The sequence below is a fragment of the Rhipicephalus microplus genome, chromosome 3, assembly GCF_043290135.1.
Source record: "Rhipicephalus microplus isolate Deutch F79 chromosome 3, USDA_Rmic, whole genome shotgun sequence".
Taxonomy (NCBI): domain Eukaryota; kingdom Metazoa; phylum Arthropoda; class Arachnida; order Ixodida; family Ixodidae; genus Rhipicephalus; species Rhipicephalus microplus.
In genome coordinates, this window is record NC_134702.1 from 170,278,652 (window position 1) to 170,331,317 (window position 52,666).

A 52,666-nucleotide genomic window follows, 5' to 3' on the forward strand; every position below is an offset into this window, starting at 1 on the left:
GAGAGGTTGAAGCCAAGTCCCCTTGCCTCTAATTTCGCCTCTAATCCTTGTAGGTACATCATGAATAAGAAGGGTGACAGTGGGCACGCCTGCCTAAGTCCACGTTTCACCACTGTGGGCTTGGATACCTGTTTTTCCCACTTTTTAACTACCTTGTTAGTTTTATAGATTTCCTTTAAACGATTAGTGACTCCATCTTTTACACCCAGTGTGTCTAGTATTCCCCACAAGTCCTCTTGAACCACGCTATTGTACGCTCCCTTGAATTTCTGCAGGCCGGTAGGAAGCTTCACAGCGCAACGCCTGATCTTGTGAAACGGCGCAGCCATGCAGGCAGGGCATTCAATTCCCTCCCTATTTTTTGTATACTACTGTCTTTGTGTACATCGTAGAACACATAACAGTAATGATAGCAAACAGATCATTGATTCAGGTAGGCTTGGTGTTTTTATTTAAAATGGAACAACGAGGAAGCTGCTGAAGCTCGTGCCTGTATACAGCTGCTTTATATGGAGATGAAACTTTAACGAAAAAAAAAAATGTAATGATAAACAGTAGGCTCATAACAAACAACATTTCTCTGAGGGTGCATGGAATATATGTCTCATGCAAGGCTATGCATTGCAGTCCTTACTGCATTAATTATGTACACGTACTGCAGGGCATGCAAGTGTATGCAGACACACGCTCACGAAATGACATTTTTTGCTACATACAAACGTGCACCACACCAAATAAGACGCACGTGTTTGTATAGTCAGGGAACACTCGTGAATACTGATGAAATCACACAGCTCGCTTACAGTATAAAACAAACACAATTGCGAACAATAAAATGCGACGCTGTTTAAAGAGGCGGACCCAGGTTACGAGGAGAATTATCAGTATGGCATACACACCACGTGTCAAGCTTTTGCAACATCTAAAGAGACTAAATATGGAAAGTTGCCTTTTTAAGTTAACATGACAGTACCAAATGGAGAAGCCACACGAGAGAATAATTCATCGTGGGCTAAAGAATGTGTTTTAAATATTATACACAGCTTTGCAAGACAATATCGACGAGTTTTACTCGTCTAGGTGTGGGAGGTGTAGGCCTGATAAAATGCGATGTTGCTTCAGAGCCTTTCTTTCGTAATATTGCAATTTTATTCAACTCTTTCAAACGCGGCCCCATAAATTTCTACTGGGTGCTCGAACACGGCAAGCAGGTCGCGGGGCAAAATCTTTGTAACATTTTATTACCGAAACAGCGATACTAGCAATGCTTGAGCTGCACTTGCTGTTTTCTAAATTGTAACCTCCTCAATCTCATCACTGTGATCAGGAAACAGAGAGGAAAAGTACAGCAGTAGTACGTAGAAAAATATTTAATTTCAAGCCCTTTAGCAATATCATCTAAACAAATTGCCAGTTCACTATTGAACTCTCGATGGAAACAAACAGCTGATCAGGGACGCAAGCTTGGCTTGGCACTGGCTTGGCCGCCCATACAGAGCCAAAAGCCGCTGCAGGAAACTGGATTGCGGATCGTATTGAGACAAAATATTTTATACATTTTTGTTTTCTTTGTTTCATTTCTCTAATTGCTCTTGTGATGGCGTGGACCGCGCTTCGTGATCTCATGTACCGGCGCACTGTTTTTAAGTTTAGTATGGCGCACGATAATACATGATTGCGTGCTTTAATTTAAAAAGGTTCGCGAGTATGGCAGCAACACTGCAATGTCGGGAAGAGGCACGGGGAAGAGGATAGTAGTAGAACCAGTAGCAGCTGCATGCCCGGGTGGAGCGACTGATGCCCAGATGGAGGAATGTCAACCCGATGCCTTTTGTGTTGGCCGTTCTGGCAGTTCCGCCGACTTTATAGAAAGAAACGACCCCGTCGCTTGTCCTCTTCTCTTTTCCTTCGGGCATCAGCGACAACATTGACGGACGACGTGTTCGACTTCACCGTGCACGTGAGTATAGGTTGGTTTTTCATTCGAGTGAATTCTTGTTCAGATTTGCAACTTGTCGACTTCATCCTGATCACCTGTCACCGGCAATAAGTCACATACGTGTGATATTTAGGTGAAATAAATGATAATGCACATTTTCTGCTCCATTTGCGTGACTTAGCTACACCAGGACATGAGGGAAAGCCTTTGTCGCCTAGCCACTAGCAGGCAAGATCGATCACTCGCATCCTTCAGTTCACGAATCAACGCGCCTGCCTTAAAATTAGTAAGCTGCTCGCAAAGAAATCTTACCGAGGCAATTTTGTTTTCTGTGAACAATGCACCGTAGATTTGTCTTGAATAACAAAAAAAAAAACTTGAAAAATAAATGTCGCGACCTTTTAGAAAACGCCGTGTCTAAGAGCTAGACGCGGCATTTTGTAAAAGGCTCATTAAATTCAGTATGTTTTCGTAGTTTCTGCTTGAAATTATTATTGTCTATGTATTTCATGGCCCAATCTTTTGCTTTGGCTGAAAATCTCGGCGGCAAAAACTTTGTTCAGTGTCCCTTTAAGGGCAGGTGTAGATGCCATCATTTCAGTCGCAAATCTTTTTGCTAGTTGGTCGGCTGGTTAACAATAAGGGTACTAACTAGAGTTCCAGATTTCATCAGCAACACATCATCATGGCTTCATCAGATGCTGCATTATATACATTCTATCCTCGTTTTAAATAGGTGTACCGTATGGTCCACTGTTTCAGGAAACGAGCGAGCTCATGGACAGTGAGCCATGTGGTGCTAACTGGCAGCGAGGCTTGTGAATGGGACGCATGCGCATAGAATCGGGGTGCGCCCAGTTTTGTCTGCCATTTCTCCGCATGTACGCATGACAGCATTGGAAAGCGCATCCGTATTTTAGCTGTGCAATTTATCTAGCCCAGTGCCTCCTGCTTCAGGGATTTCCTGTGAGCACAAAAAATGCATGATTTTAATCGTTGCTGCAGTGTTTTGCAAGTTGTCACCGTAAAGCACATCATATTTTTCGCATAATGCTCGCCGCAACTAGCAAGTTTCGATGACTCGAAATGCTGTTCAGGTCTGATGTAGCAAACATTTTAAGCTCGTCCTCATGACCATGAAATATTGGTTTATTAAATAATGGAAGGCAGAGTTGGTATCAGTTGATTTACAGTGTGAAAATGAAAAGTGCGAAGGACCGTGCCTCGCAAGTAAGCCCCGAGAGCATGAGCAGAGAAGTAGCAGATGAGGATGCTCATGCGCTGCATTTCCAAATCTCACCAGCACTAATGCTTGACGGACTGCTGGCCACGCACTAGCGTGATCTTTCTGAAACAGGACTTGGGCTCTGTAAGCATGTTCTTGAAGGGCATAAGTAAAACGTAGAATGGGCCCCCTAAATGCACCCATCCTTGAACCATTGGGCTTATAAATTAGTGCCCTTTTCAAAATACAACTATTCTGAGCTCTAAATTGTGACAGAACAGTGCACGAAGTTCAAAAATGGGAAAAAAGTCTTTAAATGTCCCCTTTATACATAGTGTTCTTGTGATGTCACTTCTGCCGATGTCGCCCTCTCCCGCCATGCCCGGGTAACTCCCTGGGTACCTACGGCAGTTCACGTGCTGCAGTGCGGTTTGTTGGGGGCTCGTCATCTGTTGCTGTGAACGATGTGGAAGCATTGTGGTTTTTTGTTGTCTTACTTTAACGAGCTCATTGGATTAGGAAGGCCTCGCTCGTTCACTCGATACAAGACCAGATAATCAAGATGTGCGACACATATACCAGCCACGACGTACCCCGGCTGCCCGCATATACCAGCCACGGCGTACACCGGCTGCCCGCCACAACCTATGAGGGCCTATTATCTTGCTTTCACTACAAATTGCCTGGCCCAAAAACAAGTGAAAGCTCAAAATCTCTCGAGCCGCAATTTTAAAAGTGGATGTGCGAAGCGCAGCTGCTCCTATCGAAAACTAGTCGTGCAGAGCTAGGCAAGTTTACAAGAGATATAATATTATGAATATATTGTCACGGCCTACGCCACCAAAGTAGCAATGCCCCCCCCCCCAAGTGTTTTAAACAGTGCTGATGTTGAGCTTGAGCCTCTTTGATTGCAATTTGTGGAAATAGTCGAGGAAAATATTATACAAGGCAGATAGCGACTTTGCGTGGTGTGTGCCGCAGTAATGCCAGTCATCACTTTATTTTTCGCGTATGCTTTAACACACTTTTCACTTTGTATTTTGCTTTTGTTGTACGCTAATGTACAGTGGAGTCACTGAACATGATAGAGACCGTGTATAGAATTAATTGACTAATAAAAAAAAATCCTGACGCCCAACTTGAACCGATCAGCTATACTTCAAAGTGAACTAATATTGTTTCCCATTCTTTATAGTTTGTTTCAATGCAATACCAAATCTCCGCGATCACCATCACGATTTTAACCGCCTTCCTCGCCATCATGATTTTAACTGCGGACAAGTTTCTATGTACAGTATCTTGGTAAGCTATATCTGTTTGCAGGTAAATACTTGGCTATGGCACTTACCCGTAATGAAGTTGCACCTGAAGATGCAAATATTGCAAAGTTTCTTCAAGTAGCTTTTGTTAATCTGCACCAGCCAAATACGTTGGTACTTTTAGGAAAATCGGAATGTGCGTTCTCAATTTTAGGTTATAACTTTCAGCGAAGAAACACCCTAAGCTCTGCTCCCTCTGCGTGGACTACTAAATCAACTTGCCTCACTAGCAGCTCATAATTTCTCAAACTTGCATCGTGAGGCAAAACTAAACGGGTGCAAGCACGAGGAGACAACATGGCAGTTGTAGGCGATAGATTCGGTTGGTGCCCGGGCATGTTGGTGGCGCATTTCGGAAGTGACGAAAAGGCGCTGCGAGATGCATGTGCACACTTTGTATAGTTGCTGTATTGGACAGCAAACTTTTTTTCTTATCTGAGCAGTTTTACCAAAGGAAGCTTCATCATATGGCGTGATAAATGAAGCGAATCCACAGGTTGAACCACATCATAGCCTCGCTGTGCTTTTGTACTTTTTTTAGCTCGCAAAATTTATTGACGGATAAGGCAGCACTTGTTTCTTTACCATATGATCATCTCCGGTGTGCTGCTGCCCCAATATTTCAAATTCTAAGCATTTACACCATTGTATGCTAACTTTTCCTTCAAAGTGAGACAAGCCACATGTGTATCGTAGATCAAGAAGCATGCCAGTTTTACGTAATTGCAAGGTAAACATCAGAAATGCACAGTTGATCAAAAATACCAGTTTAATGGTGCATCTACATAGCAGAGCACCTGTGGCACCTCGGCAACAAGATAATGCCACACATGTTACAAGAGATAATTAAAAAAGACAGGGGACGTTCCGCGTGAACAAATAGAAACAAAAATAAAATGGCATGTGGCAGCGAGCGAAGGCGGCAAAGGGGGGGGGAGCCCGTGGGACTTCAGCGGATGAACGTAAGGTGTGTGTTTAATATGTGGAAGAAAAAAAAAATTCAAAATTTTGGCGACTGAAATGAGGGTGACTTAGTGAGTGCGCTCATGACGAGAGTAAACACGGTTATTATTTTTTTTTTCAAATCTCTTTTGAAAGCCACAAAAAATCTGTATGTGGTGCAGCCTAACAGAAGGTCCGTGAAGGCAAATTATGAATTCATCGTTGTACGAAGTCCTATTTTTTTTTTCATGCGCACCATCCCCGCCACGGTGGTCTAGTGGTTAAGGTACTCGGCTGCTGACCCGCAGGGCGCTGGTTCGAATCCCGGCTGCGGCGGCTGCATTTCCGATGGAGGCGGGAATGTTGTAGGCCCGTGTGCTCAGATTTAGGTGCACGTTAAAGAACCCCAGGTGTTCTAAATTTCCGGAGCCCTCCACTACGGCGTCTATCATAATCATATAGTGGTTTTGGGACGTTAAACCCCACATATCAATCAATCAATCATGCGCACCATAAATAGTGCTCAAAATTTAATTGCATATGTTGTTTTCATCCTCGCTGTATTCCGTGCTGTTTATGATGTAAAAAAAAAAGTAGCACGCTGAAGTGGTGCTGCTTTTGGGCAACAGTTGAAAATGGCGGGGTGCATGAATGCGGAATACTGCCGCTTACACTCAAATCACTCTTGTGGTCACCTCCCACTGTTTGCAGCATGTGTTGTGTATACACAGCTGCATATTTCCTAGCTAGAAAAATTTGATTTTAGGTGTTTCACGCCATTTTCTATGTAACTATTCCACGATTACACACACTGATCAGCAGGCTTTCAATTGCGCTGAAGGACACAGGTGCCATAAAGTTCAAGTCGATTCTTTCAAAGAAACCATGTGTAAAGGCTGAAGCTTCATGCTTACATACATACACACACACCATATTGTTTTTTGTACTTTATGAAAGCTGCGAAGGTCTCATGTGCCTCCAAGCGTAACCTGTCTTATTTATTCTCCATCACCACATAAGTTTTGTGAGTTTCAAATAAAAGTACTTTGCGCATGGCCACTTTTGGGTAATTTTTTTGTGTAGGTGTTATTTGAGCAGCCTACAGTGTTTACTTTATAAGCCTGTATGTATATGTTGCATTATAAGGATGCAGAATGTGTGTAGCTGTACAATATAGATGAAGTGTAAAAATTAAGTATGTCTATTGTAGTGTTCTTGCAACCAATCTTACCCCCGTATTCTAGAACGTCCCTCCACTCAACGCTTCACCTTCACTTGAGATGGCTGATGGGAGCGCCGTCTCTAAGCAGAGAAAATTGCTGCATGTCAGCAATAATCTGCTGTGATTCTCGAGTAGCGCAGCGTCGCTTTCAAACGAGCAGCGGCACAGTGCTCAACTCTGTCAAGTGAAGGGTGAAAGTCGAGTCGGGGAGCGTTTATGAATATGGGGGTTAGTTTTGTTGTCTTGTTAACCTGCCATTAACACTGGATTGATGCTACTTTGCTCTAGCTGTACAGTGCTCTCCAAGGCTCAAGGAGGCATCGCACGGGGAAGGCTCGGAGCAAACCATGCGTGAGTTTCCTTTCATTGTTATACTATGCACGTATTAAGTGATAGACTTTAATGTATGCTATTTGTATTGTGCAAGTTTTTGGGGACATACAACTTCCAACACTTATATGTTCTGACGAAAATCACGCAAGAATGAGAGAAGCTTGTGCAAAAATTATGCAAGAGTGTAAGAAGCTTTTGCAGAAGTCTGTGAAATGAAGTTTTGAAATTTTGTGGCAATGTGTCATTGTACAGTGGTCAACAGTCTTGCTCAGCATGCTTGACTGCAGGGCTCCCGGCTGCACAGGCGCATCTACGGAGTGCCTGATGCATGATGGGCCAAATGTCAGCCTGCACACTGGTGCCTCTTATCCCCGTTTGTCTGTTACATCAGTGTCTCTTGTAAAGGGGATCAACTGTGCTACCTTTTTTTTTTTTTTCGAATGTAATGAGTTCTTTTTCCAGATTATTGTTGTTTTAAGGTAGAGCCTCACATTTCTATCAAATACTGAAGATTCTATTTTTCCTTCTAGATGCTATGAAGTCACTCCTTGTGTTACAATAGAGTGAACACTGTTATGAGAAAAGCTACTTGATGGAGTTAACTCACTCCATATTGACTTAACACACAGAATTGGTGAAAACTACACTCCATTCCAGCTGCATTAGGAATAATATTCATTTGCATACTTCTGTTTCTTTTGTTTGTTTGTTGGCTGGAGGTTTGGAGTATAGGGTGGCCAGAGGGCACTGTGTAGTCTTTCTTCATCTTCCCAATTTCATGAACATCAATTGATAGGCGTATGGGAAGCAGCCAGCATGCTGAAACAGTGGTGCAAGCATGCAAGATGTTCACCATTGCATGCAGTCAGTTGCTGTGAGCAACCTACTGCATACAATTAACTGCGAGTGGTGCTGCACTATGTGTGCCTCCTGGAAAGCTGCAATGGTAAAGTGCCACAATCGTATAGTAACATGGATAACATCGCAATTTGTTTGTTGAATAATTTTGCAACAGAATCAATGGAGTTTTGGATAAATTTGTGTATCTGCCTGGTTCATCAAAGCTACAGAGTCAAATGCGGTATATACTCGCGTATTATGTGTACTTGTTTTGTCAATCCGGTCATGTGCGAAGCTAGTAGGAATCGCTGGCCTAAAAGCTCAACTGGGAATATATGTTGCAGGCGCTGTCACAGCTGTCTCAAAGCGGATGGTCATTTGTTTGCTAAGCCTGTTCAAATGCCCCCATTTTCTTGAAGTTCTTCCGAACAGTGCTCACAAAAACCAGTTCCCATGACAGGGTTATACCAGAGAACATAAGTACTCTCCAATAATTGTCGGGAACCCAACGTAAAGTAAGATGCAGACAAGGAAGCGCGATGCCAACACAGTGCTGTGTGTGTCGCCCTTCATGTGTGTGTGTGCCCATTCCTTGTCCCAGTCTTCTATTGCGTTGTGTTCCCTCCGATATCTAACCAACACACCCAAGCTTCTATGCTAAGTCTTATTCAACGCACTGTTCTGCTGGCTCCCATACTGAATATTGCATGTCGAAGAACTCCACGCTGATGTGCTTAGCGGTAGCACGGTTTCAGTTTTCTTCGGTAAGCTTTATAATAGCAATCTGCCTCGTATATAATTATTGTAGCCTATCACAAGGAACAGTAAAAACGCAATGGCCAGATGGCGAAACCGAAAAAAAAAAAAAAGAGTGCGAAAACCTGCCTCATCTGGTTGATGTGACAGGTCCTTGCACGCGTTCAACATCTGTGCTGTGTCTCGGGAATACATTCTTGCCGTGAAAGAGGTGGGAAGATAGGAGGCAAACCTTTAGGCATTTCGGACTACACATAAACAGGTTTCGGTTTTCAAGTTCGATATTCTAGGGAAAGCATAAAAGTTCATGGAAGAAGGGACCTTGCACTCAGTCCATTTTGTGTAAGACTGCACTCGCCTGCTCGACAAGAGATGTGCCTGACCAGAGCATCATGAAGTCAAATGTGTCTGTGTGTGTGCTGGCAAGGTGGCTCGGGCTGGTTGGGGAGGGCAAAGTATGCGAGCAAAAAGTTTCTTGTAGTAAAGCAGGCTGGCTAATTATACTGGGGAGGATGCAAATTGTGCGAGTAAATATGGTATGTACTCTTGTATGTTTCAGCTCTATTGCTATGGATCCTGCGGATCCAACTTGGCATCCGGCAGCAACAAAGAGAGGTTCTGCAGGAGGTGCGACAGCTGAAGCACGAGGTACGGCTCTTGTCAGTGCCTCAGCACGCCCAGCCAGCACAGCGCCCCTCTGACCTTCCCCGGCTGCCTGCTGGTACAATTGGAGAAGTGGAGGCAGCAGAGGCAGCTGTGCAGAGTAAAGCTGTGGCTGTGGCTTTGGTGTATATTTTTTTATTTTTAATATGCCTATGTAACATGCAGAAATTTAGTACTGCTTTAAGATACTGTGTTTCGGGAAACAAACTAGTCAGGTTATCTCATAAGCCACTGTACTACAGTCGAATATGAATAATTCGTACTCAAAGAGGCCAGAAAATTTGTTCAAATTAAAAGAAGTTCAAAATAATGAGTTACCGTAATTACTTGAATCTAACACGCACCTTTTTTCCGGTTAAGGGGAGATGCGGGTCGAAAAATCGCGTTTTTTGCGAAAATTTCCACTTTTGAGATATTGCTTCTAAAATCACTTTTGATCATTCAACTATCATTTCCCCAAAGGTCATAGCTGAATTCAAACGCGAAAGTGGTAAAAAGTCGATCTGCGCTAGTGAAGGTAGCTGCCGAAGTCGCGAATTCACGCATCCGACGGCTATTTTTGAAAATCCGCCACTCGGCAACACGATGACGTCCGCCATCGGGGTTTGTTCGGTGGTGTAGATCAAGGCTCCTTCTAGGGTACAGGCGTCCCCCTAGTTTCGTATTTTAGTGAGGAATTTCACAAAACAGTCGTTTCCAAGTCGGTTTGCAGCCAAGCTGCAGCCGCTTCGCGCATCTCTACCGGTCACATGGTACGCTACCGAGGCCGCCATTGGCTACATCTGATCGGCCTCGCTCGCTGAGCGCTTGCGACGATCGGCACTTGCCGTGCGTTTCTACGTTTTTCCGAGTTCACCATGGATAACTCGAAGAAGCGAGACTTCCGAGCACGAAAGTTTGCAAGCAAGAACAAGTACCAAGGGCGTCGACGTAAACCGAAGCGCAAAGCAGCGGTAGAAGAATGCGAGCCGCGGGCCACTAGGCCTAATCAAGGCAGCGGGGATACGGCGGCTTGCGGGAACTTTGACGAAATCGACGCCGCGATCAAGTTCATCAGCGCATCAGAAAAAAAGATTGAACAGTTCGAAAGCGAAAGAACGAAGAGTGTTTGTGGCTCTGTGAGCGGAGTATTTTGTGACATCGGCGCACTGACATCGATGGTAAGCCGTGCTGTTTGTCCAACATGCCACACCGCTGGACTCGTCGTTCGCGACACCGCAAGTAAACGTAAGGGCCTCTCTTCGTTCCTCGAGCTGCACTGTGATAACAGTGAGTGTCCTGAGTCAGTGGTTTCTGCCGCGCATAGTTCGCGGCGTGTTCTGCCGGAAAGACAGCCCACCGATGCCGGTGATGACTGGAGCTACCGAAGCGGCAGCTCGCGTGACAGCTTCGCTGTCAATGTGAAGGTAGTTGTGGCTGCGCGTGCAATAGGCATTGGGCATGAACAGCTGTCGCGTTTTTGCGCTATTCTTGGACTGCCAATACCTATGCATCATAAGACTTTTATTGCAATTGGCAAAAAAGTTCATGCTGCAGCTACCAAAGCTGTGCAAGAAAACCTGGCGAAAGCGCGGATGATAACTAAAGAGAAAGTGGATGGGGCTGATGTTGCTGTCATGTATGATGGCACATGGCAAAAAAGAGGGCACAAGAGCCACAATGGCATCGGCACTGCTGTGTCTGTGGACACTGGTTTGTGCCTAGATTTTGAAGTGCTATCGAATTACTGCCTTGCCTGTAGCCGGCACCAGGACTTGGGTGATGAGGAAGAAATATGGCAAGCATTCCACACACCTGTCTGCGAAAAAAATACAGAGTGCTCCTCTCATGCCATGGAGACTGAGGCAGCTTTGCGCATATGGGGCAGGACATCCTCATACACAACACCATTGCGCTTCACCAAGTTCCTCAGTGATGGGGACAGCAAAGCTTATACCGCTGTCGCTGAGGCCAAGGTATATGGTGAAGCTGTTGTGGACAAGGAGGAGTGCACAAACCATGTGGCCAAGCGTCTAGGCACTGCACTTCGGAAACTGCCAACAAGACTTCCACGAGGGGAAAAGCTGACAGATGGCACAATTCAGAAGCTGCAGAACTATTACCGTATTGCAATCACAAACAACAGAGGTGATATTCTGAAAATGCATCGTGCCATCTGGGCCTCATATTTCCATTCATCATCGAGCAACACAGCAGGCAGCCACCGATACTGTCCAGAAGGGGCGACTTCCTGGTGCAAGCATAGGCGAGCTGAAGCGCTTGGGGAGGCCCCACCCGACCACACACCAATCTTGACCAAGGCTCAAGGATTGGCTGTGCTTCCCATTTACAAGCGGCTCACAGATGAAAAGTTGCTGGTGCGTTGTATCCAAGGGAAGACCCAAAACGCTGCAGAATCTTTGAACAGCAAAATCTGGTTGTTGTGTCCGAAGACTAAGTTTGCCTCCCGGACAACAGTGGAAACTGCAGCTGCTATGGCCGTGTTGTGGTTCAATAAAGGACATTCAAGCTTTGAACACGTGCTACAGGAGCTTGGTGTAGTCCCACCAGATCAACTGATCACCCTGGGCCAATCCCGCGACCAGAGGAGAATCGAAAGAATGTCTGCGTGTGAAACAGCCGAGGCAAGGGCCCATCGGCGGAACGTGGCAAAGAAAGCGCGCCTTGATGACTCCCTTCTCAAGCGGCGAGAAGGATCCACATATGGAGCAGGACAATTTTAGGTGCTCTAGCTGTGTCCCTTCTATGATATCACCAAGTTTTGTGCAAATCGCACTGTGTAATCATGAGTAAACATATTTACAACTTTCAAATGCATTTTTCTCGATTTCCATTTTGAGGTAATTCTCTCATCTTGTGCACAATCTTTTTTAGGCATAAAATAGTCCTATCTTGATGAAATTTTGCACAGAGCTTAATCAGCCACTCTAGAATACAAGTATCTACTTTAGGTTGCATTATACATCACAGATTTTTTGTTACACAACTTGATACACTGATAGAGAGATGTAAAATATGCATTTAGTACTTTTAATTTTTTTTTTTAATGTAGCAAATAAATTTTCTGTTTGAGGTACTTTTCTGTATTGTACTGCTCAAGTGCAGCAGAATGAGCCATTTTGCAATTCTGTGTGAAAATTTTTAGTAAGCTTTATTATGTGCACAAAAAACACTATATTTTGATATCAAAGTTGTAGTAACTCCGGAACTACTATAGCTATCAAACAAATAATTGCAGTTATGAAATCAGCACTGCAAGCTTTACTAACACCTAAAATTTCAAGGAGCTGGGTTATGAAATAAAAAAAAACCTTTTTCGAGTAGCATCTCCCCTTAAGAGAGTTCATAAATCGCATGTGCGATAGAATCGAGTACGACAAAAGAAATGAATATGGTCATTCTATTGCCATCGTCACTTACAAAATGGCCGCCCCCTACGTGCGTCGGCATGGCGCGTCGGTCATTTCTGCCTATGTGTTTCCCATGCGCGGCACTTCATACGTGTGCTGAGGAGTTCGTCATCTTGTAGTACATTAGCATCGACGGCATGGTAGGGCCGACTCCAAAAACTCGACGAGTGCACCACAATGCTGCTTCTAAAAGAAAAGTCGTCGCGTGTGCCGGAACGGACAGAAATCGGGCCGCATCGCGGTCATTCGAAGTTCCCGAAACGTGCGTGTGGGACTGGCGGAAACAAAAGCAGAATATTGTCGACAGCAAAGATTCACGCAAAGGCTTCAGTGGACCACAGCAGGATCGGTTTCCACAAATTGAAGAGCTGCTCGGCGAGTATCTGAGGTGTGTGTTTAATATGTGGAAGAAGTGAGCGGCACAGCGGCCCGTGACGACAGAACTGCTCCAAGTGCAGGCTATGCAGTTAGCCTTAGAAAAAGGGCTAATGCAGAGCCATTTTAAAGCGAGCAGGTGCTGGCTAACGAACTTTATGAAGAGAAAAGGCTTTTCCCTCCGAAGGCGAACGGGCATATGCCGGAAGTTGCCGGAGGAGTACGAAGAAAAGCTTCAGAGTCTTCAGAGGTTCCTCCTAAACTTGCGGCACAACAACGGCTACCTGCTTTGGCAAATCGGGAATGCCGATCACACGCCTCTTTACTTCGACATGCCTGGCACCACAACCGTCTAGGAGAAGGGGGCGAAGCAAGTTTGTGTACTGACATCGGGCCACGGTAAAACTAGAGTGACAGCAATGCTCTGTTGCATGTCAGATAGGCATAAGCTTCCCCCGTACTTCATATTTAAACGGAAGACGCTCTCAAAAAGAGTCGTTTTCGCGAGTGGTGTGATCAAGCGGGCCAACGAGAAAAAAGGGTGCGTGTTGCAACCGATGTCTTAGTTTTTTTTTTTTTTTTTTTTGTCGTGGAAATTGGGCGCGCGTTACAATCGAGGGCGCGGTAGAATAGAGTAAATACGGTAAACGAGCGGAGGGCTCACCATGCAGTGATGCATGTGCATGGAGTTTTATTCACAAATTACAGGACATCCGTCATTAATTAAAGTAGTCAATACATGTCTGTACACGTTGGCCTTGCAACGAGTCAACAAGTTTTGCGTGCAGTTTGCAAAGCATTTGTACTTCGGCTTCAGTATTCTCCTGGCAAAAGAAGTTGCGCGCGGCAATGTCCAGTGCTGACACTCTTCGAAGACAACTGTGTTTCCACTGTTACCATCTGCGCTGCAGCCGGAGCGTGGCCAGCACATGATGAGAATGGAGGAGCGTCTCCACCTGGAGAAAAGCAGATCGGCATTCGAGAGAGAAACACTCCGCAGCAGCTTTTTTTTTTTTCTCTCTTCATGCGCGGTGTTGAAAGGAGAAGAGTCTCTACATAGCAGGGACGGAAAACAGGGAAGCGTGACACTGGCGCGTTGCAGATTGGCATGAGAGAGAGCCAACTCTCTGCGACAGCTTTTTCTCCCCTCTTTCTCTTCATGCGCAGTGTTAAGTGGAGAAGGGTCTCTACGTGGCAGGGACGGAAAAAGCCGAAGCGTGGCACAGGAATGTCGCAGATTGGCATTTGGCAAACATTCCACCGCAGTCTTTTCTTTCCTTTTCTTCATTTTCTTCTTCAAGCACAGCGATGAGGTGTCTGAAGTGCCACCGCAGGATTGGGCGGGGTGCTGAGAGCATTTTCGGAGCGCGGTATAGCTTTGATAGGACCACAGCGTCAGTTCGAATTAAGTGTGTTGGAATTAATGAGATTCGACTGTATTTACTATAGTCTGTGAAGTCCGAGTGAACTGTCCTAAGCTAGCAGACGATGTAGGCGGCATCGTGTGTTTGATGGGCAGTGACTAGCAATAGCCTGCTTAAAACAGACATTCAGTAATTTTGTTCATTTATCACCCTATTTCGTGTCCGCTGCGGCTCTCTCTACTTTGAGCTACAGTTCACCCTGCCTTGTGTTAGTCGATTTCTTACTTTTTTAAAAATCTAACACGCACCAAATTTCGCAGTGTGAAGAAAAATGCACCTTTGTTTATGGTGATGAGATTTCTATAGCGACATGCCTCTTTGTTGGCTATCACAGAAAAATATAAACAGCAAATGGTGCGACCATCTAGTGCGACCTTTATTTTTCTATCAGTTTCATCTATGACCAAGATTTGGCCGCTCTAAGGTTGCCTCTTAGTATGCCTTGATCATGTTCATTTATCTTGTTGTGCTCTGCTTACAATGCATTGATTAAAAACATGTCCAAGCTTCTTTTTGAATTCCACATATTTTATCGTTTTTCACGTGTAGAAGCTACTCCTGGTCAACATTCAGGCAAAGACATAGTAACCTCGAAGAAACGTGTATTGGAATTTGAGCACTGTACAAAGTAATTATACTATTTCATAGCTAGAATCAATATTTATTAAGGGTTATAACAGTGTTGTATTTGATTTCATAACAGCGAAACTGCATTCAGAGAAGGACTCTGAAAGGTTCTCACACTGAGTGTGAGAGGGCTGATGTGGAAACCATTTTAGGTCAAGTGAGTTGAAGTTAGCATAAAAAAACACTGAAATGTTATGATGCCCAAAAATTCAAGTTGTTATTTTCAGTGTCCTCTTGCAGATTTTTATCATGAAAACATTTCGATGTGCTGTTGCGTTTACCCCATCTATGCTTCTTGCATTTTTTTACAGTGCAAGCACCTCCTGCAGATTGGGGGACGTGGCCTCCGAGAAATTGGTGTGAATGCCATGAAGGCTGTATTGGCACATGACGTGCAAGTGCTGTACAGCCTTCATGGCAGAAAAGGGAAAAGGGCCTTTGTGAACCTGAGGCTCTGTAGATTAGTGACAGGTTAAACTTGTTCATTGTTTTATGTGTGTGTACCCTTGTGTATTCTCTGTACTGCAGTGCTTCATGTGTACTATGGTATTTCTGTTCTTGTATGCAGATGTCATCTGCCAAAAAGCAGGGTGCGACCAGGCGGAGGCCCTCAACTTTATTAAGAGGTGGCTGCCAGGGTCTGGTGATCGCTGTGGGGGCAGGAAGCGGCGCTTCAGAGAAACATTTGTTGTGGAGCAGCCCGATGATCCCCACTCTCAGAGTGCCGATTATCGGCTGCTCGCGGCAGCTGGCTTCCTGCCCAGCCACAGCAGCCAGGGCCTTGACAGCACCACTGTCACTGTGTCCCCAACGCAACCTGACCTGCAGTAGAGCGGGCCTTTTTTAGCTGTGTATATATATTTTTCAATGTATACATTTTTTGTTGTACCACATAAATAAAAAAAAAAAACAAAGAATAAATAGTCTGCAGACTGTCGGTGGTGCACTGTTCGGCTAGCTTATGCTGATTCCGAAGCACCATCACCATGTTTTAGTTACAAAAAAATGCTCTAAACTATGAATATTCTCGATTACCATGTGTGGGACATATGTGGGGATTGCAAGTGGGGGACATACGCTTTCAGCATTTACTTCCTAACGACTTTTTTCGATCTGCTGTACCAAATACCAGTACCAAATAAAGCACTCGCTATTGCAAAAGATAAATTGGTAAAAAAATAATCTACACTTCTAGTGTTAGCAAAGGGAATGAGGTATAAAAGATGAAATAGATCGAGTAACTGCTTTCAGTTCTCGGCATTCAATTTTCTGTTGCCCCAAGTATACAGGGCTGCAAAGCTACAAGAGCGGGTCATCGAGGCATATTGCTTAAATATTTCGGTAAGAAAAATTCCCTACTAATAGTGGTTACATAATGGCAAGCCAATCAGTAGCCAATATTCGTCGTGCAGGAAACATCGGTGTAATAACGGCATTCGATTGGCTGCAATGTGGCCCTGGATTGGTCCAATGTCGGTCGTACATCCGTAGCCAATATTCGTCGTGCAGCAAACATCGGCGTAAAAATGGCATGTGATTGGCTGAAATATGGCCCGATGTTGGCCGAACATTGGCAGCTTTGTCGGCAATACGATGGGCCTTCGTCGGCCCAATGTTGGTTGCATACTGGCTAAAACATCGGCAAAACGTCGGCCCATCATTGGCTTGAACGTCGGCCCGACATTGGAAGAAGTTGCACTTCCGACGTCGGTGCCGATGTTAGCCGATGTTGGTCCAAGATTGGTCCAACGGCGGCGTGCTGCCTGGGTATATACCACATTTTCGACACTTGGTTTATCTGTGCAAAAGAATGCGACATCATCTGCATAAGCCAATACTTTAACCTCACTGCCTAATATTCTAAAGCCATGAATGCAACTCGACTGTATTATGCTTAAGCACAGTGGTTCTAGATAAAGTGCAAATAAAAGAGGTCACATCGGGCATCCCTGTTTTACAGAAGAGCGAATAGAAACTGGCTTGGAGAGTTGACCATTAACTATCAGACGAGTTGAGCATTCATTATAGCATAATTTAACGCCTTTAAGAACAACTTTGCCAACATTAGCTTGTTCGAGAAGAGAAAAAAGGAAGGAATGACGAACACGATCAAAAGCTTTTGCAAGGTCTACCTGTAGTATTGCGAGATGTTCTTGAGAACCATGACAGTATTGAATCATTGTTCGAGCGACATGTATATTGGTTTGTATGGATCGACCTCGGATCCCACATGTCTGATGAGACCCAATGAGGATCGACATAGCAAATTGCAACCTATTTGCTAATACTTTTGCGAAAATTTTGTAGTCCACATTTACAGTGATATTGTTCTGTAGCCCTCAACGAAGCGAAGTTTTTCCTTGTCAGTTGTTTTCGGTATTAACACAGTGTGACTTTTGCAAAAAGATTGTGGGAGTGTATCCATGTCGTAACTCATCTGAAAAATATTCAGCAATATAGGAGCAAGCGTTTTCTTGAAAGCTTTGTAAAATTCGCCTGAGATGCCATCAGGCCCCGGTGTTTTCAATAAAGGCAAGTTGTCGATTGCTTGCTCGATTTCCTGTAAAGTAATAGGCCCATTAATGACTTCACAGTCACTGTCCTTCAAGGGGTTTACAAGAGAAACAAAACTAGCCTTGAGGTGAGCGTCAGGATCATTAGAGGGTGAGCTAAATAAGCTGTTATAGTACGTTTCGAACGCCAAAGTAATGTCTCCGTTATCTTTTATGAGCACATCGTTAAAGTACAAGTCTGGAATAACTTTAGAAATCGCATGGCGTTGCTCATCAAGTAAAGCTTGGCGCGTCGGTTGCTCAGAATTTAAAGTGCGCTGGTTCCGAGATCTAATACGTGCCCCTTGGTAGCGAGCAGCATCATATCTCTGTAGTTGGCACTTAATATTCTCAATATCTTTGATGTACTTTCCCGGCATTTCGCATTCCATCTCATAAAGATTGCAAAGACTTTTAACAAGTATCTTTTCATCATTCTTTCTATAGAAAGATTTAACAGCCCCAATTTCTAAAGCTATAGAGCGAACTTCTTGTTTAAAAAGCTCCCAAGCAGCGAAGATATGAAAACCAATCGAAAAAGATTGCCTCAATGCAATCTGGACGCGATTCATGAATTCCTGATCACAGAGGAGCTTCGCATTCATTTTCCAAAGGGCCCACTGGGGACGGAATCGTTTGTGACGATTTTCGCCAATTTGCGCTATGACAATACAATGGTCTGAGAATGATACAGCTTCGGTGCTGCAGGAAATTTTACGAGATAGGAGTGATGAGGACACGTAAATCCGGTCAAGGCGAGCATGAGAGCTGCCTTGTACTCTTGTATATGCTGTTGCCCGATTCGAGATCCGATGTCAATTAGTCCTGCATTATCTACAATACCGGATAAAAGCTCACCACTCCTGTCTCTCTTTCCAGATGAATTATAACGATCAATAGCTTCACATACGCAGTTGAAATCTCCCATAAGTACCGTGCATCTGTCGACGTCAATTAAATTACGCACTTTTTCAAATAACTCAAGCCGTTTCGGAACATCATTAAACGCATATAGATTGATGATTCTCCATGGCACTCCTTGCAACAAAAAATCACAGCATATATACCTGCCCTCTTCATCAACACTAGTGCACAATGCTGAACAGGGTAGGCTTTTTCTCAGAAACAACCAACAGCCCGCAGATAAACCTTTAGCATGTGAGACACATACATTAAACTGAGACAGAAAAGGCCGCAGGGCCTTCTCGCTCTCTTCCTCGCTCTCGATCTTTGTCTCTTGAATGGCGACAAAGTCGAGACGATTCCGATTGAGAAGTCTACGGAGTTGTGCTTGTTTCTGCGAAGACCTAAGGCCGCGTACGTTCAAGGTGGCAAATATGAGTCGCTCAGACTGCGCCATGGTGACTACCTTCTAATTCGCTTATCGTCCCACTTGATCAGTCGCAAGAGTTGGCGCTGAGGCTTCCCGTGAGCCCCCAGCAGGCCTCCTAGATCGGGATCGGCGACACTTCCCCTTTGGCGTGGACTTTCGGCGACGGCGTGACTCCCTAGTCACTGACGCTGGATCACTCCCTTTGCTTGAATCCGAGCTGGACGATGCGCGACGTTTCAGTATTGCTGTATCCGTAGAAATCTGCATATCATCTTCCGACACTGCACCATGATGAAAAAGCTGCTGCGGAGCTGCAGCGCAAGCAGGTGATGAACTTTCTGCGGCATCCAGTCCAGAGTCTCTATCTTGTACTGGTGGTTCTTCGGCATCTTTATGGGTCAGCGCAACAGCACTCTCCAAAGGAACTCCTACTTGTGCTAGAGGTGGTGCGGAGTCGTTTTGGGTATGCTGCTTGCATGATTCACTTGGTTCTTTGCACGCAGAAGTTTCAACTGTGTCAACAGCGAGTGACTTTCTTTCCTCTTCTGGATTCCTTGTGGTAGAGCCTGCAGCGTATGACATTGACGGAGTGTCTCCCGTTGCGTCCAGAACCTCGGTGGCATCCATAATATGCTCTTGTAGGTTATCATCTGGCTGTTTTGTGTGCTGTCGCAGCTTGTTGGCGTGTGTCATAACACAATCCTCGGCCGAATGACCGAAGCGTCGACAGTTGTCACAGCGAGGGGTCCTGCAGTTTCGACGGATGTGTCCAACCTTACTGCACCGAAGGCAAAGTGGTGGGCGGCCAGGTATCAGGACGAGGCTTTGCACTCCGCAGACAACAAGAATGTGAGGAATATCCGCAATGCGAACTCCATCAGCAAGGGACAAAACAACATCCCTATTTAGCGTCCACATTTGTTCCATGTCCGCTACTTTCCAGCTTTCTTGTGATATTGTCTTGACCTTCCCAAAAGCTTGCAATGCCTCGCACACATAGGCGTCCTCCAAGCGCTCAGGAAGCCACATAAGCTTCAACTTCACTTCCGTGGGCTCCGGGTCTATAACGAGGCATCGACGACTTTTGACGAAAAATTCGCCTCTTGTGACCAACTTTGTTTTCGTCAGCGTTGACTTGCATGTGACCATCCAAACATGAGACATTTGAAATTGACCTATGGAGCTTATTTCCTTCAAGTCAATGATGTCCCGAAGAGCATCTCTACCCAGGCAGCACGCCGCCGTTGGACCAATCTTGGACCAACATCGGCTAACATCGGCACCGACGTCGGGCCGACGTCGGAAGTGCAACTTCTTCCAATGTCGGGCCGACGTTCAAGCCAATGATGGGCCGACGTTTTGCCGATGTTTTAGCCAGTATGCAACCAACATTGGGCCGACGAAGGCCCATCGTATTGCCGACAAAGCTGCCAATGTTCGGCCAACATTGGGCCATATTTCAGCCAATCACATGCCATTTTTACGCCGATGTTTGCTGCACGACGAATATTGGCTACGGATGTACGACCGACATTGGACCAATCCAGGGCCACATTGCAGCCAATCAAATGCCGTTATTACACCGATGTTTCCTGCACGACAAATATTGGCTACTGATTGGCTTGCCATTATGTAACCATTATTAGTAGGGAATTTTTCTTACCAGAAGATTTAAACAATATGCCTCGATGACCCGCTCTTGTAGCTTTGCAGCCCTGTATACTTGGGGCAACAGAAAATTGAATGCTGAGAACTGAAAGCAGTTACCCGATCTATTTCATCTTTAATACCTCATTCCCTTTGCTAACACTAGAAGTGTAGTTTATTTTTTTACCAATTTATCTTTTGCAATAGCGAGTGCTTTATTTGGTACTGGTATTTGGTACAGCAAATCGAAAAAAGTCGTTAGGAAGTAAATGTTGAAAGCGTATGTCCCCCACATGGTAATTGAGAATATTCATAGTTTAGAGCATTTTTTTGTAACTTTATGGTGATGGTGCTTCCGAATCAGCATAAGCTAGCCGAACAGTGCACCACCGACAGTCTGCAGACCATTTATTCTTTGTTTTTTTATTTATTTGGTACAACAAAAAATGTATACATTGAAAAATATATATACACAACTAAAAAAGGCCCGCTCTACTGCAGGTCAGGTTGCGTTGGGGGCACAGTGACAGTGGTGCTGTCAAGGCCCTGGCTGCTGTGGCTGGGCAGGAAGCCAGCTGCCGCGAGCAGCCGATAATCTGCACTCTGAGAGTGGGGATCATCGGGCTGCTCCACAACAAATGCTTCTCTGAAGCGCCGCTTCCTGCCCCCACAGCGATCACCAGACCCTGGCAGCCACCTCTTAATAAAGTTGAGGGCCTCCGCCTGGTCGCACCCTGCTTTTTGGCGGATGACATCTGCATACAAGAACAAAAATACCATAGCACACATGAAGCACTGCAGTACAGAGAATACACAAGGGTACACACACATAAAACAATGAACAAGTCTAACCTGTCACTAATCTACAGAGCCTCAGGTTCACAAAGGCCCTTTTCCCTTTTCTGCCATGAAGGCTGTACAGCACTTGCACGTCATGTGCCAATACAGCCTTCATGGCATTCACACCAATTTCTCGGAGGCCAAGTCCCCCAATCTGCAGGAGGTGCTTGCGCTGTAAAAAAATGCAAGAAGCATAGATGGGGTAAACGCAACAGCACATCGAAATGTTTTCATGATAAAAATCTGCAAGAAGAGGACACTGAAAACAACAACTGGAATTTTTGGGCATCACAACATTTCATTGTTTTTTTTCGCTAACTTCAACTCAATTGACCTAAAATGGTTTCCACATCAGCCCTCTCACACTCAGTGTGAGAACCTTTCAGAGTCCTTCTCTGAATGCAGTTTCGCTGTTATGAAATCAAATACAACACTGTTATAACCCTTCATAAATATTGATTCTAGCTATGAAATAGTATAATTACTTTGTACAGTGCTCGAATTTCAATACACGTTTCTTCGAGGTTACAATGTCTTTGCCTGAATGTTGACCAGGAGTAGCTTCTACAGGTGAAAAACGATAAAATGAGTGGAATTCAAAAAGAAGCTAGGACGTGTTTTTAATCAATGCATTGTAAGCAGAGCACAACAAGATAAATGAACATGATCAAGGCATACTAAGAGGCAACCTTAGAGCGACCAAATCTTGGTCATAGATGAAACTGATAGAAAAATAAAGGTCGCACTAGATGGTCGCACCATTTGCTGTTTATATTTTTCTGTGATAGCCAACAAAGAGGCATGTCGCTATAGAAATCTCATCACAATAAACAAAGGTGCATTTTTCTTCACACTGCGAAATTGGGTGCATGTTAGATTTTTAAAAAAGTAAGAAATCGGCTAACACAAGGCAGGGTGAACTGTAGCTCAAAGTAGAGAGAGCCGCAGCGGACACGAAATAGGGTGATAAATGAACAAAATTACTGAATGTCTGTTTTAAGCAGGCTATTGCTAGTCACTGCCCATCAAACACACGATGCCGCCTACATTGTCTGCTAGCTTAGGACAGTTCACTCGGACTTCACAGACTATAGTAAATACAGTCGAATCTCATTAATTCCAACACACTTAATTCGAACTGACGCTGTGGTCCTATCAAAGCTATACCGCGCTCCGAAAATGCTCTCAGCACCCCGCCCAATCCTGCGGTGGCACTTCCGACACCTCATCGCAGTGCTTGAAGAAGAAAATGAAGAAAAGGAAAGAAAAGACTGCGGTGGAATGTTTGCCAAATGCCAATCTGCGACATTCCTGTGCCCCGCTTCGGCTTTTTCCGTCCCTGCCACGTAGAGACCCTTCTGTTCTTAACACTGCGCATGAAGAGAAAGAGGGGAAAAAAAGCTGTCGCAGAGAGTTGGCTCTCTCATGCCGATCTGCAACGCGCCAGTGTCACGCTTCCCTGTTTTTCGTTCCTCCTATGTAGAGACTCTTATCCTTTCAACACCGCGCATGAAGAGAGAAAAAAAAAAAAGCTGCCGCGGAGTGTTTCTCTCTCGAATGCCGATCTGCTTTTCTCCAGGTGGAGACGTTCCTCCATTCTCATCATGTGCTGGCCACGCTCCGGCTGCAGCGCAGATGGTAACAGTGGAAACACAGTTGTCTTCGAAGAGTGTCAGCACTGGACATTGCCGCGCGTAACTTCTTTTGCCAGGAGAATACTGAAGCCGAAGTACAAATGATTTGCAAACTGCACGCAAAACTTGTTGACTCGTTGCAAGGCCAACGTGTACAGACATGTATTGACAACTTTAATTAACAACGGATGTCCTGTAATTTGTGAATAAAACTTCTCCATGCACATGCATCACTGCATGGTGAGCCCTCCGCTCGTTTACCGTATTTACTCTATTCTACCGCGCCCTCAATTGTAACGCGCGCCCGGTTTCCACGACAAAAAAAAAAAAAAAGAAAAAAAAAAAGAAGAAGAAAAAACTAAGAGATTGGTTGCAACGCGCACCCTTTTTTCTCGTTGGCCCGCTTGATCACACCACTCGCGAAAACGACTCTTTTTGAGAGCGTCTTCCGTTTAAATATGAAGTACGGGGGAAGCTTATGCCTATCTGACGTGCAACAGAGCATTGCTGTCACTCTAGTTTTACCGTGGCCCGATGTCAGTACACAAACTTGCTTCGCCCCCTTCTCCTAGACAATTGTGGTGCCAGGCATGTCGAAGTAAAGGGGCGTGTGATCGGCATTCCCGATTTGCCCAAGCAGGTAGCCGTTGTTGTGCCGCAAGTTTAGGAGGAACCTCTGAAGACTCTGAAGCTTTTCTTCGTACTCCTCCGGCAACTTCCGGCATATGCCCGTTCGCCTTCGGAGGGAAAAGCCTTTTCTCTTCATTAAGTTCGTTATCCAGCACCTGCTCGCTTTAAAATGGCTCTGCATTAGCCCTTTTTCTAAGGCTAACTGCATAGCCTGCACTTGGAGCAGTTCTGTCGTCACGGGCTGCTGTGCCGCTCACTGCTTAATCACATACTCGCCGAGCAGCTCTTCAATTTGTGGAAACCGACCCTGCTGTGGTCCACTGAAGCCTTTGCGTGAATCTTTGCTGTCGACAATATTCTGCTTTTGTTTCCGCCAGTCCTGCACGCACGTTTCGGGAACTCCGAATTACCGCGATGCGGCCCGATTTTTGTCCGTTCCGGCACACGGGACGACTTTTCTTTTAGAAGCAGCATTGTGGTGCACTCATCGAGTTTTTGGAGTCGGCCCTACCATGCTGTCGATGCTAATGTACTACAAGATGACGAACTCCTCAGCACACGTATGAAGTGCCGCGCATGGGAAACACATAGGCAGAAATGACCGACGCGCCATGCCGACGCACGTAGGAGGCGGCCATTTTGTAAGTGGCGATGGCAATAGAATGACCATATTCATTTTTTTTTCGTACTCGATTCTAGCGCACATGCGGTTTATAAACTCTCTTAACCGGAAAAAAGGTGCTTGTTAGATTAAGGTAATTACGGTAACTTTCATTATTTTGAACTTCTTTTAATTTGAACAAATTTTCTGGCCTCTGGAGTACGAATTATTCATATTCGACTGTAGTACAGTGGCTCATGAGATAACCTGACTAGTTTGTTTCCCGAAACACCTAAAGCAGTACTAAATTTCTGCATGTTACATAGGCATATTAAAAATCAAGAAATATACACCAAAGCTGCAGCCACAGCTTTACTCTGCACAGCTGCCTCTGCTGCCTCCACTTCTCCAATTGTACCAGCAGGCAGCCGGGGAAGGTCAGAGGGGCGCTGTGCTGGCTGGGCGTGCTGAGGCACGGACAAGAGCCGTACCTTGTGCTTCAGCTGTCGCACCTCCTGCAGAACCTCTCTTTGTTGCTGCCGGATGCCAAGTTGGATCCGCAGGATCCGTAGCAATAGAGCTGAAACATACAAGAGTACATACCATATTTACTCGCACAATTTGCATCCTCACATAATTTGCTCACCAGTATAATTAGCCAGCCTGCTTTACTACAAGAAACTTTTTGCTCGCATACTTTGCCCTCTCCAACCAGCCCGAGCCACCTTGCCAGCACACACACAGACACATATGACTTCATGATGCTCTGGTCAGGCACATCTCTTGTCGAGCAGGTGAGTGCAGTCTTACACAAAATGGACTGAGTGCAAGGTCCCTTCTTCCATGAACTTTTATGCTTTCCCTAGAATATCGAACTTGAAAACTGAAACCTGTTTATGTGTAGTCCGAAATGCCTAAAGGTTTGCCTCCTATCTTCCCACCTCTTCCACGGCAAGAATGTATTCCAGAGACACAGCACAGATGTTGAACGCGTGCCAGGACCTGTCACTAGATGAGGCAGGTTTTCGCACTCATTTTTTTTTTTCGGTTTCGCCATCTGGCCATTGCGTTTTTACCATTCCTTGTGATAGGCTACAATAATTATATACGAGGCAGATTGCTGTTATAAAGCTTACCGAAGAAAACTGAAACCGTGCTACCGCTAAGCACATCAGCGTGGAGTTCTTCGACATGCAATATTCAGTATGGGAGCCAGCAGAAGAGTGCATTGAATAAGACTTAGCATAGAAGCTTGGGTTTGTTGGTTAGATATCGGAGGGAACACAACGCAATAGAAGACTGGGACAAGGAATGGACACACACACACATGAAGGGCGACACACACAGCACTGTGTTGGCATCGCGCTTCCTTGTCTGCATCTTACTTTACGTTGGGTTCCCGACAATTATTGGAGAGTACTTATGTTCTCTGGTATAACCCTGTCGTGGGAACTGGTTTTTGTGAGCACTGTTCGGAAGAACTTCAAGAAAATGGGGGCATTTGAACAGGCTTAGCAAACAAATGACAATCCGCTTTGAGACAGCTGTGACAGCGCCTGCAACATATATTCCCAGTTGAGCTTTTAGGCCAGTGATTCCTACTAGCTTCGCACATGACCGGATTGACAAAAAAAGTACACATAATACGCGAGTATATACCGCATTTGACTCTGTAGCTTTGATGAACCAGGCAGATACACAAATTTATCCAAAACTCCATTGATTCTGTTGCAAAATTATTCAACAAACAAATTGCGATGTTATCCATGTGTTATCCATGTTGTCCATACGATTGTGGCACTTTACCATTGCAGCTTTCCAGGAGGCACACATAGTACAGCATTAGTTCACCACTCGCAGTTAATTGTATGCAGTAGGTTGCTCACAGCAACTGACTGCATGCAATGGTGAACATCTTGCATGCTTGCACCGCTGTTTCAGCATGCTGGCTGCTTCCCATACGGCTATCAATTGATGTTCACAAAATTGGGAAGATGAAGAAAGACTACACAGTGCCCTCTGGCCACCCTATACTCCAAACCTCCAGCCAACAAACAAACAAAAGAAACAGAAGTATGCAAATGAATATTATTCCTAATGCAGCTGGAATGGAGTGTAGTTTTCACCAATTCTGTGTGTTAAGTCAATATGGAGTGAGTTAACTCCATAAAGTAGCTTTTCTCATAACAGTGTTCACTCTATTGTAACACAAGCAGTGACTTCATAGCATCTAGAAGGAAAAATAGAATCTTCAGTATTTGATAGAAATGTGAGGCTCTACCTTAAAACAACAATAATCTGGAAGAAGAACTCATTACATTCCAAAAAAAAAGAGGTAGCACAGTTGATACCCTTTACAAGAGACACTGATGTAACAAACAAACGGGGATAAGAGGCACCAGTGTGCAGGCTGACATTTGGCCCATCATGCATCAGGCACTCCGTAGATGCGCCTGTCCAGACGGGAGCCCTGCAGCCAAGCATGCCGAGCAAGACTGTTGACCACTGTACAATGACACATTGCCACAAAATTTCAAAACTTCATTTCACAGACTTCTGCAAAAGCTTCTTACACTATTGCATAATTTTTGCACAAGCTTCGCTCATTCTTGCGTGATTTTCGTCAGAACATATGTGTTGGAAGTTGTATGTCCCCAAAAACTTGCACAATACAAATAGCATACATTAAAGTCTATCACTTAATACGTGCATAGTGTAATAATGAAAGGAAACTCACGCATGGTTTGCTCCGAGCCTTCCCCGTGCGGTGCCTCCTTGAGCCTTGGAGAGCACTGTACAGCTAGAGCAAAGTAGCAGCAATCCAGTGTTAATGGCAGGTTAACAAGACAACAAAACTAACCCCCATATTCATAAACGCTCCCCGACTCGGCTTTCACCCTTCACTTGACAGAGTTGAGCACTGTGCCGCTGCTCGTTTGAAAGCGACGCTGCGCTACTCGAGAATCACAGCAGATTATTGCTGACATGCAGCAATTTTTTCTGCTTAGAGACGGCGCTCCCATCAGCCATCTCAAGTGAAGGTGAAGTGTTGAGTGGAGGGACGTTCTAGAATACGGGGGTAAGATTGGTTGCAAGAACACTACAATAGACACACTTAATTTTTACACTTCATCTATATTGTACAGCCACACACATTCTGCATCCTTATAATGCAACATATACATACAGGCTTATAAAGTAAACATTGTAGGCTGCTCAAATAACACCTACACAAAAAATTACCCAAACGTGGCCATGCGCAAAGTACTTTTATTTGAAACTAACAAAACTTTTGCGGTGATGGAGAATAAATAAGAGAGGTTACGCTTGGAGGCACATGAGACCTTCGCAGCTTACATAAAGTACAAAAAACAATATGGTATGTGTGTGTATGTACGCATGAAGCTTCAGCCTTTACATACGGTTTCTTGAAAGAATCGACTATGAATTTTATGGCACCTGTGTCCTTCAGCGCAATTGAAAGCCTGCTGATCAGTGTGTGCAATTGTGGAATAGTTACATGGAAAATGGCATGAAACACCTAAAATCAAATTTTTCTAGCTAGGAAATATGCAGCTGTGTATACACAACACATGCTGCAAACAGTGGGAGGTGACCACAAGAGTGATTTGAGTGTAAGTGGCAGTATTCCGCATTCATGCACCCCGCCATTTTCAACTGTTGCCCAAAAGCAGCACCACTTCAGCGTGCTACTTTTTTTTTTTACATCATAAACAGCACGGAATACAGCAAGGATGAAAACAACATATGCAATTAAATTTTGAGCACTATTTATGGTGCGCATGATTGATTGATTGTTGATATGTGGAGTTTAACGTCCCAAAACCACTATATGATTATGATAGACGCCGTAGTGGAGGGCTCCGGAAATTTACACCACCTGGGGTTCTTTAACGTGCACCTAAATCTGAGCACACGGGCCTACAACATTCCCGCCTCCATCGGAAATGCAGCCGCCGCAGCCGGGATTCGAACCCGCGCCCTGCGGGTCAGCAGCCGAGTACCTTAGCCACTAGACCACCGCGGCGAGGATGGTGCGCATGAAAAAAAAAAAAAAAAAAAAAAGGCCTTTCTACAACGACGAATTCATAATTTGCCTTCACGGACCTTCTGTTAGGCTGCACCACATACAGATTTTTTGTGGCTTTCAAAAGAGATTTGAAAAAAAAAATTGTAACCGTGTTTACTCTCGTCATGAGCGCACTCACTAAGTCACCCTCATTTCAGTCGCCAAAATTTTGAATTTTTTTTTTCTTCCACATATTAAACACACACCTTACGTTCATCCGCTGAAGTCCCACGGGCTCCCCCCCCCTTGCCGCCTTCGCTCGCTGCCACGTGCCATTTTATTTTTGTTTCTATTTGTTCACGGAACGTCCCCTGTCTTTTTTAATTATCTCTTGTAACATATGTGGCATTATCTTGTTCCCGAGGTGCCACAGGTGCTCTACTATGTAGATGCACCATTAAACTAGTATTTTTGATCAAATATGCATTTCTGATGTTTACCTTGCAAGTACGTAAAACTGGCATGCTTCTTGATCTACGATACACATGTGGCTTGTCTCACTTTGAAGGAAAAGTTAGCATACAATGGTGTAAATGCTTATAATTTGAAATATTGAGGCAGCAGCACACCGGAGATGATCATATGGTAAAGAAACAAGTGCTGCCTTATTACTGGCAAGTTGTCACTTATATGTACAAATAAATTTTGTGAGCTAAAAAAAGTACAAAAGCACAGCGAGGCTATGATGTGGTTCAACCTGTGGATTCGCTTCATTTATCACGCCATATGATGAAGCTTCCTTTGGTAAAACTGCTCAGATAAGAAAAAAAGTTTGCTGTCCAATACAGCAACTATACAAAGTGTGCACGTGCATCTCGCAGCGCCTTTTCGTCACTTCCGAAATGCGCCACCAACATGCCCGGGCACCAACCGAATCTATCGCCTACAACTGCCATGTTGTCTCCTCGTGCTTGCACCCGTTTAGTTTTGCCTCACGATGCAAGTTTGAGAAATTATGAGCTGCTAGTGAGGCAAGTTGATTTAGTAGTCCACGCAGAGGGAGCAGAGCTTAGGGTGTTTCTTCGCTGAAAGTTATAACCTGAAATTGAGAACGCACATTCCGATTTTCCTAAAAGTACCAGCGTATTTGGCTGGTGCAGATTAACAAAAGCTACTTGAAGAAACTTTGCAATATTTGCATCTTCAGGTGCAACTTCATTACGGGTAAGTGCCATAGCCAAGTATTTACCTGCAAACAGATATAGCTTACCAAGATACTGTACATACAAACTTGTCCGCAGTTAAAATCATGATGGCAAGGAAGGCGGTTAAAATCGTGATGGCGATAACGGAGATTTGGTATTGCATTGAAACAAACTATAAAGAATGGGAAACAATATTAGTTCACTTTGAAGTATAGCCGATCGGTTCAAGTTGGGCGTCATGATTTTTTTTAATTAGTCAATTAATTCTATACACGGTCTCTATCATGTTCAGTGACTCCACTGTACATTAGCGTACAACAAAAGCAAAATACAAAGTGAAAAGTGTGTTAAAGCATATGCGAAAAATAAAGTGATGACTGGCATTACCGCGGCACACACCACGCAATGTCGCTATCTGCCTTGTATAATATTTTCCTCGACTATTTCCACAAATTGCAATCAAAGAGGCTCAAGCTCAACATCAGCACTGTTTAAAACACTTGGGGGGGGGGGGGGGGGCATTGCTACTTTGGTGGCGTAGGCCGTGACAATATATTCATAATATTATATCTCTTGTAAACTTGCCTAGCTCTGCACGACTAGTTTTCGATGGGAGCAGCTGCGCTTCGCACATCCACTCTTAAAATTGCGGCTCGAGAGATTTTGAGCTTTCACTTGTTTTTGGGCAAGGCAATTTGTAGTGAAAGCAAGATAATAGGCCCTCGTAGGTTGTGGCGGGCAGTCGGTGTACGCCGTGGCTGGTATATGTGTCGCACATCTTGATTATCTGGTCTTGTATCGAGTGAACGAGCGAGGCCTTCCTAATCCAATGAGCTCGTTAAAGTAAGACAACAAAAAACCACAATGCTTCCACATTGTTCACAGCAACAGATGACGAGCCCCCAACAAACCGCACTGCAGCACGTGAACTGCCGTAAGTACCCAGGGAGTTACACGGGCATGGCGGGAGAGGGCGACAACGGCAGAAGTGACATCACAAGAACACTATGTATAAAGGGGACATTTAAAGACTTTTTTCCCATTTTTAAACTTCGTGCACTGTTCTGTCACAATTTATAGCTCAGAATAGTTGTATTTTGAAAAGGGCACTAATTCATAAGCCCAATGGTTCAAGGATGGGTGCATTTAGGGGGCCCATTCTACGTTTTACTTATGCCCTTCAAGAACTTGCTTACAGGGCCAAAGTCCTGTTTCAGAAAGAACACGCTAGTGCGTGGCCAGCAGTCCGTCAAGCATTAGTGCTGGTGAGATTTGGAAATGCAGCGCATGAGCATCCTCATCTGCTACTTCTCTGCTCATGCTCTCGGGGCTTACTTGCGAGGCACGGTCCTTTGCACTTTTCATTTTCACACTGTAAATCAACTGATACCAACTCTGCCTTCCATTATTTAACAAACCAATATTTCATGGTCACGAGGACGAGCTTAAAATGTTTGCTACATCAGACCTGAACAGCATTTTGAGTCATCGAAACTTGCTAGTTGCAGCGAGCATTATGCGAAAAATATGATGTGCTTTACGGTGACAACTTGCAAAACACTGCAGCAACGATTAAAATCATGCATTTTTTGTGCTCACAGGAAATCCCTGAAGCAGGAGGCACTAGGCTAGATAAATTGTGCAGCTAAAATACGGATGCGCTTTCCAATGCTGTCATGCGTACAGGCGGAGAAATGGCAGACAAAACTGGGCGCACCCCGATTCTATGCGCATGCGTCCCATTCACAAGCCTCGCTGCCAGTTAGCACTACATGGCTCACTGTCCATGAGCTCGCTTGTTTCCTGTAACAGTGGACCATACGGTACACCTATTTAAAAACGAGGATAGAATGTATATAATGCAGCATCTGATGAAGCCATGACGATGTGTTGCTGATGAAATCTGGAACTCTAGTTAGTACCCTTATTGTTAACCAGCCGACCGACTAGCAAAAAGATTTGCGACTGAAATGATGGCATCTACACCTGCCCTTAAAGGGACACTGAACCAAGTTTTTGCCGCCGAGATTTTCAGCTAAAGCAAAAGATTGGGCCATGAAATTCATAGACAATAATAATTTCAAGCAGAAACTACGAAAACATACTGAATTTAATGAGCCTTTTACAAAATGCCGCGTCTAGCTCTTAGACACGGCGTTTTCTAAAAGGTCGCGACATTTATTTTTCAAGTTTTTTTTTTGTTATTCAAGACAAATCTACGGTGCATTGTTCACAGAAAAGAAAATTGCCTCGGTATGATTTCTTTGCGAGCAGCTAGCTAATTTTAAGGCAGGCGCGTTGATTCGTGAACTGAAGGATGCGAGTGATCGATCTGCCTGCTAGTGGCTAGGCGACAAAGGCTTTACCTCATGTCCTGATGTAGCTAAGTCACGCAAATGGAGCAGAAAATGTGCATTATCATTTATTTCACCTAAATATCACACGTATGTGACTTATTGCCGGTGACAGGTGATCAGGATGGAGTCGACAAGTTGCAAATCTGAACAAGAATTCACTCGAATGAAAAACCAACCTATACTCACGTGCACGGTGAAGTCGAACACGTCGTCCGTCAATGTTGTCGCTGATGCCCGAAAAAAAAGAGAAGAGGACAAGCGACGGGGTCGTCTCTTTCTATAAAGTCGGCGGAACTGCCAGAACGGCCAACACAAAAGGCATCGGGTTGACATTCCTCCATCTGGGCATCAGTCGCTCCACCCGGGCATGCAGCTGCTACTGGTTCTACTACTGTCCTCTTCCCCGTGCCTCTTCCCGACATTGCAGTGTTGCTGCCATACTCGCGAACCTTTTTAAATTAAAGCACGCAATCATGTATTATAGTGCGCCATACTAAACTTAAAAACAGTGCGCCGGTACATGAGATCACGAAGCGCGGTCCACGCCATCACAAGAGCAATTAGAGAAAGGAAACAAAGAAAACAAAAATGTATAAAATATTTTGTCTCAATACGATCCGCAATCCAATTTCCTGCAGCGGCTTTTGGCTCTGTATGAACGGCCAAGCCAGTGCCAAGCCAAGCTTGCTTCCCTGATCAGCTGTTTGTTTCCATCGAGAATTCAACAGTGAACTGGCAATTTGTTTAGATGATATTGCTAAAGGGCTTGAAATTGAATATTTCTCTACGTACTACTGCTGTACTTTTCCTCTCTGTTTCCTGATCACAGTGATGAGATTGAGGAGGTTACAATTTAGAAAACAGCAAGTGCAGCTCAAGCATTGCTAGTATCGCTGTTTCGGTAATAAAATGTTACAAAGATTTTGCCCCGCGACCTGCTTGCCGTGTTCGAGCTCCCAGTAGAAAGTTACGGTGCCGCGTTTGAAAGAGTTGAATAAAATTGCAATATTACGACAGAAAGGCTCTGAAGCAACTTCGCATTTTATCAGGCCTACACCTCCCACACCTAGGCGAGTAAAACTCGTCGATATTGTCTTGCAAAGCTGTGTATAATATTTAAAACACATTCTTTAGCCCACGATGAATTGTTCTCTCGTGTGGCTTCTCCATTTGGTACTGTCATGTTAACTTACAAAGGCAACTTTCCGTAGTTAGTCTCTTTAGATGTTGCAAAAGCTTTACACGTGGTGTGTATGCCATACTGATAATTCTCCTCGTAACCTGGGTCCGCCTCTTTAAACAGCGTCACATTTTATTGTTCGCAATTGTGTTTGTTTTGTACTGTAAGCGAGCTGTGTGATTTCATCAATATTCACGAGTGTTCCCTGACTATATAAACACGTGCGTCTTATTTGGTGCGGTGCACGTTTGTATGTAGCAAAAAATGTCATTTCGTCAGCGTGTGTCTGCATACACTTGCATGCCCTGCAGTACGTGTACATAATTAATGCAGTAAGGACTGCAATGCATAGCCTTGCATGGGACATATATTCCATGCACCCTCAGAGAAATGTTGTTTGTTATGAGCCTACTGTTTATCATTACATTTTTTTTTCGTTAAAGTTTTATCTTCATATAAAGCAGCTGTATACAGGCACGAGCTTCAGCAGCTTCCTCGTTGTTCCATTTTAAATAAAAACACCAAGCCTAACCGAATCAATGATCTGTTTGCTATCATTACTGTTATGTGTTCTACGATGTACACAAGGACAGTAGTATACAAAAAATAGGGAGGGAATTGAATGCCCTGCCTGCATGGCTGCGCCGTTTCACAAGATCAGGCGTTGCGCTGTGAAGCTTCCTACCGGCCTGCAGAAATTCAAGGGAGCGTACAATAGCGTGGTTCAAGAGGACTTGTGGGGAATACTAGACACACTGTGTGTAAAAGATGGAGTCACTAATCGTTTAAAGGAAATCTATAAAACTAACAAGGTAGTTAAAAAGTGAGAAAAACAGGTATCCAAGCCCACAGTGGTGAAACGTGGACTTAGGCAGGCGTGCCCGCTGTCACCCTTCTTATTCATGATGTACCTACAAGGATTAGAGGCCAAATTAGAGGCAAGGAGACTTGGCTTCAACCTCTCTTTAGTCAAACAAGGAAAACTCATTGATCAGGCACTACCAGCATTAATCTACGCAGATGATATAGTGCTAATGGCCGACAACAAGGAAGATTTGCAGAAGTTGATGGACATCTGCGGTATTGAGGAAGATAGGTTAGATTTTAGATTCAGTTAGGAAAAATCAGTAGTCATGATTTTTAATGATAACAAAGGTAGTGAGCTTAGAATACAAGAAGTCACGCTAGAGATAACAGATAAATACAAATAACTGGGCGTACGGATAAGCAATGGGACCGAGTACCTGAGAGAACACGAAATATGCGTGACGACTAAAGATAACAGGAACGCAGCAGTGATGAAAAATAGGGCACTGTGGAATTACAATAGGTATAATGTTGTGAGAGAAATATGGAAAGGGGTCATGGTTCCTGGGCTGACGTTCGGCAACGCGGTCTTGTGCATGAGGTCAGAAGTTCAAGCAAGATTAGAAATTAGGCAACGTGAAATATGTAGGCTTGCTTTAGGAGCTCACGGGAATACACCAAACCAGGGAGTACAAGGTGATATGGGATGGACATCATTTGATGGCAGGGAAGCTAGCAGCAAGATAAAATTTGAGAAGCGATTGAGAGAAATGGGGGAGGAGCGTTGGGCTATGAAGGTTTTCAGCTACTTGTACATGAAGAATGTCAATACAAAATGGAGGAAGCGAACCAGGAAATTGACTGGTAAATACTTAGAAAACAGCAGGTGGCCAAACCAGAAAGAACTATCGGTTAAAAAGGAACTGCAGGAAACGGAGACTGACATGTGGAGAATTGGCGTGATTAAGAAGTCCGCACTAGAGATCTATCGAACTTTTAAGCAGGAAATTGCCAAAGAAAGAATCTATGATAATACTCAGGGTAGTTCTCTACTGTTTGAGGCCAGGACGGGAGTATTGCGAACCAAGACATTTCAGGCCAAATATGAAGAGGTAGACACAATATGCAGTGCGTGCGAAGAGAAAGAAAAAACTGCCGAACACTTGACAATGCTCTGTAAAGGGCTTCACCTTATAGTTCAAGATGATGGCGCAGAGTTTTTCAAAGCACTGGTGTTTAGGGACAGGGAGGGCAAAATAGACTTTAAGCGGGTAGACTTAACTAGAAGGAGGTTATCTGATTGGTGGCTAAAGTCAAGGCACGATTGAAAATTAAACCCTTCACTTCAAAGTACCCGTCCAACTTTACTATTTAAAGGGGAAAAAAAAAATCTAGTGGTTAGTTCACTAAGCATTACGGCTAGGTGACGTTAGCCGCCGCCCGATCTAAAGGGTACGGCCACATCCATCCATCTATCCAGCCAAGAATATGCTCTCTGGCTTGTTGCTCCAGGCCTAGGATTTTCTGGCCTCACCATTGAATTGTTTGCTCGGCTTGTGGCTTGCAAACATTGCGGTTTTGGGCTTCGTATCATCTTGTTCCGTCATCATGTCCTCCAAGTGGAGGACATGTCGCTGTGTGAGGAGGGAGTACGACAAGGCGCTGATAGAATGAGCTATCAGTCTTACCAGGCAGGCGGTTGAGAGCGCACCGAGGCAGCTGACGCACACCAGCACTATCCGCTTCCTGTATAATACAGGCCAGGGAATTACAGAAACACAGAGCAGAAATCAACTCTTGTGCCTCTCTCATGCACTCACAAGGCGGAACCTGCTTCGAACACTGAGGACCGAGCTAAGCAACACCATGCGTGACGATAAATCATGGTCTCCTATTGCAATAATGATTAAGGCACGCATGCAACTTAAACCATTGTCACGCAAGATGAATTCACAACACCATCGAAGTGAACCCAAGGCACGTGCTGATTATTATGTACGGTACTAGCACTAAATTCATGCAGACCTTTAGTTGGCGCTGCAGTAGGCCTAGCTGATGGAATGGCCACAGCTACTTTTGTGATGGAGAATGGGCTCATTAACATCTTCATGTAGATTAAAACGGCTTACCCCGAAATGGCTGGGAGTGTCACGCTATCCCTAGCAGTGGCACATGCAGTTGCATATTTAACGATTACAGAAATGGCGTACCGATTTCCAAAGCACCTATCAATACTTCCGTCAAGGCGTAGCACCAAACACTTTATCGCACATTTCGGGAAACATTCCTTTTTCTCCCAATCTGGTGGCTAGGCATGACTACGCCCAAGAATAAGCATGTTATTATGTATGTCGGAGGTATTTTCATCTGATCCTTGAAAATTTATTTCCTAAACCCATGGAAAAAAAAGAAAATGGAATTCGCACCTGTCATCACATTGCACCCCATCACAGGAATGGGATCAGATTGGCCTGGCACTCAATACTCCCTTACGCTTAATCCTAGAGCTCGGTCTGGCACCAGCTCCAGACAAAACCATTTATAATCTCCTGTCTGGCACATCTGCTTTACTCTGCTCTCTCTCAACCAGAGTGCACCATGTACCTGAGGTTCACCCCTGGTGGATCTTTTTCACTGTTTGTGAATTGCACACAAAGCCCTTACTGGTAGATCCTATTCCCAATTCTTCACTATTATCACGAGAGGCCACTCTTTAGGCAGCTTACATCACGACATGTGCGTGTCATGATGTCAGTGCCGTCTTTTTCAGAGTCGGCGCCGTCTTTTCTTTCTCTTTTGCTCCTTCCTTGTCCTGTGTTTCTGGTGTTGCGCTGCAAACAAGTGAAGATGTTAAAGAACACCAGATCTTCAAAATTTGCTTCTCATTAATATATCGTGGTTTTGGGAAGTAAAACCCCAGATATATTGAAAGAAGATGCATGAAAAGGGAAGGATGATATTGGAAACTGGCAAAAAAGGGATGACATACTTCTTAAGCTATGCTGCCATTGAGATTTTCAGCTGTTCACGCAATTCTCACACGTAGCTTTGATGCAGCTATGCACATATCACACAAGCATGCTGACTGTACAGTTAGTATAACTGCAACCTTCATGTACCCAGCCTTCATGTACCCTCTATGACATTTCAGAACATCTGAGTCAGTGTTAGCATCAAGTTATGTTCTTCATGCTGAGGAACCAGTGTGATGAGTTACCATTTCTACAGAATGAAGCCCTGTCTACCTGGAACAAGCTGCAAGATATATAACTAAACGGCCCTTTTCAGGGCCAGTCAATCTCTGTCCGGCTTGGATGCACCAACTGATTGCCTTTATCATCAGCCCTCAATAAAACTAGCAAATGTTTGTACATGTGCAAGCAGTGTCATTCAATATCTTAGGAAATGCTTGTGAAGCAATTTCAAGGAGAGTCGTTTTTCTAATCTCATAGTGAGGCATTAGGAACACCTTAGTCACACCAAATGCCATTATTCAATGAGAGGAACAAGAGAAATATTTCACTGGGAACTATGAAGTAAACAAAAAAACAAATGTTTTCATATACTGTGAGATCATTTCATAAAAAAGCTCAGAAGTTGCTATGTGTGGCCACATTTAATCTGTGCAAGCATCGTGTGGTTACAAAATTCTGTACCAAACATAGGTTCAGCTGTCTGGAATAGATCGCGCTGCACAAGCTAGCTCAGTGCATGCACTTCTGTACCCTGCCAAAGAATATTTTTACCACCAGTATGTTGTAACGTGAAGTGAAATGGTGATTGCATACTAGGGCGCGCCCTGCAGGACCCCAATAAAGTTGTTTCACTTGATCGGTTGGTGTGCTGTAAGCAGAACATTTCCAAGAAAAATCGTATAGTTTGGAGGAGGACTTAAGCAAGGAAAGGTGTAGATAAAACAGTGGATTCACTGGCATTATCCTCACCAAGTATAACATTGTTTTTCTGGTGAAGCTTTGTGTCTGAACAGCGAGCAGGATAAGCTGGTAAAAACATGCAAAATGGGAAGTCTAGCACAGCAATCTGTGCAGTACTGCTCATTTCATGGAGCATTAATTTCACAGGCTTTGCTCATTGTTAGCGTTAAGCCTATATTATGTCCACTGCAGGGTGGAAGCCCAATCAATGTTCCCTGTCCTGTATGAGCCAATTTCATATTATGGCTGATAATTTCTCGATCTCATTGGAACTAATCACCTGCCACCCTCTGCTACATTTCATGTGTCCTAATATAAATTAATTGACATTACTGACCTGTCATCCATCTTTTTTTCTCATTCCCAACTAATGCATTCATTTTTGATAAACTCTGCTTTCTTCCCATGTCTTAATATTATGCTAGCCTTTTTTCATTTTTCTGAAACATTATCTTTGCTCAGAAGCTAGAAGTTATCAGAAAGAACATAACGACATTCTACCTCCTGAGCATATGGCATCATCAATACAAAAATGTAATAAAAGTGAGAAAACATCCTATCTATATAAGAGGCCCTAAAATACTGCAGGAGGCAACAAATAAACTGGTATTTGTATAAAGGCAGTGACAAAAACTTTGACTACTGTCACTTATTCTGATTCTTGGGACATCTTTTTTAGTACATCATAACACATAATTACACATTTACACAATTTACACAGAGGAATTGCCACCACGTACATTGAGGCCACCCTTCAAAAGTCATGTGACCACAAGGATGAGGTAAGCCTTAAAAACCAGATTAAAAGACTAAAGGATGCTGGATATCCCAACAGCACCATCACACCCGTGTGCTAAACCCTCCTGCAGAAAGTCAAGTTAAACAAAACAGGACCAAAATAAAAACAGAATGTCCAAAGATCTTTGCATGCTATATCGTACGTACATAAGGTGTTTCACAATATAAAGAAAATAGCGAGCCGATATGATTTTATCTTGTTATTTGCCATCCCTTGCTAGTTTTCAAAAGTGTGTGTACTAAAAAGCAACAGGAATAGCCACTATATCACCATTCGTCACGAGAATAGGTATACTGAATGCCAATATAATGTTGTGTATGAGATACTATTGACACATGGAAACGTAAACATAAGACAAACTGGGCAATGCCCCAATGTTTGAGCAAGACAGCATGCTTAAAATGTTAAGAATGGCTATGGTAGTCGCATGGCCATACACTGTAAAGAATGTAAGTGCAGTTCTATGTTTCATAAAACACTGTTTTTGAAGAAAGCAAGAACAAGAAATGAAAGAGAGACTGTGAAAGCATTTTCTTGTCAGGAAGGCCATGGATCAGTGCATCAGTATACCTTCACTCATCCATTCAGAGAGAGAGTATTCTTTTCTCAGTTAATATTATATTATCATGGTCTCACATGTGTCGTTGTGCATGAGCGCTGTTCTTGTACTCTGTAAAAAAGTGGGCGTAGTACCTTCAATAAAATTTAGTTGGCAGTCAGCGCTCTTTCCTGTCCTTTTTGTCTCTTCCTGAACTTCTCTCACTGTTACTAGAACACAACCACGATGAACCAACTTGCCCAGATTAAGCTATTGTTGACGAAAAGTCAGAGCATGAAAATACTTCAGGGGCTCAGAACCTCCGGATCCTTACTACCCGTCTAGTTACGGCCCTGGTCTATGTGTTCCAAGAGTGAAGCACTAGTGGAGCTATCTAACTACCTAACGGTGAGGAGGGTTTGTGTATACTCGAGCTTGTTTCATGACATGGTGAGAGGTGGCAGGTTGTTGAAATAATATGCTGTGTGGGAGGTCAAGATTTTGATTGATAACGCTGAGTATGAGCCAGTGACATTAGGCGTTCAAGACTTTTTGCGATATTCACTCTAGCATAGGACCTTGGTTGGTGGTTGACGTGTGCATTTGATCACATTGTAGTCTTCCATCATAATTTTTTTGCCACTTGGTGTCGACGCTCTTGAGTTGTACCAAAGTAATTAAGCATCCAGGTACATGTATCTTCTGTCATTGTTTCAATGAAGAGCTGAATATGAGTAATAGCTTCCATCGATACTTCTGGCATTGGTGTATGCACATTTCTTCTGAAGTTCTCTTGGAAAAAAGGCATTAAAGGTATGTTTTTGTGACTTTTTAGTGTTGGCCAGAACTGCTGATGTGTCCGAACGGCTCTTCGATTGGTTGTGGTGTTGTCTTGTTCAGGGCCACAGAGCTTTCAGTCTTTCTTTATATTTGCCTTCACAGGAATGCTCTTTGCATCCTTCTTCAGTACTTTGTATTATTCCTAAAGCATTGACTTCCAGATTTTGATTGTGGTGCTTTAATCTAGTGTTCAACTGCACGCTAGCTTCATTTGCACGCAAAGCAAGAACTCAGGAGTATGGTAACTTTTGCTATGGGTTTTCCCTGTTTCAGTCTACTGTATTTTTGCCTGTGTTGTCTAAGCGCTGACAGCCTCGTGCGACAGCTTTTTTTTTGTGCACTTATTGTGTGCCAATGACTTATTTGCCTCCTCAGCTAAAGACTTTTTGTATTATAAGAGAAAGCTCTGTCTGTATTGCTTTTGTCATTTGCTGATGGTGTATCTTCAGTATCTTTTCTCAGTGTACACTATACTTGAATGGAAGAGCAGCATGACTACCTTCAGCTGTTAGCAGGCTTTTAGCTGCTGTAATACTGATTGATGCTCCTTTCTCGGGCGTTCTATTTTGGATGGTTGGCATGTCATTGCTTCTTTTAAACTTTAAAACTGCAGGTGCACCTTTTTCTGGTTACACCTGGTATATTTTTCCAGTGGTTATATATATATATATATATATATATATAATATATACTTGCTAACTTGAGAAACAAGGCCTCTTTACGTTAGGTGCACATCAGGTGGGAAGAGTACTTCTATTACTTGCCAAGATTGTGGCCCCTTATGGTGGGAATCATAATGCACTGTTGATGTGTCAAATTCACATAGCATAATTCCAAGGCACTCGATCAATATCCAAGGAAGAAAATTATGTTCTTTTGCGTGAGTTTCAGCAACTCATAGTAATTTGTATGTAAATGAATACTTCATCATTCTTGGCTGTCAAGTTTTATGGAAGCACATGTGCTTCGTTAATAACAAAAAAACACGCACGCTCACACCACTGCAGTGGCATGAGCGTGCGTGTTTTGTTTTGTTTTTTTTTTTGTTATTAACGATTTGCCCTATGCATTCACGTTTCTTCTTTTTTGTGTGTCGTACTTTTCGTATCGCGCAGCCTACCGTTTTGGGCACACGTAAAAAAAGTACATAAAAAAGATGCGTTCCACGCCGAAATTCACGTTCGCAACGAGCTGGGCACCGACAGGGTGGCCTACGACGCCCACACACTCCGCAACACCTTACCAACCGTTCGCTGCGATGTTGTTGGGAATTCGTGTGGTCGTTGCATGAATATAGCGCGTGCGTGCGTGCTCACGCGCGTCTGTGTGTTAGATCACGGCAACTGCATATGTTGTATGATTCAGTCACCATAACGCAACTGACGACCCCCGCTCTTCCCACACGTCAAGCAGCAGCAAGTGCCGGCCGTTAACCGTACTGTGCTGTGAACGCAAAACAGATTCGAATAGGTCACGTAGATAGCTAGCCCGACACATGATACGATAAGATTTGCGTCAGATATTCGACGTCTACATGCACGCGTAAGACAGCGGTATCCGCAGCAGCTTCGTCATACGTACGGATAGCACCGCATCGGACGTCACGTCTGACAGAGAAACTTGATCGGTAATTTTTTCTCACTTAAAAAGTCTACCTTGCACAACTTCAACCAACGATTATGCATTTCAACGAGCTGTGCATGGTTTAATGATTGATTGATTAATATGTGGGGTTTAACATCCCAAAACCACCATATGATTATGAGAGACGCCGTAGTGGAGGGCTCCGGAAATTTCGACCACCTGGGGTTCTTTAACGTGTACCCAAATCTGAGCACACGGGCCTACAACATTTCCGCCTCCATCGGAAATGCAGCCGCCGCAGCCGGGATTCGAACCCGCGACCTGCGGGTCAGCAGCCGAGTACCTTAGCCACTAGACCGCCGCGGCGGGGCATGTTTTAATGACGAAAAGATAGTTCTAATATTGTGCCCAGCACATATATTACTCTCTCTCTAACATGAAAAATCGGCGCGTGAATTGGGGCCAGAACAGCGCCAAAAAGCAGCACACGCAGAAATTGGCTCATATTCTAATATTATGACATCGTGATGTTGACTTTTCAGCTGACGCCGGCAATAACGTTCAAACGGCGGGCCAATAATGCCGGTCTTATTGGATGGCTCCGCCCGTATTGGCTGCTACTTGTACAACCTGGCCCGATGTGTCCGTTCTAATAGGCCGGCACAGCCTATATGGGCGGAAAGTTCTGAAAGCTGGCCCAATATAACCAATCTAATAGACTGGCACAGCCATCATTGGCGGAATGTTGTTAATGCTGGTCCAACATAGCCGTTCTATTCGGCTGGCAGAACCAATATTGGGGGTACGTTGTCAACGCTGGTCCAACGTCGCCGTTCTATTTGGCTGGCATAGCCAATCTTGGCGGTACGTTGTGAAAACTGGGCCGTTCATGGGCCAGGCAATGCCGATCTATCCCCAATATTGGGCCAACCTTCTGTGCTGCCTGGGTAAAATCTTGAACCCGGTAGGGGCGACCAGCTAAGTCCGCATGTAAAAAGACAGAGTCCACAACAAGCTTACCGGTGGTAAGGCGAGGAAGTACAACACGGTAGTTGTTGCCGCTGGCTGAAGCCTGAGCAGCACCTCGGCCCATGGCCGATAAATCCTTCGAAGCGGAGAACATGAAAAACGCGTCCGTTCAGAACGTCGTCTTCGTCTTTCTCTACGCCAGTGCTTGGGACTTATTGGCCAACTTGCCTCAGGCAGGCTTGATGTCGTTAAAGCAGTCGCGTTACTACGAATTACAAAGCATTTTAAAACAGCGAAAAAACAAGCAGTCGTCACACAATGCGAATAGCGTAACGAGCGGGTCGCCCAATGCCCGTACCCAATACAAAAGCCTCTTTTTTGTTCAGCTATTAACGGTGGGGCATACCCACTTCAGGCATAATTCCTCATCGTCGTCAGCCACTGCATGAACAATTGGTACAAAATTCCTCGCAAAGCGGATACCATGCTTCTCAGAAGAATAACAAAAAATAGCATAGCGAATGTCGGTCTACAACCCGAAAATTTTTATTATTAATGCCGTACTCGGCATCAAGCAAGTGTGCTTACAGCAGTTACCCAATGAGTACTTATATTAGGCTCTGAAATGCCACTGTTATAGGTTTCGCTGCGGCCGTACCTTTCGTGCAGGTCTGCCATTTCTTTTGGTTTTTGTTTTGTTTTTTCTTTTAGGGGCGAAGCTCCTTACAGCGGCACCCGTTCATCCCTCGTAGCCGTTGTAGTGTGTAATGAGTACAACATTTTGACCTCCAAGGTAGTGCCAGTGAGTGATTTCTTCTGTGCGTTGTTGAAAAATAAAAGATAGTGCTCAATGCACATGCCAATGGCTGCTAAGAGGGAATGAGAGACAGAAGCATTCGGCTTTTTTTATTTTTATTTTTTATTTATTTGTTGAATCATACAGTTAACAGTTTTAGTTAGCGCGCACACTGCGATCCCCATTAGCAGCCATTGGCATCTACATTGAGCACTACCAGACAAGAAAGGATTGCTACGTTATACTCGCTAGGTGTAACCTCCTTGGTTTTAGAAAGGTTTAGCGAGCGTTGGGCCGCAGTGCCATGAAAACAATGAGCTAGTATATATCATGAATGAACTCGAGGTGGTTAAAGGGGGGAGGTAGATATGAAGCGCAAGCCGTAAGAAAGGAAAAGCCGAATTCTCCTGTCTCTCATTTCCCATTAGCAGCCATTGGCATGTACATCGAGCACTATCTGACAGGAAAAGGTTGCTACGTTATACTCGCAAGGTGTAACCTCCTTGGTTTTAGAAAGGTTTAGCGAGCGTTGGGTCGCAGTGCCATGAATACAGTGTTGTTGTTGTTGTTGTTGTTGTTGTTGTTGTTGTTGTTGTTGTTGTTGTTGTTGTTGTTCCCCTAGTGATAGTGGCGCATACCCACTATGGGGGATTGGTCAAGAATCGAGTGGTTTTGAAAATTACTGTTCAGCTTTGGAATAATGGAGGTATAACAGAAAGATTACCGATAGCCTAGGAAAGTGTAGTGCTAAATGTAATGCATACAAATATTTACATAAACCAATTTATTCTCAGAATAGAGCAATAATCTGATTTTATACGTATATAATTATGTGAACATGTTAGGATAAGGAAACTTGTTAATTTTTCAACCTATTAGTTTCATCAATATAGTCCCGGACGGCTGCGAATACTGTCGCATTAGAGAAACCAGAAATGGAAGCTCCAAAAGACAAAATGACAGGCACAGATAAGTCCATGCCAATACCACGTAAAGGTATTTCTAAACGGGTTTTTCATAATGTGTTAGACCGCCTGCAGGTCAAAAAGAAATGATCTATTGTTTCCAGTTCATCACAGAACGCGCACTGTGGCGAAGGTGCCTGAGCAGACCTGTGTTTATAGAAATCCAGACTTGGTACCCGGCAACGCAGCCATGTGATAGCTACTTCTTGTTTTCGAGTGCGGCAAAAGTCTCTTCGCCAGGGATATAATAAATGGCGATATTCTGTAAAGTTTGTTAGTGGTGAGCTTTTAAAAACTTCTATAAGCGTACGTCTACGGAATCTAGCAGCAGTCACATAAGCAGATGATGGGCAGTGCGGTAGAATCGGTTCCCCGATTGACCTTAGCTAAGGAATCGGCTGTTTCATTTAGAAATAAACCTTTATGTTCAGGCACCCAAACTAATCGCACTTTTTTCAAATGCGCAGGTACTAGTTCACAGAACGCCTTTGTTACTTGATTATCAGCACCAACAGAAAGTGCCGCACAGAGAGATAGGGAATCTGTTATTATGAAAGCTGATGTAATTGCTGTATCTAACTTGTTTAAGGCGAGCACTAATACTGCAAGAAATTCAGCCACAAAAACGGGTATGAAATCGGGTAGTCGAAGAGAATAAATCCAGTCTAAAATCAGGCTGAAAATACCAACCCCTGACTTTTCGTCATATTGTGATGCGCCTGTAGCAATAATAACGTTCGTTGTAATACTGCGCAGGTGATCTTGTAGTAAACTATTTAAAATAATATGGGGAAGTAATTTGGCATTATTAGGGAAAATGTCGCCAAATTGAATTTCCACAGGGTATGAATTATCACGACTCGGCATGATGTCGCATATACTTGCGTTTAGAGGCTCCAGTAAATTTTGCACAAATATAATTTGTGGCGTGTGAAATCGTGGCCATCTAGCACCAAAAAAAATGATTCCGGTGTGAAAATAAAGACTGTTTCTGAATGTCGTAATGGTGATTCATAAATTCTTAAGAATCTCTGAACAGTCAGAAGGTTAATTCTACCAGAAAGCAGACGGACCCTCGATTCGAGATCCAGCTCATGGTTAGCAACATTTTTGGGAAAGCCAAAGAATAAACGCAAAGCTTATTTTCGAGGAGAATTAAAGGCTGCAACTTGTAAGCTGGAACTCCAGAGAAGAATACACAACCAAATTCCAAAATGGGACGAACATACATGCGATATATCATTACCAATGTGTCTCTTCTCGAACCTATGTGGTAGTGCTTAGCCTACGTAATATTCCAATGGCCCGCGCACCTTTTCCGGCGATATATTCGATATAAGGCCAGCAGTTAAGGGATGTGTGATAAATTACTCTAAGGTATTTAACAGATTCCACCTGCTGTATATTTTCATGATGGTGAGACAGATATTCACAGGGTATTCCAGCGGGAAAACAAGGAGGGAACATTCACTCGGATTAAGTAGAAAGCAGTTGCCATCGAGCCCGCTCTCCTATATATTAAGCTAAGTCTGCAGCCGTTCATATAAGGTCTGAATGTTATCTGCCATTGCAAAAAACGCGACATCGTCTCCATAAACATGAGTTGTTATATCCTGTTTACGTAGAATGGTGCTCATTAGCATATTAAATAGCACCGGCGAAAGCACTGAGCCTTGCGGTACTCCCCTCGTTTGGGTATGAGTAGATGATGAAAACCCATCTTTAAAACAATAAAAGTTCCTGTCTGCAAGAAAATTGTGAACCCACGCTACTATGTATGATGGAAAATCAAGGTATTCTAATCGATATATCAAAATACAAAGCTCCACGGTATCATATGCTTTAGCGATGTCTAAGCTGAAGCTGCATATCTTTTATGGAGCTGAGCTAATCGAAGCCGACTTTCTAAATCAACGTGGGCATCCCAAATTGAACAACCAAGCCTGAGCCCAATTTGACAGGGAACTAGTATATAGTACAGTGAACTAGTATATATCAAGAACTCGAGGTGGTTAAAGGTGGCAAGTAGACCCGAAGCGGAAGCCGTAAGAAAGTGCGTGTGTGCCATCTCTCGTTTAGTTCTTAAATGTCCGCTGGATGGCGGTGCTTCTATATGAGAAATCGGGCTGTCACGGTGGATGGACGTGTTTTTTGAGCACTCCGGATCGACTGCGCAGATAAGTGTTTTTGCATGTTTTGAGCTTGTCTTTATAATTATAAGGCAGTGGTTGAAATCTTCGTACCACTTATTTTACGGTACGGCTTTTTCGGGGGAAGTCACCAGGTATTTATTAGTTAGTGCGGGTGTGTGCGTTTAAATTTTTTGTTGTTTTTTTTTCTTTTGTCACCCCGTGGGGGAGGTGCGCGTACATTGGACACGCAAATTTTTGTAGTAGAGCTTAGACTTTCTTTTTTTTTTTCGTAGTGCAGGGCTCGAGTTTAGTAATTATCGAGTATAGGGACAATTAGTGTCAGAAAGACATGGCTAAAAAGACTGTAAGGTGTTCAGGATGTGGAGTGGGGTTGAAAGTAGACCCAAGCGTAGAAGCGGATGGAGAAGAGGCTGACGCGAAGTGTAGGCAATGTGAGGTCGAGGAAAAAATGGAGAAAATGATGGTTGCCCAGAGTGAACTGCTGATGAGAATCGCCGAGCTCGAGACTGCGTTGGCGACAGAGCAAGAGAAAACGAGGGCAATGGGAGAAAGACTGAAGTCCGCCGAGGAAGCACTAGCGAAGCTGAACAAATAAGCGGCCTACGGAGAGAACAATAGGGAACCGGCAACCAGAACGATGGAGAAGGAAGAGCAAGCAAGTTTGGAAAAAACAGGTTTAGCCGGTTCAACTGTCGCAAGGCCCAGCTTCAGCGAGGTAGTGGTGGGGCTGGGAGGGAACAAAGCAGCCGGCGTCACAGGTGCAAGTAGCCCCCAGGTGCAGGACGCTCCAGCTGAAAAATCACAGCATGAGATAATCGCCGGGGACTCGAATTTAAATCGATGCACAGAAGCCATCAAAGAGAGGGTAAGAGGTGACAAGAGGGTTGCAGTAGGGGCGTTCCCAGGACGCAAGCTTGAAGCAGTCATGAGGCAAGCGAGCGCAAAACTCAAAACAACAGCTGATAGACGAAACCTCGTGATAATTTTAGGCGGTTTAAACGATGTCTTGAATGAAGATACAGCAGGACTAGCAGCCACACTGGCGAAAGGCGTCGATGACATGCGCGCCACTTCTCCTAAGGTACAGGTAGTGATATGCACGATACCGGAGGTACCGGTTCGTGATAGCAACCTGCAAAGAGCGGTTGTCAACGCAAACCAAGAGATATGGCGGATGAGTCGAGAAAAAGGCTTTGAGGTGGTGTAAACAAACAGAGAGGTGCATAGGTGGGGTGGTTTTCAACGAGACAGAATTCAATTCAATGGGCGGCTAGGTCATGAGGTGGGTGGGCGACTTGCAGGACGCGCAGTAGCTTTTTGGGGGGGCAAGCGAGCCCTTCTGGGTGCAGGATAACTTGTAACGATGAAAACAACCAGAGAGACTCTTCGACAGGTGGTATGGAAAGATACGATTCCAAAGTGGCACCAATATCTAAGATAGGTAGGGTCCAGGGCATAAATAGACGTAGCCACAAGCGCCGAGCCAATTCAGACATAGGGTACATTAACATGCAGGGTGGTAGGAACAGGCTGAAGTGGGAAGAGATAGAAGAACAGCTAAGGAAAGAGAGGCCGATGGTATACGGTTTTGTAGAAACACATCTCAGGGACATGGAACAACCTCCGAACAATCCGGACTACGCGTGGGAATATTGTAATAGAAAAGAAGGCAGTAGAAAGGGGGGTGGTATTGGGGCATTCATTCATAAAAGTACAGACTGGCAAAGGGTCAAGCAGGAGTGCAAGGAACATTTAAGGCTAAAAGGGAAAGTGGCAGGTCAAATGACACTCCTTGGTTTCGTGTACTTGTGGACGGGAGCAAAGGCCAGAGATGAACACCAGGCAATGGTAGAGCGTATATCAAAGGACATTCAGGAGTTAGGAAGAGAGTGCGAGACAATTATACTAGGAGACATGAATGCGCACATAGAAGATATAGACGGGTATACCAATCCGACAGGCAAAATGATCATGGATATGTGTGAAAGGCTTGATTTGATCATTTGCAACAGTACCGAGAAGTGTGAAGGGCAAATAACATGGGAGGTAGAAGGCTGCAGTCGACGATAGATTATGCACTGATGTCACATAGGATGTAACATAAGCTCAGGGGAATGCACATAGATGAAGGTGGCTTCAGAAGTCTGGGTAGCGATCACAAACGTATCAAGCTACATTTTGGAAGAGCAGTGAAAGTGGGAAGGAGACAAGATGAGCAACTACAGGAAAATTTTTATTCAGAAAAGCAAATTGAAATAGCCACTAAACAAATTGAGAAATTAATCACGGAGGATAATAAGACAGTGTGGACATACACGAATCTAATTAGACTCTTTAGCTAGAGCCTGCTCAGACGCGTGACAAGTCACCCCGGAAAAGAAGACACAAACCCAAAAGTTGGTGGGATGAGGAAGTTAAGAGAGCCATAGCAAAACGTCAGGAGGCCTCTAGGGAACACAGACATGCGAAGCAGCGGGGTGAACCGACAGATGATGTTGAAAGAAAATGGTAAACCTTTCTAAGCTGTAGAAGGGATGCATCCCTTTTGATCAATGAAAATATTAGAAGAAAGGGAGCTCAGTGGCTGGCAGAAGTACATAAAAAAGATAGAAAGGCAGCTGCGAAATTTTGGAACCATCTAAACTCCCTAAGAAATGAGAAGAGCCTAGAGCAGAGTTTTATAACTACAGCCCAAGGTGCTAGGCTAGAAGGGGACGAAGCAATTGAATATATATGAACAAAGGTTACAGAAAAATTTCAACAAAGCAGTACTTTATGCACCACAATAGACAAGGACGAATCAAGTGGTGCAATGGCTCCATTTTCCCAACGAGAGTGGGAAAGGGCTGAGAAAAGGGTTCCTAGTAGTATATCAACAGGCCCAGATGGCATTACAATTAGGCTGATAAAGACGTTAGGTCCGAAGTCTAGGCAGGCTTTGAGAGAGGCAGTGAGCACAATGATAATCGATGGTGAAGTTCCCGATGGATGGAAACTTAGCAGGATGAGCATGATCTATAAAAGAAAGGGGGACAAAGCTGACATAAACAACTACCGTCCTATAACAGTGACATCACAGGTCTACAGGCTGGCGATGCAGATTATAAAAAAAGACTGCAGGCATGGATAGAGGATGAGGGGGTGCTGGGGGAACTGCAGAATGGGTTTCGGAAACACAGGAGGTTGGAAGATAATCTGTTCTCCCTGACGCAGTGCATCGAAATAGCAGAAAAGGAACACATGCTCCTGTGGCTAGCATTTTTGGATATCAAGGGAGCGTACGATAGCGTGGTTCAAGAGGAATTGTGGGGAATACTGGACACACTAGGCGTGGTACATGTAGCCACTAATCTTTTAAAGGATATCTATAAAGGTAGTAAGGTAGTTAAAAGTGGGAAAAACAGGCATCCAAGCCTGCAGAGGTAAAACGGGGGCTTAGGCAGGGGTGTCCCCTGTCACCCTTATTATTCATGATGTACCTACAAGGATTAGAAGCCAAATTAGAGGGAAGTGGACTGGGCTTCAACCTCTCTTTAGTCAAACAAGGAAAACTCATTGATCAGGCACTACCAGCATTAATGTACGCAGATGATATAGTGCTGATGGACAACAACAAGGAAGATTTGCAGAGATTGATGGACATCTGCGGTAATGAGGGAGATAGGTTAGATTTTAGATTCAATAAGGAAAAATCAGCAGTCATGATTTTCAATGACAACGAAGGTAGTGAGCTTAGAATACAGGAGGTCACGCTACAGATAACAGATAAATACAAATATCTGGGCGTATGGATAAGCAATGGGACCGAGTATCTGAGGGAACACGAAATATACGTGACGACTAAAGGTAACAGGAATGCAGCAGTCATGAAAAATAGGGTACTGTGGAATTACAATAGGTATGATGTTGTGAGAGGAATATGGAAAGGGGTAATGGAAAGGGGTCATGGTCATGGCTGACGTTCGGCAATGCCGTCTTGTGCATGAGATCAGAAGTTCAAGCAAGATTAGAAATAAAGCAACGTGGAATAGGTAGGCTTGCTACAGAAGCTCACGGGAATACACCAAATCAGGGAGTACAAGGTGATATGGGATGGACATCATTTGAGGGCAGGGAAGCTAGCAGCAAGATAAAATTTGAGAAGCGATTGAGAGAAATGGGGGAGGAGCGTTGGGCTAGGAAGGTTTTCAGCTACTTGCACATGAAGAATGTCGATACAAAATGGAGGAAGCGAACCAGGAAGTTGACTGGTAAATACTTAGAAAACAGCAGGTGGCCAAACCAAAAAGAACTTTCGGTTAAGAAGAAAGTGAAGGAAACGGAGACTGACATGTGGAGAATGGGCATGATTAAGAAGTCCGCACTAGAGATCTATCGAACTTTTAAGCAGGAAATTGCCAAGTAAAGGATTTATGATAATACTCGGGGTAGTTCTCTACTGTTTGAGGCCAGGACGGGAGTACTGCGAACCAAGACATATCGGACCAAATACGAAGGGGTAGACACAGTATGCAGTGCGTGTGGAGAAGAAGAAGAAACTGCCGAACACTTGATAATGTTCTGTAAAGGGCTTCACCCTATAGTTCAGGATGATGGCGCAGAGTTTTTCAAAGCACTGGGGTTTAGGGACAGCGAGGGCAAAATAGACTTCAAGCGGGTAGACTTAACTAGAAGGAGGTTGGTGGCTAAAGTCAAGGCACGAGTGAAAATTAAACCCTTCACTGCGAAGTACGAATTTTCAGCTTCATTATTTAAAGGAAACAAAAAGATAAATGTAATGGTTAGTTTACTAAGTATTATGGCTAGGTGGCGTTAGCCGCCGCCCGATCTAAAAGGTACAGCCACATCCATCCATCCATCCATCCATCCATCCATCCAAATATATGATGAAAAGATGCGAGATGATGGTACTTGGAGTGTTGAGTAGATGGACGAACGGCCACACAGACAGATGCATTGGATGGGCGCATGAACGGACGCAGGGGCGGATGCATGGACGAACGCAGGGACGGACGCACGAACAGACGCACGCACGGACAGGCGGATGAACGCATGTACGGACGGAAGCAAGAACGAATGGACGGACGAATGCTTCGCCCCACTCTCATCATTCACTCCGTGAATATGCTGCCATTTTTTGTTTTGTTTTTTATTGTCTGGACGCAACAAGTAGCGTGCACTATTCATATGGTGCTCGCTAGGTCTTAGTAGTAAACACTAAAAGCAGTCAAAACCTTTTTTATACTTTCTCCGAATGAAATAGTTCGTTTCCTAATGAATTTTGAATTCAAACATTGAGCATGACACTTTAATCGGCGAACGGGCTATGACATGCCAGCAACTAAAGCTGAGAACGCATGCCGCGTTTTTAGCGGGTCGAAAATGCGACATGCGGTGGACTCCGGCTTTACCTCAGAACGCGTTTTGCATCTAAAAGGAGAAGTGTTTTTGGCCTAATGTGTATGTAGTACTTTTCACAGTGACCGCGCGAGCGTCGGCTGCAGGAAGCACGTGATTTTCTTTTTTCAGCCGGCCGGCAAACTGTTTTTATACTTTTGTGGGAGGCACAAAAGATAGATAAGAATAGAGGTCATGGAACTTCGGTGCGTCTGATTCGCATCTCCAGCCAATATAATTAGTTACCGACTAGCCAAAAGAGACACTAACTCAAGGTGCTAACGCAGCTTTCATGGATGGTAGTTTTTCTGCGACGATCAACTCAAGTTGCGAGTTTTGCTTCAAAAATAGAGATTAGAGAATAAAAATCAGAGCGCACACACTCCCAATGCGAAAAATCTGTATAATTGTCATTTTGTTTGAGTACCACACATTTAGACACGAGGAGTTCTGCATGTAGCCGCGCGATTCCCGTTGACTGCCCATAACAGCTATGAATAGTTTGCGGAGATGGCGTCGTAATGGCGGACACCGTAGTAGGCGATGCTACGCAGTAGAGCCTCCGAAACCGAAATTGGCTGTAGAAACGGTGTTCGGGGGCCCATATTCTTCTGAAGTACGGCAGTACTTGTCAATACAGTTTCTCAGGCTTCGGTTATCGGTTTATAGACGACTATATCAATCGCCAATCAGCTCGGTGGTATCTGCCAAGATTACGGAATTATATAAGAAAGAAATTTACGACCACTCGTTTGTAGTGCAAAGCTACAAGAAAATTCACACGAATTTTCGGGAAAGG

General features: G+C 44.2%; 2 protein-coding genes across 5 annotated transcripts; one reads left to right on the forward strand and one right to left on the reverse strand.

The window, feature by feature from the left end:
• Positions 1-1,504: 1,504 nt before the first annotated feature.
• Positions 1,505-15,986, forward strand: LOC142804018 (uncharacterized). Of its 2 annotated transcripts, none has more exons than XM_075890490.1 (5): positions 1,505-1,960; positions 6,944-6,998; positions 9,136-9,224; positions 15,387-15,546; positions 15,644-15,986. In XM_075890490.1, the coding sequence occupies exons 1-5, from the start codon at positions 1,814-1,816 to the stop codon at positions 15,904-15,906; spliced, it is 714 nt and encodes a 237-aa protein (XP_075746605.1). In that variant the 5' UTR covers positions 1,505-1,813; the 3' UTR covers positions 15,907-15,986. The 2 variants fall into 2 exon arrangements, with proteins under 2 accessions (XP_075746605.1, XP_075746606.1); XM_075890491.1 differs by having other exon boundaries at positions 1,816-1,960; positions 6,936-6,998.
• A 5,028-nt stretch (positions 15,987-21,014) lies between these two features.
• Positions 21,015-32,520, reverse strand: LOC142804019 (uncharacterized). Of its 3 annotated transcripts, none has more exons than XM_075890492.1 (5): positions 32,091-32,509; positions 27,050-27,104; positions 24,804-24,892; positions 21,460-21,619; positions 21,015-21,362 (listed from the first exon to the last, which is right to left on the reverse strand). In XM_075890492.1, exons 1-5 carry the CDS (start codon positions 32,235-32,237, stop codon positions 21,100-21,102), a joined length of 714 nt encoding a protein of 237 aa, XP_075746607.1. In that variant the 5' UTR covers positions 32,238-32,509; the 3' UTR covers positions 21,015-21,099. The 3 variants fall into 3 exon arrangements, with proteins under 3 accessions (XP_075746607.1, XP_075746609.1, XP_075746608.1); XM_075890494.1 differs by having other exon boundaries at positions 27,050-27,112; positions 32,091-32,508; XM_075890493.1 differs by lacking the exon at positions 21,460-21,619 and having other exon boundaries at positions 32,091-32,520.
• Between the last annotated feature and the right edge of the window lie 20,146 nt (positions 32,521-52,666).

Excerpts from the sequence above, each read along its gene's own strand:
- LOC142804018 (XM_075890490.1), top strand. The coding sequence starts at position 1,814 with ATGTCAACCCGATGCCTTTTGTGTTGGCCGTTCTGGCAGTTCCGCCGA. Across the intron at positions 6,999-9,135 it reads AGGCTCGGAGCAAACCATGC|CTCTATTGCTATGGATCCTG; the intron begins GTGAGTTTCCTT and ends TGTATGTTTCAG. Across the intron at positions 9,225-15,386 it reads TGCGACAGCTGAAGCACGAG|TGCAAGCACCTCCTGCAGAT; the intron begins GTACGGCTCTTG and ends ATTTTTTTACAG.
- LOC142804019 (XM_075890492.1), bottom strand. The coding sequence starts at position 32,237 with ATGTCAACCCGATGCCTTTTGTGTTGGCCGTTCTGGCAGTTCCGCCGA. Across the intron at positions 24,893-27,049 it reads AGGCTCGGAGCAAACCATGC|CTCTATTGCTACGGATCCTG; the intron begins GTGAGTTTCCTT and ends TGTATGTTTCAG. Across the intron at positions 21,363-21,459 it reads GCTCTGTAGATTAGTGACAG|ATGTCATCCGCCAAAAAGCA; the intron begins GTTAGACTTGTT and ends TCTTGTATGCAG.